The 72,089-nt window shown below is 42.9% G+C and overlaps 1 protein-coding gene across 2 annotated transcripts; it reads right to left on the bottom strand.

The window, feature by feature from the left end:
- Positions 1–27,530: 27,530 nt before the first annotated feature.
- Positions 27,531–63,810, bottom strand: LOC147857047 (uncharacterized). Of its 2 annotated transcripts, XM_087328300.1 has the most exons (32): positions 63,644–63,810; positions 63,307–63,499; positions 62,395–62,458; positions 62,216–62,304; positions 61,983–62,141; positions 61,098–61,897; positions 60,712–60,841; positions 59,906–60,019; positions 55,910–56,075; positions 54,726–54,846; positions 54,429–54,646; positions 54,093–54,341; positions 48,647–48,770; positions 47,640–47,736; positions 47,431–47,538; positions 47,264–47,342; positions 45,111–45,688; positions 44,818–45,003; positions 44,639–44,739; positions 43,495–43,681; positions 43,280–43,411; positions 40,087–40,257; positions 39,749–39,894; positions 39,558–39,654; positions 39,406–39,459; positions 29,856–30,036; positions 29,572–29,750; positions 29,307–29,442; positions 29,084–29,153; positions 28,752–28,924; positions 27,939–28,016; positions 27,531–27,864 (listed from the first exon to the last, which is right to left on the bottom strand). In XM_087328300.1, exons 1-32 carry the CDS (start codon positions 63,664–63,666, stop codon positions 27,779–27,781), a joined length of 5,289 nt encoding a protein of 1,762 aa, XP_087184426.1. In that variant the 5' UTR covers positions 63,667–63,810; the 3' UTR covers positions 27,531–27,778. The 2 variants fall into 2 exon arrangements, with proteins under 2 accessions (XP_087184426.1, XP_087184427.1); XM_087328301.1 differs by lacking the exons at positions 27,531–27,864; positions 27,939–28,016 and adding an exon at positions 28,023–28,158.
- Positions 63,811–72,089: the final 8,279 nt, after the last annotated feature.

The raw sequence follows: 72,089 nt of genomic DNA, 5'->3' as shown, positions 1-72,089 counted from the left end.
ATCTATGCCGGGCCGAGGAGAGCTTACGGAAAGGCCACCAAGCGTACGACCGGCTCAAGGAGGAGAAGGAGAAAATGCTGCAAGAGAAGGACAGGCTCCGGAGGAACGCCGAAACAGAAGTAGAGCGCCTGAAAGAGGAACTCCGGCAGGTAAAGGATCGGGAGGACCGGAACCAGCGCCAGATCAATGGCAAGCTCAAACAAAAAACGGAGGAATTTGAGCACTTACACCGGGAGTATAAACGGTTGCAAACGGAGCACAAGGAACGGACGGATGAGCTCCGGCAAGCAGTGGATCGGACCGCAACCGCATTCGCCAAGGAACAAGCGGAAACCAGAAGACGGTTGGAAGAGGCGGAGAAGGTTCGGACAGAGCTCCTCAGGCAACAGCAGGCGGAAAAAGAAAGAGCGGCGGAGGTACTGCAGAGGCTGCAAACGACATATCAAGGGCAGCTGACGCGCTACAGAGAGCAGGCGGAGGATACGGCGAATCTCATCAAGCAGTTGAAGGAGGAGCGACAAGTGGTGGAAAGTAGAGCGCAAATGGGAGCAAGTCGCATCCAGGATATCATGCGGGCCTGGTTGAACCAGACCAAGAGCTTGATTGACAACGGCTCCGTCAAATGGTGGACCCAGTGGGCCACGAACGCGGCGGAACTCCAACTGCTCCGGGCCGACGTAGAGAACCGGCGGAAGGAGGGAGATGATTGCTATATGCTGACTTCCGAAGACTTCACCGGCATAAGGGATGAGCTTGCCGAAGACTTTCAAGCCTTGGCAGACGACCAACTAGGGCAAGTCCGGCAACTTGTAGCTCAGCTGGATGATGACAGGCTGGAGGCGCAGATCCAGTTTGAAAGCTACGAGAGGTCCCAGATCCGGGGAGAGAAAGAACGAGAACCGGTTACGGTCAACCTCAGTGATGAGGAATCGTTACTGGAAGGAGACCGGACCGGAAGCAGTCAAACGGAGCAGCCGGAGTCAGAGAAACAAACGGAGCAGCCGGAGTCAGAGAAACAAACGGAGCAGCCGCCTATAGAGCAGCCGGAACAGCCGCAGTCCCAACCGCAACAGCAGCAGCAAGCACAGCCGCAACAACCACAACCGGAGGAACAAGTGGAAATTCTTGAACAAAGTATTTTGGACAATTTGGGTGAACAATGAAGGGGCCGAGAAGGGTTCGACGTACAAGGTACTGTCCCACGGGCGTGCCATGTGTTACCGGCCAGCAAGGAGTCCAAAATACGGAGTGAAGGAATTAATTAAATATAGTTGTAAATGAGCATAGTGTGGACGGACGGACTGGAAACGGTATGCCGTTCCAGATCCGGACGGATCCCGAATAGGTGCGAGAGGCACCGTTTTGTACTACGGGCCGGAAACCTATTTAAAGGCCCGGACCCCATTGTAATCACAGCGGATAATTAATAGAGCTTATGATGTTTATACTTCTGTGTTGATTTCCGTTCTGTAATTACTGTTATATCTTACGCGTGTAATTAACCAAAGCATTCTAATCGTGTAACCTACGTAAGTTGGTGTAATCGTTGAATCTTAATTCTATGCCGTAATCACCCTTTGGTGAAGTGTCTCCGTGACACCTTGTGTTAGGCCTTGTCCGGCTAAGCGAATAACACCAAGCAAAAGCCAAGGCCGCAAGGGAGGCAATGGAAGTTCACCGCACTAGCATTGGCATGGACGATACTAAAATCAAGATACTAATCAACAAGTATCGCCAGCAATTCACCACAAAGATCAAAGACACACTTGACCGTGTCTGGCAGGGGTAGTCAGCCCAAGCCGCGGACCTACACATACTACGCTCGGATGCCGAGAACCAACGGAAGGAGGGCCGAGGGTTTTACAAGATGAATGACACCAGCATCCAAACCCTCCGTGAGGACTTAACTGAGGAATATCATACCTTAGCAGCTTCTTCCCACACCGCGGCCATCGAGCAACTTTTAGCGCAATTCAAGGACGATCTTATGGTGTTTCACTTCGAAGCCGAAGCTTATGAGGAGGAATGACTAACAACCTAGCTTAACAGAGCTCCTACAACCAACGAGCAAGGACCCGAGCCACCCACCACGGCAGCTAGATTGGAGGAACCTGCCCCTACAGACCTCCACATCCCACCGGAGCCACAGACTCTAACCCCGACCCTGCCTGAACCGGTCCCAACAGAGGAGGCCGCACACATCGGCACATCCATCCCCGACTCGGCAACACAACCTCCATCACCAACCCCACCTTTCGAGCAGCCAGACCAACCCCACGCCCTCGAGGATATCCTCGGTATATTGGAAGAGAAATAAAACCAACCTGTAAGCCCTCGTAGGAACGGCCAATTTTTGTAATTTGTGTTGTTTTGCCAAATCCATGGTTACTCCTCCACATTGTGAACCGTGGGTCCGACGGACAAAGTCCTGTACCACGGGCATGCCAGGTGTTGTCCATAGACTTGTTAACTCTTAGGGCCGGACAATGGCCTAACACAGGGTGTCTACGGGAGACACTTCACCAAAGGGTGTTACGGCAACCGGATTAGACTTCAACGCTTAATCCGACTTAATTAAGTTACTTATTAGGATCGTCTTTCATAACACACGTAAGATATAACAATTACGACAGAACGGCAATTAACATAGAGAGATAACAACGCTTAAGCTTTCATTAATTAACCGCTAACTATTACATTGTATCCGGGCCTTTAAATAGGTTTCCGGTCTATATTACAAAACGGTGCCATCCGCACCTGTTCGGGATCGGTCCGGATCCGGAACGGCATACCGTTTCCGGTCCGTCCGTCCACACTCATAGCTTAATTACAACCACATTCCTACTACTTAATTAACTCTCCGTTTCCCACTCAGGACTCCTTTGCCAGCCGGTAACACATGGCATGCCCGTGGGACAGTACCTTGTACGTCGAATCCACAACCGACCCTTGCTATTCTTCGTCCAAAATGTCCAGAATGCTTTGTTCGAGAGGCTCCAATGGTTCATCTGGAAGTGGTTGTTGTTGTTGTTGTTGTTGTTGCTCTGTTGATGTTTGCTGCGGCGGGTTCGTTGGTGGCTGCTGCGGCTGCTCCTCCGTTTGTTGCTCTGACACCGGCATCTCCGTCGTTGCTCCCTGCGTCATAGTGGTCTCCGGTTGACTGGTACTCGGCTGGCCCTCAGCCGGCGACGGTTCCTCATCACTAAGGTTAACCGTTGCCGCTTCTTGTGCTTTTTCTTCCCGCACCCGGGACCGCTCGTAGCTTTCAAATTGGATTTGAGCGTCCAGCCTATCATCGTCTAGCTGAGCTACGAGCTGCCTGACCTGCGCCCGGAGGATGGACTGAATCCGGCTCGTTCCCAATTGCGATTTGGTTTCCGCCGCTTGCCGTTCCTCCTTCAGTTGTTTGATGATTTTGATGTTGTCCTCCGCCTGCGCCTTGTAATGTGTCAATTGCCTTTGATATGTGCTTTGTAATTTCTGCAATACTGTTGATGCTCTCTCTTTGTCTTCCTGCTGCTACCTCTGGAGCTCCATCCGGACCTTCTCCGCCTCGTCCAAGCGTCTTGTATTTTCCGCCCGTTCGTCGGCGATCGCCATCGCGGCCCAATCAACTGCTTGCTGGAGCTCGGCCATCCGTTCTTTATGCTCCGTTTCCAGCCGTTTGTAGTCCCGGTGCAGGTGCTCAAAATCATCCGTCTTTTGCTTGAACCGTGCGTTGATCTGACGACGGGCCCAGTCCTCGCGGTCCTTCTACTGACGGAGCTCTTCCTTTAGCCGTTCAATCTCTGTTTCCGCCGTTTTCCGCAGCTTGTCTTTTTCCTGGAGCACTTTGTCTTTCTCCTCCTTTAGCCGGTCGTACGCTTGATGGCCTTTCCGGAGGCTCTCCTCTGCCCGGCGGAGGTTCTCAGCAGTCTTCTTTAATTCGGCTTCGGCCGCCGTCTTCAATTCTCGTTCACGGCTCCTTAGCGCTTCTTGTGCGGCAAGTTCATCTCTCAATTCCGCAAGCTCCTGGGCTTGCGCTGCCTCTCTCGCCGGAACGGTTTCCGTTGCCGGGGTCTTATTGCTATGTACAGGTCGTTCCGTTTCTTTATTCTGTACTCTTACCGGAGTCACCGGTGATTGGATCTGTGTTGCCGTTAAGGCCATTTTGGTTATCTTTGTCGTGACCTGATCCAAGTCTTTTTCAAGGCACCGGATTCTGGACCGGGCCGTCTCTAGTTGTTCGGTTGTGACGAGCAACTGTTCGCTTTGCGCTCTTTCTTCTACCTCAATATACCCCACTGCTCCAGCTATCTGTTCGCCTATCCACCGGAGGCACAGGCTACCGGTCCCTTGTTGTGCTTGCACGGAGGTTTGACAGATGGGCTCACTTGTAGAGGGGTGGTCCCACCTGGTTGCGCCGAGTTGCAGTTCCGTTTCTGCCCGTGGACCACCCTGCTGTCCTGGTTCCCCTTGCGCTTCTTCTTGGCTGACCGAGGGAGGCTGCATTGACCTTTCCGGCTCTGGCGGGATGGGACTTGCCGGTGTTGCCGGTGGTGTCGGGGCTTCTGTTTCCGGTGCCATATGCACTGGTTCCGGTTCCTTCCTTGGCGTGGGAGTCTCACTAAGGAGAGCTGGTGTTCCCTCCGTCTGAGGGTCCGAACGTTTCCCGGCTGTCTCAACGGTCCTTGCCAACGACCGTCGCTGGAGGTGCTCCGTGGGCTCCTCCTCTATTTCCTCCTCCTGAGCTCCGGCATTGAGTTTTGCCGCCAAGGGGTCCGCTTCTCTATTCACCGGTCGGCGGAGTGTGACCTTTACGGGCCGTGCCGGTGGTTCCTCTTGCGCCTCTGTTGGGCGCTTCCGGCTGCCGCTTCCTGCTGCCGCCTGTTCTGCATCCGCCGCCTTTCCCTTAGTGGCCTTAGAGGCCAACAACTGTTGTCGTTTGGAAGCCGTCTTTGGGGTGCCGTCCGCCACTCTTCCTCACTTCTTGGGCTGGACGGGCTGGACGGGTGGCACAAGCAAGGTGAGCCACTGCATTACGGCGTGCCATATCCTCCGTCCGTCTCGGCCTTCTTTGCCGTCTTTGCCTCTGACGATCTCGATGGCCGCACACAACCCGTCTGCGATCAATACCGGCCAATCCACCTTGATCCCTTCATAGGTGGCAATGATCATCCCTGCCCGGTTTTGCGGCATGACAGGGGGTCTAGGGTACACGTGGCCGTATTCATGGAGCACACAAGCAATTTCGCGGAACAACGTATCTCCGCCGCCCTGTGTCCGGTAGCCCTTGCTGGCTAGAGAGTACTCACCAAAATACCTGATGAGTTGCTCCGGGGTTGGATTGTCGATCGTGAGTATGCCTCCCTCCGGAAGGCCTGTTAACGCTCGAATCACCTCTGCCGTTATGACCTCTGTATCGATTTCTTTGATCACTTTGTCGGCTTCTTTGTGTGGCGGTACTTCCATCATCATCAAGAAGCCCTCGAGCCCGTGTTGCTTTAGCCATGTCTTGGCGGCTTCCAACAGCGTTTGCAGGTCCATGTCTGTGTCGAGGTCAGATGGCGGTGGCGAGGTTGGATGGTGATGAGAGTGAGGTTGAGAAAGAGAGAGTTCAGAAGGCGGGGGTTCTCTATGCGCAGGTTCTCGTCTGATGATCTTGCAGCGTCTTGGTGCTTCTGTGCTCCTGGGTTCACGAAAGTAGAGGGTCTCTACACGCAGTGGTTTTTGTCTATGCATTCTGGCGCCTTTTTCGAGTGTGTGCATGTCGTGTACTAAAATAGCATTATGTCCTGTGGTGGCGCTTTAAATGCCCACTACGTACCTTTTCGCTCCTCGCTCTTTCATCCTTTCATTCCTCGCTTTTGCATGATTGTTTTTTCTTATTATTTATTTATTTTTTAGTTATTATTATTATTAGTGTGACGTCACTTGTCCGTTGGTCCTCTCGGACCCTTACCGGCCTCATTCTCCCCAGTTACCGGGTCGCCTTCTCTGCCGTCTTGGTGGTTGCCATTTCCCTCACTGGTGTCGGTCCTTTGCTCAAATGGGTTCTTAGGCATCGGTCCTCTATATGCCTTCAACCGGAATCCATTGACCCATTTGCCTAGCACTTCGCCGGCAAGTGTCCCTAACTGGTAGGACCCATTATACTCCCGTGTTAGCCAATACGGTCCGGTCCATCTAAACTATAGTTTACCCGGCATCTTGCCCATCCTGGTTTGGAATACTAACACTGGTTTGCCGATTGCGAACATTTTTTCATTCCCTTTCCTGTGTCGGTCGACAAATGCTTTCTGTCGCCGTTGCTCCAATTCTAAATGTAGGATGTTGGCCAATCGTTGTTCCTCGAGCTCACACAGCGTTGTCAACCTTATTGTCTCCGACTCCTTCTCGTTCAACCGTTCCCGTAGCTGGATCCGTAAGCTAGGTACTTGGAATTCTACCGGCATGACCGCCTCTAGTCTGAACGCTAACCGGAACGGTGTTGTTCGGATGCTCGTTTTGTATGCCGTCCGGTATGCCCAAAGCGCGCTATGTAGCTTTGTGTCCCAATCCGTCCGGTTTTCGTTGACGATCTTCCGGAGGATATTCTGGAGCGTCTTGTTTGTTGAGTCCGCTAAACTGTTCGCCTGTGGATAGTAAGGTGTGCTTCGTTTCTGGACCACGGCATAGAAGGTCGTTAGGCTTTCCACTACTTGTCCGAGAAAGTGCCCCCCTTGGTCACTTATTAATTCAATTGGGCATCCGTAACGGCACCAGATGTACTCATATAGAAACTTCGCCGTTGACGCAACGGTGTTATCTCGTAAAGCTTTGGCCTCCACCCATTTCGTGCAGTAATCCGTAGCAACGATAACGTACCGATTACCCGTTCTCATTGCCGGTGGCTTGAACGGTCCTACAAACTCCAGTCCCCACTTTTGGAATGGCTCGAGTGGTAGTACCGGCTGGTGTGGCATACGAGCTTGCTCCGTTGGCTGGCCCATTCTCTGGCGTAGGTCACATTCTTTTGCGTACCGTATTGCATCTCTTAATGTCGTTGGCCACCATAGGCCACTTTGCCATATTTTTCTGGCCGTCGCATCTCCGGCATAGTGACCGCTGGCAACTCCGCAGTGGGCTTCCCTCAGTATCAGTTCCTTTTCATCGTTGCGCACCGCCCGTCTCCATATGCCGTCTGTGCCCTTGTGGTACAATGTGTCTTGCAGTAAGCAGAAATGTCGGCTTTGCACCGCCAGGCGTTTCCGTTCGTCCTGGTTCATCTCTTCCGGAGGCAATTCTGTGCTCAGAAACTGGTGCATATTTGTGAGCCATTTGTCTTCCTGTGCCACCGTCTCATCTGCTGCCGTCTCTGTAGTGACTCGAAACAGCTCTGCATCCGGAAACTCATCCGCTACTCCGTCACCCGTCTCTCCGGACTCTAATCGGCTTAAGTAATCCGCCACGACATGCTGTATACCGGGTCGGTGGAATATTTCAAACTTGAACTCCTGTAACAGTAAGGTTCACCGGGCCAATTTGCCGGTGAGTGACGCTTTGGACACCAGGTAAAGGAGTGCCGAATGATCTACATGGAAGGAAAATTTCCTTCCCAACAAATAATGCCGAAACTTTGTCACACTGTAGATCATCCCTAGAGCTTCCCGTTCCGTAGTAGAGTAGTTCTGTTCTGCTTGGGATAGCTTCCGGCTGGCATAGTACACTAGCCGGTACCACTTTGGATCTGTAAGCTGCATTAGTACGCTTCCGATTGCGATGTCGGAGGCGTCCATGAACACGTGAAATTCTTTACTCCAATCCGGAGGCTGCACTACCGGTGCCTGCGACAATAGTACCTTGAGGGCCTTATACGCCCTATCCTCAGTGTCGGTCCACTGGAATGGTGTCCGATGTACGGCGGCATGCAACGGTGTAGCCAGGTCGGCCAAGTATCGGAGCATCCGGCTGTGCCACCGGATCTAGCCTAAGAACCGGCTTAATGCCTTTGCCGTTGCCGGCGCCGGTGCTTCTAATATGGCTTTCACTTTGTCCGGGTCGACTGCAATACCTTCCTGGCTCACAATATGTCCTAATAAAGTTCCACTGGACACGCCAAATACACACTTTGCCGGATTCAAGCTTAGCCAGTACGCTCTACACTTTTCTAGACAAAGACGGAGGTGCTGAAAATGGTCCTCCTCCCGGCTATAGACGGCGAAATCGTCAAGGAAAACCTGCATAAAAGCCGGTATATATTCACCAAAGATTTCCATGATGATTCGTTGAAATGTTGTCGGTGCCGTTTTGAGTCCGAACATCATCACCACGGCCACAAAGACCCCCCATTCGGTGACGAATGCCGTTTTCTCTTGGTCTTCGGGGTGCATCCGGATCTGATTATACCCGTTGAATCCGTCTAGGAAGCTATAGACCTCATGGCCGGTGACGGCATCCAACACTCCATCTGTGAACGGAAGTGGAAACGCATCCGTTACCATAGCCGCATTGAGTTTCCGGTAGTCCACGCAAACTCGAATTTTTCCGTTCTTCTTCGGTACGACTATGATTGGGCTCAGCCATGTCGCTTTCTTTACCGGACGGATAAAGCCAACTCTTAACAGTTTGTCGATTTCCTCCTTGACTTTGGCGGCATAATTGGGATGTGTACCCTCCCGCAAGGAGGGATGAACTCAGTAGCCCACATGGTGAACGCAATGAACAAAGTGCTGAGGGATTGTATCTCGAGCATCACCATGCCATTCTTAGATGGCATCCCAATCAAAGGATGCCCGGTGGAGGAAAAGGACAAGACAATCAGACCAGACGGATGTCGGAAATTCGTGGCGGCTCACGTCGATGACTGCGAGAAGGTACTGCAAAGACTAGAAGGCACGAAGCTCACCTTCTCCGGGGTAAAATCCACCTTCGGGCAATCAGAGATCATGGTCGTCGGACACCTATGCGGGCCATACGGTCGGAAACCGTCTCCGGCCAAGGTGTAGGCCATCTCCGCGATGAAGCAAGACTGCAATTCGGTTATGGAGGTTCTGAGATTCTTGGGAGCATGTGCGTTCACCCATATCTGGATCCCGCATTACGCCCACGTTGCGGAGCCGCCCTATGGGTTGCTGAAGAAAGGGCGTAAATTCAAGTGGGGAGATGAGCATACGGAGTCGGTGCGGGAGATGAAAGAAGCACTTGCTGCGGCACCAGCGCTCCGAAAGGCTGTCTACGGCAAAGACACTCCGATTTACATGACCGTAGACATGAGTCCGACCGGGATCGGATGGGTGATCAACCAAGAGGATGACGATGGCGCGAGGTTCCCCATCTGGTTTGGCGCAAAAGTCCTCAATGAGCGAAAACGAGGATACGCCCAGGTTAAACGCGAACTCTGGGGTATCGTTTTGGCGGTCAAGGCCAAGAAAGACTACCTAATCAGAACAGAGGTGATAATCGAGACGGACTGCCTGCCGATTCTCAGCATGGTTTCCGGATGCACGATACCGGACCTGGCAATGCTCAGGTGGATAGCGTACATCAAGTCCCTTAATCCGGAAATACGACACATTTCCGGAAAGGACATTTCCATGGCCGACATGCTTTCGTGAGCGAGGTTGATGACGAGGACGACATGGTTTTGGAGGACGAGGAAGTCGGCGTGGACTTCTTCAAGGTGGCTTACATAACAACAAGAAAGGGGAGCACTCCGGCACTTAACGAATTCGACGAGACCAAGTATGACGGGGAGTAGCTCCAGATCGGCGGGTTCCTAAAGGCAATGACATCAGACGCGGCGTGGACGAAGGAATCGGATTCGGAAAAAAGCGTACCGATTCTTCCTACAGGACGGGAGCGTATGGAAGCATCCAAAGAAGAGAAACGACATCCCACTCCGAGTGGTGGTGAAGAAAGAGGAACAGGAAGCCACGACCGCAAACTATCACTATGTCAGAATGTACAATAAGAAAGCACTGAGGCCACGACCTTGAGCTTGCTATCTTCGCCACAGGCGGTGGTTACAATCAGAGGCAACGACCTCTTCCTCTCTCTCACTCTCTCTGTACACAGTTGCACGCTCTAATCTTGCGCCAACAAGAATGTCAACCACACACATCTAAAGTTTGCCCTAAGTCATATTTATACTAATATCACTTTTCGGCTATTTACAAATATAGCCACGATGGACTCTCAGAAACATATTTACGAATATGTCTCTTCATCCTGTGAGCACTCCTCACTGGGCCTGCATCATTCGGTGCTTGTCGGGTACTCGTCCTGCGGTTCTCACCGGGTCTGCAACATCCGGATCTCGGTAGCCGGGTACTTGCCATCCGGTTCTCACCGGGTCTTCCGTAGCTGAGTTTGCTCATCAATACTGTTCTTCTAACTTCCCATCTGGAGGGACCTGTTTCCTAACATTGCTAACGGCATACCACGAGAGTTTGAGAAGCTAAAGGGGAAGTACTGGTAGCCAGGACTATACCGAGACGTGCATCGGTTCGTGACGACTTGCGAAAGCTCTCAAGTGCCCTCCATAGTCCGACATCGGGACGAGCTTCACCCGAACTACCCTCCGACCGTCCACTTTAAGTGGATAGTGGATCTGGTGACGATGCCGATGGGGGTAGGGCAAATGCGGTATCTGGTGCTGGCTCGGGAGGACATGACGAACCAGGTGGAAGGCCGAGCATTGCAGAACAAAACGACCGTGGCCGTGTGCCGATTTTTGATCGAAGAAGTGGTATGCCGGTACGGGTGCGTAGGTAAGATCATGGCCGACCGCAGAGAATTGGACGCGCAAGAGGCGGAAGAGCTGTTTGACCGGCTACGGATTAAACTCTCGCTAATCATAGCGTACAATCCGGAGTCTAGCGGGAAGGTGGAGCGAGGACACGGGCCGATCGTCAATGCGTTAGTATGGGCGTGTGGAGGCCAAGTCGGGAATTGGCCGCGGCTCTTACCGTATGTGTTGTGGGCGGACCGAACTACGCATAGTTTGGTAACCGGGTTCATGCCGGTAGAGCTAATGTACGGGCAGAAGCCGATCATGCCAACGAAGTAGACAATCTCCTCATGGGCCACAGTGGATTGGAAAGACGAGATGAGCAGGGAGGAGCTGTTAGTGGCATGGATTCGGTAGTTGAGCGAAGACCGGAGGATGTGGACCGAGCCGCGGAGAAGCTACGGGTGGCGAGGGTAAAGAACAAAGGACGGTTCGACCGAACTCATCGACTGAGACCGAAGAAGATCGAAGAAGGCGACTGGGTTCTAGTGTATGACAACAACCTCGACAACTAGGACAGGGCAATGCGGAAGTTTGCAAGAAGGTGGTTCGGGACTTATGTGGTGACAAGCACCAACGACAATGGGACCTACCATCTTGCGGAGCTCGACGGGATAAGGATGGCGGTACCGGTGGCGTGGAAAAGGATCAAAGCTTTCAAAAAGCGGCATCAGGCTGAACCGGACACGGATGACCTGGATAGCGACAACGACTCGCTCGGAACGGATGTTGATCAAGAAGACGAAGGATAAGCGTGGGCCAGTCTTCTCCGGCAAGAGTCTAATTTTGGCGCATACCAGTGGATGTGCGGTTAGGTGGGGGCGGATGTCGTGGAGAAAACCGTCCCTAGGCGAAAACCAGGTATAACGTGTGTAAACCAACCCTTACACATGGGCACAAGTTTTGTTGTATAGTACGTAGACAGGTACAAGTTGGTTGAGGTGAAATCCTAGGTAGCACGCATTCATTAGGGAGAAAATCGAGGCGTATCCCTATCCGAAAGGATAGGGAATAAACATGATGTAACGAATGGTAAGGGTCTCCCTCCTTGGGCTATAAAAGAGAGGGAGAGGTATTGTAAAAAGGGGGGGGGGGGGGGGATATCGCATTTTGTGGAGGATGAAGTGTTGCCGGACTGGAACCGAGCTCTTCTCCTTTGTCTTCTCCATAGTCGTTCTGTGCAGGTTTTCGGGAGGCCGACTCTACTCCGCGGAATGTCGAGTGCTTCCGGCAGAGTCTCCATCTCGTGTTGTGTGTGTGTGTGTGTGTAGGCGTCGGAGCCTATCACTCGCTGGCTTGCCGGTTGTAACTCGTTGATTTGTATATACCTATACATTCGTTTTGTCTCCATTGTTCAGAGTTAGTTGCAACCCCTGTGAATCTGTGTGTCTGTGCGTGTGTGAAGTACATCGGTAGTTTCGTTCCCCTCTTCTCATTCGGTTATTTCTCGATCCAAGGCCCCCATGATCCCGCCTCGTTCTCCACACACGCACGTCACAACACAACACCGGTCTGTTGCCGCTTCTTCCAGTGCCTTTGCCATGTCGACCGCCTTGGTTTGTTCTTCCGCCAATGCCTTCGTCGCCTTGTTAACGTCCTTCCAGAGTTTCTCTAGCTTCTCCTGCTGCCTGTCACCTTCTTGTGCTCTGCATCCAAATGCTTGTGATACCGGTGCAGTTATTCAAAATCCTCCATCTTCTACTTCAGCTTTTGGTTTATTTGGCGTCGAGTTCTTCTTTGAGCCGCTCGATTTCGTTTTCCGCCGATCGCCGGAGGTTATCCTTCTCGTGTAGCAACTTCTCATTTTCTTCCTTCAACAAGTCATTTGATTGGCAGCTTTGCTGGAGATTTTCTTCGAGTCTTCGTTTCTCATCCTCCTCTGCCTTCTTCTGCTCTCGTTCTCTAGCCCTCAAGGCCTCATGGGTTTCTAACTGTTCCCTAAGAGTGGAGAGTTCTTGCTCCCGTGTGATGCTTGTCTCTGGAGCTGGCAGAGGTACCTGCGTGTTATCTGTCTACTTAGTCACCGACGCCACCGATTCTGGTCCTGTCGGCCCCTGATTGACCTTTCTGGCTGTGTCTGCTTTGGCCTTCTCAATTCCTTCCTCCATGCTTCAGATCCTCGACCGGACCTTCTCAAGTTCTTCGGTTGTGGCGAACAACCAATCCCGTTGTGCTCTCTCTTCCGCTTCAATTTGGCTTACAATCCCGGCCACCTACTCTCCGATCCATCGCAACCATTGACTGTCGGTGCCTTGTTGCCTTGCCGGTTCTGGTTGCGGTGTTGGCTCTGCTCTCGCCACAACCCCTGGTTGTATTGTTGTTTCTAATGGCAACTTCTTTTCTTGTTATGCCTGTCAACCCGGTGAGATTGGTACTTCTCTTGCCGTTACTGGCCGATCAGGTTCCATTTCCTTCATTGGCTCTAATCCCTCGGAGCGAGGTGTCAGTGTGTTGTCTTTTACCGGTCCCGATTCTCTCCCCAGTATCCTTGCCGGTGCCGGTCTTCATCGTCTTCCCGTTCATCCTCTTTTCTCCGATCATAGTCGGGGAAGTAATCTTGATTATAATGATCGCCGTTATAGTCGCGGTTTCTCTTGCTCCGGTCCTGGTCATAATTGTCTCGTCAGTCATTGTATTAGACGTCTTGTACCAGTCGGTAGCGATCGTCTCGCCGAAATCGTTCTTCTTTGTCCTCCCGGTCGTTCCGGGTCTCGATGTGCCGGACTGGTGCAGCTTGCCAATTCAGCAAGTTGTACTCGCAGCGGTCCATTCTATGTGACCAGGAGTGGCATAGCATGCACTGCGATCTCATCGTGCACTCTATTGTTGAGTGCCTGGGGTTAAGGCACGTCGTGCATTGGACCGCCTGACGAAAGCATAGGTCCTCTTCGGTAGGGAGTGTTCTTTGGAGTGCTCCCATCGTCAACCACGAACTTCTTTTGTCCATTTCCATGACCCGATCAATGACCTGATCTATTGTGCTGGTCCGAAAATCTATGACCGCACACACCGTTCGGAGAGGTTCCCGGAGCGCTACCAAAAATACTGCTCGGGCGGTGCTTGGAGTGCCAACGTGCCGCGGGTCCCTCTAAAGTCATGCCAAATTCTGCAATTTTGATCGTTCTACCTCGGCTTCGTTCAGTCGTTGGAAGACATGATTCACCTCCCAAGTTTGGAGAAACGTGTATACATGGGTTTCCGCGTCTGGGTCATCCTGATACTTCGGATATTGGTACGGCATTGTGTCGTCGTCTTCTTGGGTCGGTGTCGGAACTCGCTCCTCCTATTCCGTTGGTGACTCAGGTTGTGGTGTCGGAACTTGTTCCACCTCTTGTTGTTCCGTGCCGATCGTTTTGTCTGGAGCTTTCAGTTTTGTTGTTTCCGGCTCCGGTGTCGGTATGTGGTCCGACTCGTTGTCTTCCGGGTCGTCTAGGGTATCGTGGCTACTATGATAATTTGATTGGACGTTGTTTTCCCCATTCGAATCCGATTCGATGGCGGAGAACGCTTCTAAACCATCATCTCTTGCGGCTAGTGTCTACAGAATGGACTCCGCTGCTTGCAAACTGCTTAGACTACTTCCTTCGTCCGGGTGGTGGTTTTGTTGCAATTGGAGCGACTCCTCTACGACCTGCCAAATCACTCTAGAAGAAGACCGATCCGACCGGATCTCCTCCGCCGCCTGCTGGTAAACCTCCTGCTTCCGTAGTCTCTCGGCGAGTCTTCGCGCTTGCTCGGCCATTGGGTTGTTCGTTGGTCTATGCATCCATTCCCCCATTGTTCACTACACTTTTTGCAGGAATCGTGGTCGCCAAAACTATGTTGTCACTAGGTTGGACAAGCCGCTAACACAGCGTGTCCCTTTGGAATACTTCACCAAAGGGTGGTACGGTAAAGAATGTGCAGACCGTGATACAAGACCGATCATTCCCGGTTACTATCCGGAATGATTAACTTGATACACACGTATGATAATCACATTAAGCACAGAACGGTATTAACAAGATACACAATATGTAAAGACACATCACCTCTCTATTAATTATCCGTCAACATAGTGTCCCTTTGGAACACTTCACCAAAGGGTGGTACGGTAAGGAATGTGCAGACTGTGATACAAGACCGATCCTTCCCGGTTACTATCCGGAATGATTAACTTGATACACACGTATGATAATCACATTAAGCACAGAACAGTATTAACAAGATACACAATATGTAAAGACCAATCACCTCTCTATTAATTATCCGTCATTCCTTACATCGTCTCCGGATCCTTTTATAGGTATCCGGCTGGGTTACAAACCGGTGCCAACCGGTAACCGACTACGAACCAGTTCAAATCCGGATCGGCATACCGATTCCGGGTCCGTCCGTCCGCTTTTATAATTATCATAATTGAACTAATTACAACTCCCAAAACCGACTCCCCTTTCATACTCTAGTCTAACCGACCAACAGTGTAAAGTAAATGAGTGTGTGAGGATGAGTATGTGTGAGCACATGCACAATTATGTGCATGTGACAAGAGTGTAAAGGTCGTCTCTTTTGTAACGGTCATTATTTACCGTTACATTATGTATTATATAAACCCCTTATGGGGCATCTAATGAATATACATTTTTCCCCTCTCATTTTGGTGTCATTACTTGTTTTCACTCTCCTCTCTCTTTCTTTCGTAACCCCCTTGGGAGAATGGCTCCACCCCCGACCCCATCAACACATTGGAATCAAGATTTGTTGGTGATCTCGGCTCATTATCAATCATACCTCCGAACTTTGCGGTGGCTTTACGAGTGTTTGCCATTGTAGGGACAAACCCTATGGGAAGAGAGAGACAAAGAGGGAGCGAGAGAGAATGTACCTTTCACTCGATTTAGGGCTTCAAAATCTATCTTGCATTTGAGGAACCGTGGGGCAAAGATGGTTGCAAATGAAAATGCTCATAATTTTTGCCATAGTAACGAAATTTAGTAAATGAACATTCTTTAGAAAGCTCTTTGAAAGAGCTTTCCAACGAGCTATAGAACGTCTCCCCCGAATTGAATCAGCAACCAAATATCTTTAATCACCAACGTATCCCTCATCTTCAACTTCCACATTGAGTAGTTGGAGCTGGTGAGCTTGAACATGCCCCCGAACAATTCTTCCATTTCCTCTGTTGTTCGCTCTGATACTAGATTGATAAGAAAAACGTGGAATATTGCTCGGCCACAACCGAGTCTTGAATCACTTCGATGAGAAGGGAATATAGAAATGGGAAATGGGGGGTACACCGAGAAATACATAGGATGTTTACGTGGAAAACCCTGATAGGGAAAAAACCACAGTAGCCCACGGACTGCAACTATCACTATATCAGAGGAAATACAAAGTGGAGGCATAAAGGCAACGACCTCGTGCTCGCGATCTTCATCAGACGGCGGTTACAACAAAGACTGCTCTTAGCTACTCTCTCGCTCTCTCTATTTCTCTCTGTCGCTCTCTATACAACAATATGACAATAACAACTACTACCAAAGTCATTGCCCTTAGTCATATTTATACTGATATGAACATAGGGCTATTTACAAATATAGCCTCAATAGGCTTACTCAAGAAACATATTTACAGATATGTCTCTCTTCCAGTTCTTACCGGCTCTCCTTCGGTTTCCGGATCTCTTCTGGTTCTCATTAGGTCTTCCTTATTCATCACCGGATCACATTGGGTGTGTAAACCGGTGCGTAAACCAGTGCATAGACTGGGTGCATAAACCGTGTGCACAACTAGCGGCCGTAGCGATGGGTAAACCGAGAGGCCGTTAGATAGATATTCCGCGAAGGAGTAATCTTGGGAGTTAGTGTAGGAGGCTCATTAATGAGCATTCAAGTACAAGTCAGTACTTATGTCAGTCCGTATGGACTTGTATAAAAGCGCTCTCTAAGCACGTTCTATGTACAGAGTGTTATTATTTTTGAATTTGAGTTTTGTGTGTTCTTCTCTCTCTCTCTCTCTCTCTCTCTTTGTCTCTCCTACATACATTGTGTCGTTTAAGCTCTCCATTAAACCTTCTTGTGTTCGTTTGTGTTACCCGGTTCTGTCTGTTATGCTTCCGCACACGTACTATTCTTTTTACAAATAAACCAAATATTCAAACAATATCTTGGATGTTTCATGACATATCAACATGACAATTAAGTGCAATCATTGTTTATGGCTCCCTTTAAAAAAACAAATCCTCCCTCTAAATGATTCCCTTTAGCTTGCTAGATTGTCTAGCTTAGCTCTCCCAACACTAAAAAAACCCCAATGTCACAAGAAGTTAATGGCAGAAGGTGACCGGCAGCAGGAGAAGCTAGGGGAACTCCGGAAGGAAGTCAATAGGGCGACGAAGGCATTGGCGGAAGAACGGACCAAGGCGGTCGACATGGCAAAGGCACTGGAAGAAGCGGCAAGGGACTGGATGGAGCTCAACCAGCATCATTATGAGGAGACGGAACGAGCAAAGATGGCGTTGAACAGAGTTCAGACAAATTATCAAACCCAATTCCTGGAATATGAGGTGCAGCCACAGGCAACCACGGGCCTGATAAAGAAGTTGAAGGAGGAAAAGCAGGTTGCAGAGGACAAATCCAAGATGGGGCTCGTCCGGATCTGCGACATTGTGCTGGCATGGAAAGAACGAACAAAGAGTATGATTGGTGAAAGCTCAGTACAATGGTGGTCAAAATGGGCACAACAGGCAGAGGAATTACAGATGCTGCGAGCGGATGCGAAAAACCAGAGAAAGGATGGTGACAACTTCTACAAGATGGATGCGGAGAGTATTGTAACCATCCGAGAGGAGTTGTCAGACGATTTCTTGTCCCTGGCAAGGGAACAATTGGCGGTTGTAAGGCGGCTGGTAGAACAGTTGGATGATGACCAGCTTGGCACTCAACTCCAATTCGAGGGATACGAATGGGAGCGAAGACAGTAGATAATATCGCAAATGTCGGCGGCAATTAACATCAGTAACGGAGAGCAATCTCCAGAGCAGCCACCGAATGTAGCCGGGACCAGAGCAGGCCAACCAAACGAAGCCCGAGTAGAACAACTGGAAGATGTTAGACCGAAGGAGCCAGACAAAGACCCAGTGCAGCAGCAGGAGGAGCCAAGGACAGAGGAGATGGAGCCCAAAGCGCCGAGACCAGTAGAGCCGGAGAGGAAGAGCAGGTCGGAGAGCAGGCCAGAGACCAACAACAACAACAACAACTACAACCAGAGGAACAACAACTACTACTACTATAACTAACAATCGACAACGGTTTAGTTCGGTTCAGTTCAGTTCGGTTTGAGAGGGTCCAAACCGAACCGAACTGCGAATCCGTTAAACATTTTTTAAACCATTAAACCATTAAACTGTAAAAACCGCGGTTTCGTGGTTCGTTTTCGGTTTTCAACATAGGTTAAATTTTTTATGTTTTAAAATTTATAATATTTCATTTTTTAAAATTTTACAATTTTTAAGATGTTCCTAAAATGTGAAAATAAGGTCTAAAAATGAAAAGATTGTTTAAAAACAATTTTTAGAATTTTATTTAAAAAATAAACAATGAATAAAAAATAAAAAACCGTTAAACCGTTTAAATCGTGTTTTTTTACTTATGAAACCAAACCAAACCAAACCGTTGAAACCGTTAAGTCGTTAAGCCGCGAACCGAACCGTTGCCGATTGTTAACTACAACTGGAGGATTAAACCATTAAACCGTAAAAACCGCGGTTTCGTGGTTCGTTTTCGGTTTTCAACATAGGTCAAATTTTTTATTTTTTAAAATTTATAATATTTCATTTTTTAAAATTTTAAAATTTTAAAGATGTTCCTAAAATGTGAAAATAAGGTCTAAAAATGAAAAGATTGTTTAAAAACAATTTTTAGAATTTTTTTAAAATTTTAAAATTTTATTTAAAAAATAAACAATGAATAAAAAATAAAAAACCGTTAAACCGTTTAAACCATGTTTTTTTACTGATGAAACCGAACCGAACCGAACTGTTGAAACCGTTAAGCCATTAAGCCGTGAACCGAACCGTTGCCAATTGTGAACTACAACTGGAGGAGCAAGTACCTGATGAACCATTGGAACCGTTGGACCAGAGCATTCTAGACATTTTGGAGGATGAATGAAGGGGCTAACCATGGGTTCGACGTACAATGTACTATCCCACGGGCGTGCCATGAGTTGGCCGGTTAGGCCAGAGTATGAAAGGGGAGTCGGTTTTGGGAGTTGTAATTAGTTCAATTATGATAATTATAAGAGCGGATGAACGGACCCGGAATCGGTATGCCGATCCGGATCTGAACCGGTTCGTAGCCGATTGCCGGTTGGCACCAGTTGGTAACCCAGTCAGATACCTATAAAAGGATCCAGAGACGATGTAAGGAACGAAGGATAATTAATAGAGAGGTGTTGTGTCTTTACATACTGTGTATCTTGTTAATACCGTTCTATGCTTAATGTGATTATCATACGTGTGTATCAAGTTAATCATTCTGGATAGTAACCAGGAAGGATCAGTTCTATATCACGGTCTGCACATTCCTTACCGTACCACACTTTGGTGAAGTGTTCCAAAAGGACACCCTGTCTTAGTGGCTTGTCCATCCCGGTGACAACACAACCCCATAGAGAAGAACCGGTGTCACCAAAGTGTCGAAAAGATATTTCTTGAGGACCCAACACTTAATATCTCCAAGATTGCATGTGTTCTCAAATGCATAGTATGCTCGCTTACCCGCCTCTAAGCGGCGTGTACCACATTAATTCTATCTATGATTTGAAGGAACTTCAAGGCCAAGATATTTGAAGCTTTCCACACATTGAAGTGGCTCATTGTTGTACATAATGCATAGTTTATCTCTTTTTTGGTTCTTCACAAGCATAATCTTTGTTTTAGAGCTATTGACACTTAATTTAGTATGCATGCAAAAAATTTCCAATGCCTTCATAAGCTTTTGTGCATCTCCCAAAGTATTTGCAAAAAGCACTACAATATCTGCATATAACAAAAGCATAATCACAACATTCCCAATGACAACTTCTTCAACACAAGAGAGAGAGAGAGATTAGAACTTGGTTTACTAACCTCTCTCATTAATCTCTCTCAGCTCTTAATTACATTAGGGAGATAAAAGAGGAGGCTTCCCACAATAGTCACTTGGAGAAACTATTAATTTTAGAATAACTATAATATACACTACATAGTGGCTTTTATAGCTTTTACAAAGTGTGTTTGTTTCACACTAGGTTACCCATTGTCTTGCATTGCATTCATTTTGTTCTATCCCTCTTTTCTTGTATTAGTTGCTTGGGGTTCCTTGTAGGTGCCCATATCCTCACAACCAGTGCACCACGTGCCATCTACTTAACAAAAATAGTCTTGGACATTTAGGACCTCCTTTCTATATTTGGGGTAGTGTTTAGACATATATTCCTCTTGACGCATGCTATGTTCTATCCTTGGTTCTTCTTCCTTTGGTATCCTTTTCGGCACAATTTCTTATGTTTTCATTTAACAATTGTTAAGGTCTTTTGCAATATGAAATGGTATGCTTATATATGAGGGGGTTTTTGCACGCTTGTTATTTTGATGATTGCATGCTTGTAATCTTGATGGCTGACATTATCATTGCAATAATTTTGTTTAGTTACTTCATCACTAGCTGAGAACCTTGTTTATTGACACATGCAAGTTCTAACATTCTAGGTTGTCAACATTTTCCAAATCAATGTCCAAATAATATTGTATTGGATCATTCTATCTTTGTCTGTAACTTGTAGTTTAGTCTCATATCTCCTACTTGAAGTTTAAAAAACAAAAACTGATGACATTTCACCCCAAGACAGAAAAGCAAACAAATTCAATATTGTTGAGATACAAGCTCAACATTGGGTGCATAAACCAGTGCGTAGACTGGGTGCGTAAACCGTGCGCACAACTAGTGGCCATAGCGGTGCGTAAACCGAGAGGCCGTTAGATAGATATTCCGCGAAGGAATAATTTTGCGAGTTAGTGTAGGAGGCTCATTAATGAGCATTGAAGTACGAGTCAGTACTTTTGTCAGTCCGTATGGACTTGTATAAAAGAGCTCTCTGAGCGCGTTCTCTGTACAAAGCTCTCTCTCTCTCTCTCTCTCTCTCTCTCTCTCTCTCTCTCTCTCTCTCTCTCTCTCTCTCTCTCTCTCTCTCTCTCTCTCTCTCTCGCTCGCTCGCCTGCATATGTTATGTCGTTTAAGGTCTCCATTAAACCTTCTTGTGTTTGTCTATGTTACCCAGTTGTGTTTGTTACACTTTTGCACAAGTACTATTCTTTTTACATGGTATCAGAGCGCAAGGTTTGAAGTCCTCTGCTCCAGAAAAACAAAGAAACCCTAATCACTCTGACAAACTGAAGAAAAACAAGAATGGATAGAGGAATGGCTAGCTCGCTTCCGACGGAGAAGCTCGACAGAAGCAACTATGCATCTTGGTCGTACGCACCTGCTCGAGGCACGACTATTGGAGTTATGTCGATGGCACGAATGACACAACACCCGAATCAACACACAGAGACTTTCCGGCCTAGGAACAAGCAGCAGGCAGAGTTCTCTATTGCTTTGCATCTTGTGTGAGCGGTCAGCTTCTAAGCTACATTCGGGATGCGAAGACGCAAAAGGATGCTTGGGGAAATCTGAAAAATATTTTCGCCGCAAACACCACATCCAGGAAACTTCAACTCAGGCAAGAGTTGAGCAATGTTCGACAACGGGATGTCTGTGGCTGATTACACCTCCAAGATCAAGGACATCTGCGACTCTATCACCTCCATCGATGTAAATGTCGAGGACGACGAAATAGTGCAGGTCTAGCTTGGAGGGTTAGCGTCGAAGTTTGGAGCATTCTGAAATGTTGTCTGTACGCAGAAGAACACTCCGTCGTTCTTTGAGCTTCAATGAATGTTGCTCGTAGAGGAAAACCACGCGGGTGCGTCGACTAGTACGCACATAGACAAAAAGATGTTGTACACGGAGGAAGAGAGACCATGTGGTCGTGGCGGACGAGGCGGGTCGGTGCGCAATGGAGGCGGTCGATAAGAGCAGAACGAGTGGCATAATCGAAATGCCGGAAGCAGTTCCGAACACTCCACAACAAAGGGGTAGTCATAGTTGTGCCGAGACCCGGCAAGGCAAGGCCGCAACGGACTGTTGGTACTATGGTAAGAAAGGCCACAGAGAAAGCGAGTGCTAGAAAAAAAGGGCCGATTCGGACAAAACCGGATCAAGCGGACGAGACGCAGATAGGCATCAGAGGTCGCACTACGTGGAAAGCTCTGAACGAGCTGGAAATGGATCGAGCCCAACCTTCATAATTCCATGGCGTTGAACACCTCGAAACCAAATGAGGTGTGGTATGTTGACTCCGGAGCGTCAAATCATATGACGAGTCATGAGGAATGGTTCTCGTACTTGGAGAAACCGGAAAAACAAGGAGTGGTCGAAACTGGAGACGACACTCCGCATACCATTGAACATGTCGGAGAAGTTCCCCTCAGCCACATTCGGCAAAAAGGGAAACTCATGAACATGCTACACTTCCCAACAACAACCAAGAACCTGGTGTCAATCAGACAGATCGTCAACCAGGGGATGCAAGTTCGATTCACACATCTCTATTGCTACATCGAAGAGGAAGGCAAGATAACCGCGAAAGGGCGCTGTGAAGGGAGGATGTTTATCCTCGAGACCAACGACATAGGTACCGCTATGTTTGCGAAAGGGCAAAAGGTCAAATCGGATATCAACCTGTGGCACAAGCGGTTCGGCCACCTAAAACATCGTTTTCGGCAAGCCAAAATTCAGTGGCCGAAAGGGCCAAGTCTACAAGGCCTGCCAGTTGAGAAAGCATCACCAACGTCCATTCCCCAATGAGCGTAACCAAAGTCGAAATCTGTTTGATGTGCTCCATTCGGATGTATGGGGACTGACACAAAACGTGAGTCTCAGTGGAACTAGATATTTCGTGACTTTCATCGATGACTTCTATCGGCACACTTGGGCGTGCTTGATCGTGAAAAAGAGCAAAGTCTTCACGTGTTTCCTAAAGGTAAAGAGCCATGCGGAAAGGGAAACCGGACGAAAGATCAAGTGCCTAAGGTGCGATGGTGGGAAGGAGTACTTCTCCGACCAGTTATCGAGTTATCTACAAAAGGAGGGAATTCGACGTGAATTCTCATGCAGATACCGGCCGCAACATAACGGCGTGGCCGAGCGGAAGAATCGCACGATCGAAGAGGCGGCCATGGCAATACTTGAAGAGAAGCATATGCCGAAATTTTATTGGGCTGAAACCATGAGGACGCCTATTTACTTGCAAAATCAGACTTCTGCTAATGGAGTGTCACCACATGAATTGTACTTCAATAAGAAGCCTAACTTGGCACACTTGAGGATTTTCGGTAGCATCTCGTATGTGCATGTGCCGAAGGAGAAATAGAGGAAGCTAGACACCAAGCCAAGAAGTGTAGCTTGGTTGCCTACTTGGACAAACAGAAGGGTTATAAGTGTTATAACCCTTGATCCAAACAAGCTCGCGTAAGTCATGATGTTGTGTTCAACGAGTCCGCGTCGTGGTACTTGCCTTCGCCTCCAACCACTGACAACCCCATTCCAATCACTGACGAAGAGGTCAATGACGCTGAAATGCCTCGAGAAGAAGGAGACAGTGGAGCTCCTGAAGAGTGTCTGATCTCATTCAGGCTAAGTAGGACGAATGAGTGACTGAGTCAACATGACAAGTCAGACACACAGTTAGCGAGTAGTGGTGACTCGGTCGTGCATTCCTCGCACAAGAAGCCGAGGAGATGGCTTACGCGCGAAGATGTCGGAGTACATCATTGACAAGGACGACTAGGATCAAAGCGAATTCAACTACGAGATGAATGAAGACGGACTTCCAAAAATGAAGTCTGTGTCGGCCAAGAGGGCCTCAAAATTGGCTAATGACCAATAACGTCAACTACCAGCCAGAAGAACCCCGTGGTGCGCTTTGGATACAACGAGTACATGGCGCGAGTGGTGGAAGTGCGTGAGCCAGAGTGCTATGCAAAAGCAACGAAGGACGCGAACTTGCGTGCGGCGATGAAGGAAGAGATGTGTGCGTTATTAGACAATGAGACTTGGGACCTGGTTGACGCACCTAAAGGTGTAAAGCCGATCGGATGTAGATGGGTGTACAAGGTGAAGTACAACACCGACCGCTCAGTCAACCGATACAAGGCCCGATTAGTGGCGAAAGGCTACGCGCAGAAGCATGGCGTTGATTACGACGAAACCATCATGCTTGTCGCCAAGATGACCATTGTCTGAGTTCTACTGGCCGTCGAAGCGACGAAGGGGTGGCACTTACATCAAATGGATGTAAATAATGCATTCCTGCAAGGCAATCTTGAGAAACATGTGTACATGGTACAACCCCCTGGATTTCTATCCGAACAGAACACTTCGGCAGTTTTCCGATTGAAGAAGTCATTATACGGACTTAAGCAAGCCCCACGAGCTTGGAACGCAAAGATTACACGACAATTGCGGAAGATGGGTTTTGCGCCATCGAAGTTGGGCTCTTCATTGTTCGTTCGGCAAGGTCGACATGGCCCGGTTAGCCTCTTACTTTATGTTGATGATCTAGTCATCGCCGGTGCAAACCTAGATGAAATCGGTCATGTAAAGTCTCTACTTGTGGCATCGTTCAAAATGAAGGATCTTGGAGACCTTCATTACTACCTCGGGATCGAAGTGATCCGTACCCCCAAAGGCATATTGATCAACCAGCGTCACTACACACTGAATATGCTCTTCAAGTTCAGGATGGCAGATTGTAAGCCCATCTCGACCCCTCTGGATAGAAACGTGAAGCTTCGGCGAGATTTGGGAAAGGAGTGCGACCCGATACGGTTTCACCAGATTGTGGAAAGCCTAATTTATTTGACGATCACTCAGCCGGATCTCAGCTACCCAGTCGGCCTGATCAGTCAATTTATGTCGCAACCCACGTCTGAACGTTTTTAGTGCGTGCAAAGGATATTGTGGTATGTCAGTGGCACTAAGGACATGTCGTTAATGTATCGGGCACGCGTAGTCGAACAGTTTGGCTACACAGATGCGAAGTGGGACGGACATGTCGGCGATCGCAGATCCACATCCGGATACACATTCTCATTGGGAAGTGTGGCGATCACGTGGAGCAGTAAGAAGCAGCCGACAATAGCACTTGTGAGCACAGAGGCCGAATATCGAGGGGCGGTTGTCACTATGTGCGAAGTCATTTGGCTCAAGAGACTACTCAAGGATCTGCATGTGGAGGTGTCCGCTCCGACGCCAATCTATTGCGACAACCTCAGTAGCATCCAACTTGCGAAGAACACCGTCTTCCACACTCGGATCAAGCACATTGAGGTGCATTACCATTTCATCCGCGAGCATGTCCTCTCCGGTGAAGTCGGACTAGTATATGTTCCAAGAGGTCGGCAGATTGCCGACATCTTCACCAAGCCCCTTGGTCTCAACAAGTTGCGGCAATTCTCGGGTGGGCCTGGGCTGTGCCGCTTCGACACGCCGAACTTGAGGGGGAGATAGGAACAGGAGCGTTAAAGGAGGGATGCCGAGTCGGATGAAGAATTCGATTTCAGGTTAGCTGAAGAAGCTAAAGGAGAAAACAGGGGGCGTAACCATAGGGAAGAGCCGAAGACGGTCAAGCTAGGGGGAGATAAAGCCAAGGAGGGCATGACGGCCAAGGCCAAGACATGGTCGGATGTGGTTAAGGACCTAAAGAAAGAAGACGAATTAGAGACAGCCAATTCGAGCGAAAGCAGAGATGAATTGGAACTGACCGATTCAATCGAAACGTTCGATTCGGTCATGCCGAATCAACTGAAGGCCAAGTGGAGGAAAGGGCAGCGAAAGAGGCGCCAACACCGCGACAATAAGGGAGCTAAGAAGGGCCACACGAGTAGACAAGCCGACCGAAAGGGTCGAGGCGCGCGGAATCGAACAGGTCGTGGAGAGCGAGCGAGGTGTGAAGCTAGGAGAAGCCAGACTGAAGATCCAGAAGAGCAAGCGGAACCTCAAGTTGTGCTTGAGGGGGAGTGTTGACATACAAGCTCAACATTGGGTGTGTAAACCGGTGCGTAAACCAGTGCGTAGACTGGGTGTGTAAACCGTGCGCACAACTAGCGGTCGTAGCAGTGTGTAAACCGAGAAGCCGTTAGATAGATATTCCGCGAAGGAATAATTTTGGGAGTTTGTGTAGGAAGCTCATTAATGAGCATTGAAATTCAAGTCAGTACTTCTGTCAGTTCGTATGGACTTGTATAAAAGCGCTCTCTAAGCGCGTTCAATGTACATAGTGTTATTATTTTTGAATCTAAGTTTTGTGTGTTCTGTTCTCTCTCTCTCTCTTTGTCTCTCCTACATACGTTGTGTCGTTTAAGCTCTCCATTAAACCTTCTTGTGTTCGTCTGTGTTACCCGGTTGTGTCTGTTACGTTTCCGCACACGTACTATTCTTTTTACAAATAAACCAAATATTCAAACAATATCTTGGATGTTTTGTGACATATCAACATGACAATTAAGTGCAATCATTGTTTATGGCTCCCTTTAAAAAACAAATCCTCCCTCTAAATGATTCCATTTAGCTTGCCAGATTGTCTAGCGTAGCTCTCCCACCACTAAAAAACCCCAATGTCAAAGAATGAATACAGTTATGATGAAGATCACCAACTTCAAGAAGATAATAAACTTGGACTTCTTTAGGCTTTTGAACTCACTAATGAAGTCATTGATTGGCATCACGATGAAGCTCCTATCGTTTGTCCTAGGACAAGTTGTTATTGCCACGAAAGAACATCAAAAACATTTGCCAAGACCCAAGGTTGAATACAAAAATATTGGATCCTTCAAAAGTATAAAAGTAGGTCAACATTGTTGTGTATCATCCTACCTTGCTAGATCACCAAATGATCCACCCAATATCCACATTTCACTTGTGAAACCATATATCCCCATTTAATATAATCACTTGCGTCATAGGGCTATCGACGCTTTTACTATCTCGTCAAATGGAACTACAACCTAGCTAGCACACCGTTCTCATGTCCCACTGGGGTCACTTTGTTCAAGTTTCATTTATTCTATTTAGGTTAAGGTCACAATTATTGATATCTCTCTAAATGGCCATTTTAATGGATCTTCGCAAAAGTCATCAATATATAATTCGATCTCTAGGCAACATATTCTACAGTTACCAATCTAGGGACTAATTTCATACTCTAGCTCTCCATTTCCTCTCAATGGCTTCAAAGGTGCTCATTTGTGTTGATCTGATTTTGCTTACAATACATTTATTGTGTTTCCAAATGGGATTGGCAATTGGATTTTAGAAGGCCATGTTACTTAGAAACCTTTTGACCATAGTTTTCTTGTACAATGTGCGCTTTTATATGAGGTGGTGTTATCTTTAATAGTCAAGAGTTGGTTGACATGACTACCTCAAAGTAGAAGTATTTAGAATAAGATCTAGAACAGAAAAATATTATGGCGTATTTTAGAATAAGATCTAGGACAGAAAAATATTACTGCATATTTAGAATAAGATATAGGACAGAAAAATATTACTGCATAAAATCCATCATTGTAACCGCTATTTTTTAGTGCATGTACATAGACATTTGCTTTTTGTGCAATAAATCCATCAGTTCGATGGCAACAAAAATGCAATCCATGCACCTTTAAAGAAACTATATTTACAAATTGTCCATCTTACAATGAGGCACACCAATTTTAGAAATATTTTTTGGTACATCTGAACAATGAATCAGAGATTAGGCAATGATGATAAGGATTGTGATCACCCACAAAACATTGTGTCTGAAAAGCCAGTGCTGGCATAGCAAAGGTTGCATTATAAAGGAGAATCTCCAAGGAATCACACCTCTCTGGTTTAATTGAAATTGATTGTGAAACTCAAAAGATCATGAAGGAAAGCTAGGAAAATATCTTTCCTTTGCGTTTGAACAATCTTTCTCGAGCTGAGAAATTGTATGGTCTTGCTCTTTAGCTGTTGAAAAAGCATGCCAAAATGTAACGAATGTGTGAAAATGGTATTTATAAATATGTTACACAAATGTTTACCTTTATCATGAAGCCTTTGTTTGGACACAATGCTTCTCTGTCTTTCTTTCAAACTCTCCTCATTTTGTTTCAGTTCCACTGAATGCATTGTGTAAAAACTCAATACACAATATTACATCAATGTTGTATTTTTTGGTTGAAAACAAAATGTGTTGTTTACAATTTGGGGCATAATATTTTGTTGTTTAAAATTTGGGGCACTCTTTCCAACATCACCTACCTATAGCCAAAACAAATGGAGTAGTTATGTCAACTCACATGGACACATGCCAAGGAATACTGGATTATATATAGGACATATTCCCCAGTGCACTATCTCGCAACAACTCAAATATAGGAAGAAGTTGTTGAAGGACAACAAAGAAATAACTTTCTTTAACCTCATCACTCGTACTCATGCCACAAGTCAACAAAGGTCTAGACAAGTGGGCTCCTGACTAGGACATTGCAAAGGGGTTACAACACATCACGCAATAGTAATTTTTCATGCATGTAGACCCTGTGCCTTGTGGACACACTCACAAGAACCTGACTTCTCGCTTGGATAACAACGTAGTAGCAAAGCTCTCAGGTGGACTAACAGTAATTGTCTCAAGTTGCTTGTGTTTGCAACTCTTGGAGAATTGACCTAAGGACCTGATAGCAAGAACTGAGTCAAATAGTTTAGCCAGGAAATGACTAATCATGATTGTCCTATAGTTGTTAGGTATCATGGTTTTCTACTCTCGAAGATTGGGAGAATGGTATTTTCTATCACATTAGTAGGAAGGTAGGAAATAAGGATAAGAAAATAAACTAGCTGTTAAAACTCACTTGATTTTTCACAGAGGTTTATTTGGAAAATGTACTGCTGGTACAAAGTTGCAGCTTCTTCCTGGCTTGTTAAACTCCGTGATCGAAGCAGCTTGACTCTATTTTTCAATTGTTCAAGGTGTAATTTCTTTTCCTCTATCCTTTTATGATGCAATGCTTTCGTATGTTCCAATCTGGACACATAACAGACACGATGCAGTTGTTTCATCTTTTAATTCCCAGACTAACTCAATCCACACAAAGAAGATTCTTTATTCTATTAGAGAAATTCCGACAAAAACCAAACTTTATTTTGATTAGTTTTAGGTACTCTATGAGAAAAATAAATGTACCTGCTTTCTAAAGTAGAATTGTCGGTTGCTTTCTCCATCACCTCTCCATTCTTAATTAGATTTTGAAGGGCTGAAAAATAAATATTTTACAATTCATGTGAAACAAAGAAGTGCAAGCATGAGCTTCAAAAGTTTTAAACTACGCATTCTTTGCATTTAATTAATAATTGTGAAATATACTAATTACCTATGGAAGTTTTGGTCTTGTGGAAAAATTCAATACCTTTCGTATTCCGAAGTAATTGAATGTAACGAATCTTCTCTATCAATATTTTCTCTAATTTCTCCAACCTTTGAATATCCCACTGGATCTCATAACTCCCTCTTTTAAAGTCCTTCATTCCAATTAAAATTTTGACCTGAAAATGATTTGATGGCAAATGCTTATGGGCTCACCATCATAAGAATGTAGGATCTCTTAAAAAATTTATTTACAATCATCATAATATTAAACAATCATCTCTATTCAGAATGTAGTTAGTATTCACCTTTATGTTAGCTTCCCTTAGTATCACTTCATTGAATTCATCAATTAACCCTCTAGGTAGTAGGGCTGCATCAATATAATCCCCGTCTAAGGGTTTCAGTTCAATTTCAACTAGCCCTTGCTTAATATGAAGTGAAAGTGCAGAATTTCTCCTCTTCCTTTCCCGCATTTCTCGAAATTCTGTTACATGATACACTCATTATAATACACAAGATCTACAAACAAAAATTATCGATCACTCATTAAGATTATAAAATTGGTAACTTTTGTATTATCTATATATACCTGCTAAGCTTCTTAATGCCTTCTCTATTTTCTTCCGATTAAGATCATCTTGACCAACAAGACGATTCATATAATCATTCATTTTTGTCAGCATATCACCCATGCATTTTACTTCATCTTCTTTCAAAAATTTTCGATTCCGTACAGCCAAAAGCCTATTCCATATATCTACGTCAATTTCCTGCCAAAATAAACAAGTAAAGGATCATACAGTGCACAAATAAATTAACCATTGGGTAAAATTTTATATTGAGATACTAAAAATGCTAAATTAGTTGCATTAATACAATTAAGAATCAATGAGGGAAATGAGCACTTATTTGATTTTGATTCATATAAAACATATTCATTTTAGAATGTTTCTATGTAGTCTTTTAGAAATTTGATGTTTGGAATATTTTATGCTTGAATTTGGCAGTTGAGTTTTCGTCCAGTGTCTTTATCCTATATTACACTTGATACCATATATCTACCCATCATATCACTTAATAAGAACCACATATGTAATGTAATAAAAAACAACTACATCAAAGATCTCCTCTACTCTGGGAACTTCAGGCTTTAAATCTCTAATACCAATGCCTCTATGCCTAAAAAAACAGCTGGATTCTATCATAAAAAAGAAAAAGCATAAAAAAGAATAGAGTGATCCAAACAAAAAGAAAGAAAGAAAGAAAGAAAGATATATTAACGTCTTTTAAGAGGCCAAAATGGCCTATAAGACCGAATAAGAGATTACATCTTAAATGTTTTCTCGTCTTTGAGAACAAATCAAAATAAAGTAAATATTACACAGTAAATATCAAAGTAAATAAGATGAAAAGAAAAGAGACGAGAGAATCTGGTTTTTGGCACATGCGAGATTCTCAAGTTAGGTATATTGTAGCTTTTGTCTCCGAAAGATCTCTAACATAGGTCGATCCAAAATTGGAATGTCTCCGAAGCGAGGGAAGCACCTACGATGGCGGGAGATAATGGCTTTTATTTGTCGATGACAAGGGTGTCGAGGTCGTGGTCCATGGGGCCGGGGCCTACGTGCACGGCAAATTGCCATTGCCTGATCAATCGTAACCCCTTTGTTATGTCCTGGTCTGGATCCCATTTCTGTATCCTGGGGTTGACTTCTAGCATTAGGAGTGATGGAGCTAAAGAAAGTTGTGATTGTTCTTTGTGGATGAGCTTGTGTGGCTGTATTCTTCAACAACTTTTCCCGATGTCTCTTGAGCTCGAGCAGGAAAAGTCCTAGGCATCTTTGGTCCTCATATTCCATTACCTTGTGTAGTGGGCCAAAGCCTTGTTTAAAGAGGCAATGGTATCTCCCTCTGATTTCATAAAAGACACTACAATGACAAACATAGTGTTCTTTAGATTTCACTCCTGAATGACACAATTGGCAAATTCTCTCTTCTAGAGGTAGTCGTGTATATCTGCCCACCTCAATCTGTAGCTGATGTGATGAGGTTCTTAGCTCCCTATCACACTACGCAGCGCATAGGATAGATGTATGTCTATATAAGGTGGCCTTATGACAAATCCATCCTCCGATGTATGTAAGAAGTGTGTCTTATAGTGGGCCATCTTTGTACCAAGTGGTATTTTGGGGCTAATCCATGTTATCTTGTTTTCTAAGTTAATAATATCAATTCGGATCACTCTATTCTTTTCCACTTTGGTCATATTGAGATGGGGACAGTCCAAGCTATATTAGAACGGGGGTAGTGCATTTATACTCATGCCATGTGACTCGAACCATTGCTGCATTTCAGCATACCAACAATGAGTGTCTCCATTTTCCGCCAGTTGTCTTGATGACATAAGTGCCAACCTTGGGTACCTTCGTTTAGGGAGCTCCCAAAGACGTTGGATAAATGTCATTGATCGGAACAATGCCTTGGTTATTATAGGTGCTGCTCCCATCTCTGCCCGGATAATATCGTGGGGCACCGATGCTTTGCTCCTTATCATGCGAGCAATCATTAACACTAAAGGTCTCTCTAAATCTTTCCAATGATTTGCCTTGTTAAGACTCGGTCCCCATGTCTCTACTCCATAGAGAAGAGTTGGTGTGACAAGTGTATCAAATAACCATAGCTTAGTCCGTGGCTCTTGGAACTGCAAATGTGCACATTGTCTTTCAAGAGCACCAAGGGCTGCATATCCACGAGAAAGTCGGGCACAAGCGGCCTCCTGTAAGGAGAACCTAGGTCCTGTAAATGTTACTCCTAGGTATGTGTAGGAGCGTGTGTATTCCAACTTTTCCTCTCCCAAGAAGAATTCTGGTTCTGATCTTGTTACCCATGCTTGGGTGTTGTTAAACACCATCACTTTAGTTTTATTCATGTTGATTGACAAACCTTTGTCCGTACAAAATAGTTTTAAGGCATTTAGATGTCTTTGTAGTCCCTCCGGAGAGTCAGAAATCAGCGCAATATCATTAGTATATAGTAATATTTGTATAGCTATACCTGCTATGTGTGCTCCGGAACCACCAAATCTCTCTATGTACTGTGATACCTCATCTATATAGAGACCGAAGAGTGTGGGGGATAGTGGGCATCCTTGCTTCACGCCAATTGTGCTAGCCACCGCCTCTGACAAGCCCTTAGTAGACCGAACTTCTCCTGAAACAGATTCATAGAGTGCATAGATTCCCCATTGCATATCTATAGGAACACCAATGGCCTCTAGCGGCTGCATAAACCGAGCACGTGGCACAGTGTCAAAGGCTTTTCGAAAATCCACAAAGCAGCAATAAATCCTCTTATTGTGGGCTCTGCCCTCCTCAATAAGGGCCCGGAGGGTGAATATGTGATCCAAAGTTGTGAAACCATTCCGAAAGCTTGCCTGTCCAATTGAGCGGCAGCCATTTTGCTCTGCCCATATACTCAATTCTGATTCCAGAATCAAGCCATATAGTTTAGTCAAGTAATGGCCAATCATGATTGTCCTATAGTTGCTTGGCATCATGGGGTCTCCACTCTTGAGGATTGGCACAATGGTATGCTGAGTCCATCTAGTAGGAAAACCTTCGCACATGGTTCTATTAAAGATGTGTGCTAGCAATGGGAGCAAGGTGTCACGGGCATACGGGCATAGATAAAGTGTTCACCCACCAATCCATCATGATCTTGGGCCTTCCCAAATTGTAGCCTATCAATGGCATTTCTTACATTTTTTGGTGTAAAGAAGGTTGATTCATGTGGGCGTGAGGCATTCGTGTGGGGAAGAGGAGGTTGCCCCGGGATATCATATAAGACCTTTGCATATTCGTGCCACACCTGAGGTGAGGTCAGTTGTGTGGTGGGTTGCCTCTCATTAAACAGTTTCCATGCACTTTTACTCTCTCGTCCTAGAAACAAGCGATACAAATGATCTTCAAATTTAGCCAAATACAATCTCTTCTTCCTCCTTACGAGGTGTTGGAAGGTTGCTCTCGCTTGGTTGTGTGTATAAATGCCCCGAGTTACATCACGTCGCAAGCATCTCCTTGTATCACGACATTCATCATCATACCAACTATTTTGTATGACTCTACCGAGTTTGGGGGGTTTAGCCGTTGTGTGAGGGAAGGCTTTTGTGGCTGCTTTATGCAATGATTTGGATAAACCTTGGGTAAGTTCAAGGGGTGCGAGAGGACCCAAATCTAGCATGCCATTGTATACACCACAACTATAGACATCAATTGTCTCGCGAGTGAATAGATACCTAGCCAGCCCCCTCTCCTTAGCATATACATCCTTTGTGCATCCATCCTTTACCTCAAAGCATAGATATGCATGATCAGTTGCCAAGCCAATAGGTCTTACCGATATAGTGAACACTTTTATTTCAGGTATAAGAGATAGAGATCCCAGTAGATAATCGACTGTGCTTGCACCCCCTTTTGGGTTCCAACATGTCAAAGCATCTGATCCAAGCCATTGTGACAAGCCATTATATCACAAGTCCATGCGCGCTTCCCAAGGCTAGAAAGTGTTTTCCATATTCAGTTATAGCACTCATATCTTGATCTTTTCTCTTTAGACCAACCTCTTCCTCCATAACTTCTCCATAGACAGCCTCGTCGGTGTTAAATATAGTTGTTTGTTCATCCTTGGTTCGTGCATTAAAATCTCCTAATAGTATTATATCTCCACGCCGAAGCAAATGGAATATCTGATGCTCCAATCTTTGTTGCGAGATTCTTGGCATCTTCTTGTGGACTTCCCTTTTCGGCCCAACCAACCACTTGTACATGCAACGCACGAGCTTTCCTCTTGGCTTCTTCTTCTAAAGTAGCATTCATCATTGCCATCCTATCCAAACTAAACTTTTCTTTTTCTTTTTCTGTTTAAATCTCTAATACCAATGCCTCTATGCCTCTATGCCTAAAGAAACTGTTTGGATTCTATCATAAAAAAGAAAAAGCATATGATAAGAAACCTTGGAATAATAACCGATGGATTTGGGAAGAAGTTCATACAAAAGATCCCCCTTCGACTCATGAGAGCGAATCAAACTCCTTGTGTCTTCTCGTGGATATGAAACAAAACCGCATATATGTTGATTATGGGCTTCAATTGGAAAGAAATCTCAGATTGGAAAGAAATTTTCAAAGGGTTATTGGAACTCCTTGTGTCTTCTGGTGGATATGAAACAAAACCTCATATATGTTGATTATGGGCTTCTATTGGAAAGAAATCTCATATTGGGAAAAAACAAGTTCTTTTGGAATATATAATATTTCTCCAACAATATTCAATAGAGTTAAAATTTAATACTATTAGCCAAGTAAAACTATTTTTTCAGTACAAACATGTATTAAAGGTGACAAGGACGGTGCTGACATTACCGAACTATTGAAATTAAACAACAAAAACTCGTCTTTCTATGACTCTCCTCAAAATATTTTCTATTCTGGTTTGTTATGATCTACAGCCTGTTATATAAAAGCATTAAGCAGCAGGGCATCAGAGCCTCATAATATAATCCAATGGATAGCCCTTTCCTTGAATTCTAGCCTATTTGAGGTTGAGCATTTCTTTATTCCTTCAAGCATTTACATCGTCATTGTCATGACCTAATAAGATCTGTGTACTCAGTGAATTCCTTGTTTTATCTATTGAGGAGAGGAGAATCTATGACTGTGTTGAGAATCAAGCTCAACTTGTGTGAACGTGTGCTTATCAAGAAAAGGACGATGTGTAATAAAGTGTGTGAGCGCACTTTATTGTAATCCGTGTAGTTGTCGAGTGTTAATGTGGTCAAAGAAAATTAGATATTCTTATTACAAAATTGTACGCAAGTGGATATCTTGGTTAGATTGCACCAACACATTTAATATGGCAGTCCCTTGAGGACTTGTATATAAAACCCCCTTTGCCCATTTTGTTTTGTTGATGATCTTTAGTTAATTAATATAGCTCTCTTCAGTGCATAAGCTGTACTCAACTCTACTAGAGTTAAATTCTTTACATGGTATCAAAGCGTGAGGGTTAGAGATCCTTCACTGAGCTCTACCATTGAAACTGTGTGAGCAACTAGTGACGTTGTTTCAAACTGCCTATCGTCACTGTAGTGTTGCACGGCAAGAGGCTCAGGTTAACAAGAGCATACGAATCAAGCTAAATCAAAAAGATTAATGCATAAATGGGTAGTGCACTTCCAACAGAGAAGTTGGACAGGCACAACTACGCATCTTGGGAATATAAGATGCAACAATACTTAGTTGGGCAAGGGTATTGGAGTTATATCGAGGGAACTCAAGAAACAGCCCCCAATATTATAAATCCCAACTACCCCACATGGCAATAAGGCGCCAGTAGGGTAATGTATTGTTTGGCAACATGTGTGAGAAATCACATGTTAAGCTATATTCGAGATGCGAAAGCCCTGACAAAAGCGTGGAAAAACTTGAAGAAAATTTTCACGGCCTCAACCACAGTGAGAAAACTTCAACTCCGGCAAAAGTTGAACAATATTCGGCAAGGGGATATGGCCGTGACGGACTATACCCTCCGGATAATGACTTACGCGATTCATTTGGCTCCATCAATGTCGCAGTTGATGATGACGAGATGCTGCATATCTGCCTTGGCGGCCTCACAGAAAAATATGGCCCATTTCGAACTGCCATAACAACAAGGGAGAACCCCCCAAGCTTTTACGACTTGCAATCCATGCTAATGGTTGAGGAGAACTATACACGGTCGAAAAGCACGGCATCTGATGGGCAGATGCTATATACACATGACGCTCTCGGTCGAGGTAACGGTCATGGTCAACTTGAGGGGGCGTGTTGAGAATCAAGCTCAACTTGTGTGAACATGTGCTTATGAAGAAAAGGACGGTGTGAAAAAGTGTGTGCACACTTTATTATAATCCGTGGAGTTGAGTGTTAATGTGGTCAAAGAAAATAACATATTCTTATGACAAAATTGTACTCAAGTGGATATCTTGGTTAGATTCCACCAACGCATTTAATATGGCAGTCCCTTGAGGACTTGTATATAGAACCCCCTTTGCCCATTCTGTTTTGTTGATGATCTTTAGTTAATTAATATAGTTTTCTTCAGTGCATAAGCTGTCATCCCCCTACTGTGTATTTTCTTATTCTTTTCTTGTTATTCTCTCTGATTTCTTCTCTTGCTTATACACCAACTCTCTCACACACGCACTACGCTACTGAATACTCAACTCTACTAGAGTTAGATTCTTTACAGACTGGGTGGATGTATGGCCATTGTATTCTTACTATCACTAATCAATAATCCAATGGCTTTAGGAGCTCCCTAAATGAAGCTACTCAAGGTTGGCAATTATGTCATCAAAACTACTTGCTAAACATGAATATATTCATTGATGGTATGCTGAAACGCAACAATGGTTCGAGGCACATGGCATAAGCATAAATCACTACCCTGTTCCAATATAGCTTGGGTTCTGCCCATCTAAACATGACCGAAGTATAAAAGAATAGAATGATCCAAACAGATATTATCAACTTCGAAAATAAAATAACTTGGATCAGCCCCACATATCTTGGTAGGAAGCTGGCCGATTATTAAGACATTTTTACACAAATTGGAGGATGAAGTCATTATCCATCATCAAGCCCTCTTCTATGGACATACATTTATACCATGCGATGTGTTGTGATAGGGCAGGCTGCAAACGTTTCACATCAGTTAGAGATTGAGATAGGCAGATATGAAAGAATACCTCTAGAAGAAAGAATTTACCAATTGTATCATCAGGGATTAGAATTTGAAGAACACTATGTTTATCATTGTACGTTTATATATCCTTCTTTCTTTCCTTCTGGGACAATAAGACTATAGGACAATCATGATTGGCCATTACTTGGCTAAACTTAATGGGTCGATTCTAGAATCAGAATTGAGTATATGGATAGAGCAGAATGGCTGCTGTTCAGTCCATGATGCCAAGCAACTATAGGACAATGATGATTAGCCGTTACTTGGCTAAACTATATGGGTCGATTCTAGAATCAGAATTGAGTATATGGGCATAGCAGAATGGCTGCCGTTCAGTCCATGATGCCAAGAAACTATAGGACAATCATGATTAGCCATTACTTGGTTAAACTATATGGATCGATTCTAGAATCAGAACTGAGTATATGGGCAGAGCAGAATGGCTGCCGTTCAGTCCATGATGCCAAGCAACTATAGGAAAATCATGATTAGCCATTACTTGGCTAAACTATATGGGTCGATTCTAGAATCAGAATTGAGTATATGGGCAGAGCAGAATAGCTGCCGTTCAGTTGGACAGCCAGGCTTTTGGAAGGGGTTCACAACTTTGGATCACATATAAACCCTCCAGGCCCTTATTGAGGAGGGCAGAGCCCACAATAAGAGGATTTATTGCTGCTTTGTGGATTTCCGAAAAGCCTTTGACACTGTGCCACGTGCTCGGCTTATGCAGCGGCTAGAAGCCCTTGGTGTTCCTACATATATGCAATGGGGAATCTATGCACTCTATGAATCCGTGTCAGGAAAAGTGCGGTCTCCCAAGGGCTTGTCAAAGGCAGTGGCTAGCACAATTGGAGTGAAGCAAAAATGCCCACTATACCCTACTCTCTTCGGTCTCTATATAGATGAGGTATCACATTACATAGGGAGACTTGGGGGTTCCCTAGCACGCCTAGCAGGTATAGCTATACAAATATGACTATATGCTGATGACATTGGGAAATATCTATTGAGAAGAAGTATTTCACCTATTGGGAAACTTTGTCCATTCTTTGTTGGCACTTGAGACCAAGTATTCTATTTCTTATATGAGGGAGTTTCATCAAAAACAGTTCATATTTTTATGTGTTACCCAAGGATACCCACAAGCACTTTGGATATGTTACCTGCCAGTATATTTATTCTGGTTTGTGTGTTAAAAGACGAATTAACATTTTAAGATGAAATCCTTCGTTCAAAGTCATTTTTCTCTCTTAAAACACATTATCAATAGAGTGATCCAAACTGATATTATCAAATTGAATTATCCCCACAAAATCTCTTGTAGGCAATAATGGCCCACTATACTGCACACTTTTTACAAATGTCAGTAGATGGATTCATCAACAAGCCCTCTTATATAGACATACATCTTTCCCACGTGCTGCAAAGTGTGATAGGGCAGTTGCAGACCTTGTCGCAACAATTAGAGTTTGAGGTAGGCAGATATTCACCCACACCTCTAGAATAAAGCATTTGCCAATTTTGTCATCTGGAAGTGAAATATGAAGAGTACTATGTTTGCTACTGTACGTTTTGGAGATAAGAGGGAAATACCATTGGGTCTTTGACCAATGGCTTTGGCCCACTACCTGCAGAGTAATGGCATATAAGAACCATTGGTGCTTGGGGCTGTTCATGCTAGAACTCAAAAAACACAGGGAGATGTTGTGAAGGACAACAAAGAACAACACAAACTCATCAACAAAGAACAAATACAGCATTCCTTAGCCGTATCTCTTCTACTCAAGCTACAAATCAATAATTGAGAGTTACACAAGTGAACTCCTGAGACATTGCCAAGTACGCCCTGGTCTGGTGAACTGAAATCTCACCAACCTTGTCATTAACAGATAAAGACAATTATCTCCCACCATTGCAGATGTTTTCTTTGCTTTGGATATCTCTTTATTCTGGATTGATCTATGCCAGAGATCTTACAAAGGAAAAAATGTAGCTTCCTTTCTTTATAAAAAGACATAAATGTAGCTTCCTTTCTTTCTTATTTGGCCTCTTAAAGCATGTTAACATATCTTTCTTCCTTTCTTTCGAGGAAGACTGATGATCATCATAGACATATGTCTTCAGGAAAAATATCTATTCACGAAGTATTTGGTAGATCTATTAGCATCTCATATTCTTGGACGTGAGAGACTCAAGTGTACTTCGGTTTCACTGCCCATGAGCATATTCTTACCTTGATGACTGAGATATATCAACTATTCTTTTAGAACCTTCAGAATTACATCACCCAGTAATTCTAATTGGTTTTTCATTACATATAATAAAATAATCATGCTCTTCAATTGAAATACCTCTGGCCTTTCATTGAAAGGATCTGTCTGCCGAGGAGACTTTACTGTAGTCATCTGAACATGACATAGAATAAAGCTTATTAAATTCAATGGAAAGAGACTAATTTTGTCAACAAACCAATATTCATTCTGAGTGTTTAAAAATTACTCACAGAGTTCCTAGGAGGAGATTTAACCCGTAGTACAGATTTTCTCCTTTCTGGTGAAATTGATTGCCTAGGAGATTTTGGAGCATCTTTCGATATAATTCTACGTAGCAAGCATCAAAGCAAAAGAAAAATAAATAAGAAAATCAAATTTGTATGTCCAAAAGTAATTTCAAAAAGATGATAATGCATCTCACTTTGCAGCTTGTGGTTTTCGTTTCCTGAAATGCCTATAAAGTAAGGGTATGAGTTCAACACAATCTGAAAAGTCTTTCTTGAAATTTCTATCCAATGTTTTGTCTTCTCCTACTACAGCATCATATTTTGCTTTATATTCATCAACCTACAAGTTTTGCAGACAGTCTTGATATATCAATCAATAGCGGACTAGTTCACTTATCCTATAGGTTACAATTTACAATATCAGTTTCGTTTCATTCTTTTGGGGGAAAAATCACAGGGTTAGTGTTAAATTACTTGCTAAGCCCTCAAAAACTTTGGCTGTGACGACAAACAACTAATATGTGATTTGTACCTCTCGTTTAAATTCTGTTGCTACAGCTACAGATCGTCCCTTGACAGTCTTCAGTTGGTCAAGCTTCTTTGCAAGTTCTGCTTCCTTTTCCTCATCCAAAAACTCCTCATCTTCAATTTCCATGCTCAACCTTGTTATTGTTTCCTCTATCTGAAGGCACTTGGCCTCTTCCTGTCAAAAACCATTTAAAAATTTTGTTATACAAATAGTCATCCAAGTTTACTTTGATTATATCACATTTAAATACTAACAGATTAACAGAACCAACGGGATAATATGAAACATCCAATTTAGCTTGGGATGTATAGGAAATGCATAGCAAACTTGATGGTAGCAAAAGAAGAGGAAGGAACTAAGGTGGTGTTCACCGAAGAGGATCAAGCTCTCTTAGAAATACTTAGGAGGAAGCAAAGAGCCGCAGATGATACTTCATTCATGTCAAGAGGTAACACTGCCACCTATACTTATTCGGCCACAAGTACTAGCAACACAAATACTCTTGCCTCTGCACCAGAATGGATAATTGATTCTGGTGCATCTAGGCATGTGACGGGTAATGCTAGTGAATTCTCCTCGTATACTCACTTAGCAATGCCAGAAAGCATTCAAATTGCTGACGATACTACACAACCTGTAGTGGGTATAGGTACAGTAAAATGTACCAACTCTGTGACATTGTCTAATGTGTTGCATGCTCCTTCTTTCCCAGTAAACTTATTATCTATAAGTTCTATCATACACCAACTAAAATGTGTTGTTTCTTTTGATATTCCCAAGGTGATATTCCAGGAGAAAGGTACAGGTCGGAGACTTGGGACTGGCACATGGCACATGGCACATGGCATAGTGGACTATGGTATTTGGATCGTGAAGGGCTGGATTCAGCATTAGCATCTATGGTAGAGGGAATAGATGTAAGGGGATCTAAAATGAGTTATGAGGACTTGTTAATACTTCACCACCAACGCATGGGACATGCCTCTTATGGCATTTTGAGTCGGGTGTATCCACACCTTTTTGAAAAGGCGGATAAAACAAAACTTGTTTGTGATGCATGTGAATTTGGTAAGCTTACTAAAAGTTCATATGCTAGTTCAGGTCATAGGAGTTCCCATGCATTTGATGTAATACACTCCGATGTTTGGGGACCATGTCACACAAGTTCTATTAATGGATATCGATATTTTGTCTCTTTCATTGACTACTTCTCTCGTGTGACATGGTTATATTTTATGAGAAAAAAGAATGAAGTATTTGCTTGTTTTAAAGATTTTCATAGAGCAGTTCAAACTCAATATGGTTAAAGGATATAGTCAAGACATATGGCATTGACTATGATGAGACTTTTGCACCTGTGGCGAAGATGAGCACTGTTAGAACACTATGATGAGACAGTGAATAAGGATTGGAAATTACATCAATTAGATGTAAAAAATGCATTCCTTCATGGAGAGTTGATGGAGGAAGTGTACATGGATGTTCCCCCAGGTTTCGGTACAATTCAAACAATAGGTAAGGTTTGCAAACTTAGGAAGTCGCTTTATGGACTGAAGCAATCTCCTCGAGCCTGGTTCGACAGGTTAAGAAGGGTTATGGTGGGTATGGGATACCAACAGACGAATGCAGACCATACAGTGTTCTTTCGACAACACGAGGAGCATACTACATTGCTTGTTGTGTATGTGGATGATATAATTATCATGGGTAACGATGAAGGAGAAATTGCCCAACTGAAGATGCAATTGGGTAAAGAGTTTGAGGTGAAGGATCTAGGATTGCTACGATACTTTCTTGGAATTGAGGTAGCTCGTGGAGCAGAAGGAGTTGTTCTATTTCAGCGGAAATATGTACTAGATCTTCTCAAAGAAACTGGAATGTTGGGTTGTAGGCCTGTAGCTTCTCCAATCGACCAAAAGATCAAGCTAACTGAACTTGTGGGAGAGAAAGTTGATTGTGAAAGGTATCAAAGATTGGTAGGTCGGCTGATTTATTTGACCCACACCCGTCCAGATATCTCATTTGCAGTAAGTGTGGTAAGTCGCTACATGCATGATCCGAGGAAAGATCATATGGATGCAGTGTACCATATTCTGAGATATCTCAAAGGTGCCCCAGGGAAGGGATTAATCTTCAGAAAACATGGTCATTTTAACATTGAGGGCTATTGTGATTCTGATTGGGCCAGTTGTGCTGATGACAGGAAATCCACATCAGGATACTGCATGTTTGTTGGAGGCAATCTGGTCTCTTGGAAGAGTAAGAAACAGTCAGTAGTAGCAAGGTCAACAGCCGAAGCAGAGTATAGAGCTATTGCTATAGGAGTTGTGGAGATGTTATGGCTGCGAACCCTCCTAGTAGAACTAAAGGTGAATCAAGAAAATCAGATGATGCTGTGGTGTGACAATAAGTCAGCAATCAGCATTGCCAACAATCCGGTACAGCACGATAGAACCAAACACATTGAAATCGACAGGCTCTTTATCAAGGAAAAGCTTGATAATGGAATATTAAAATTGAGTCATGTTTCTACTGAACATCAAGTAGCAAATTGTCTTACAAAGGGACTTGGGCCAGTAAGTCTTACTAGATTGTGTGACAAGATGGGCTTAGTGGATATTTTTCGCCCATCTTGAGGGGGAGTGTTGAGAATGTTTAAAAGTTGTAACGGCTAGCCCAACGGCTAGTTAGTTTCAACAGCTAGTTAGCCCAACGGCCAGATCTTGGCCTTTATAAAGAGGGACTTTCTCCTCATGTAAATCGAAGAGATCTCTGTATTTTTCTCCCTCCTACCAATGTATATTACTGAACAAATGTGCTTTCTCATATTTCTTTAGAGTATATGGGCAGTGCAAAATTACTGCCATTCAGCTGAACAGGCAGGCTTTTGGAAGGGTTTCACAATTTTGGATCACACATTGACCCGACAACACTTGGGATTTAATCTCTTGTTTGTTCTTATATGCCACTTTTCCCTCTTAAAAGAAGTTAATAACAATTTATTTATAATCCATATTTTGTACAGTAAGCAAATATGTTTCATTGTCTTGGATGGATCTGAGGGATTATTTTATGATGATGATGAGACCTTATCCTGTACAGGAAGGACATGAGGAAATGATTATCTGAAAGATGATCTTAACATTGATGATAAAAGAGCAGACAAAAACACTCCAGTGGAGACTGAGAGTCATACTTGTAAACGGTTGTCAAAGAACTGAAGAAGAGATTCATCAAAGGTATTCATTAAGTCTTGTATATCATTCTTCAACTTCCTCATTTCAAACTCTTGTGCACGTTGTTTTTTCTCTTTTTCTTCTTTAATTGCCTGTATAAGAGTGCACAGGTCAACTCCAATTCACAAGGTCACTAGTTACAACTTTCTATTTTGGTCAGGTATTGATTGTTTACCTTCAATTTGGCATCAAATTCTTTCATGTCCTTGATTTGTTCTTTGGTAAAGTTCTTTGGGTTCCCATGCATCCACGCTGGTCTCTCTAGTTCTGTATCCAAGATCACTTCCTCTTTCTTTTGCTCTAACTTTCCGCCCATCATATCTTGGAGTGCTCTCTCCGCATCATTGTTTCCCTGCTTTAGTCTGAGATGAAAAAAATTCATTGAAATAACGTTCATACCAGAATATGCTATATGTGTAATCCACATTATAACTGAAATTCTTTTAACTTACTATAGAAACTTAAATGACACAAGCTTTGAATAAGTTCATATACCATTACGAATCCCTCGTGTTTATGTGTATAAGAAACTTTATTTTTTTTAAACCCTAATATTGAAGAATGAGGAATTGGCAGGGTACAGCCAGGTGTGTTCTCTAGTTATATTTATTATAGTTAGTATTTCTCCAAGATGAGAAGATGAGACTATTTTATATCACCTATTAAGAGATGTTGACATTTATTTCAGTTTATTATTCCAAGATGAGACTATTTTATATCACAAGTTACTAGAATACAAAGACCAATGACACTCGGGACACTTATTTGCTAATAATCAAGAAGCGCAAAGAGGAGTTATTCAACGATACTGATATTTCCACAACCTTATCAGCAAAGAATCATCACAACCTTCTTTAGCTCCAGCACTCCTCACGCTACAAGTCAATCAAGGGGCATACAAATAGGGACTCAATCACAAGATTCGAAAGGTGTTACAAAAGATCCGGCAATTGCAATTTGGCATTCATGTAAGAATCATTCATCCAGATCACATCCCTTTAGCCCATTATAACCCAATATTGGTGTTTCTTCCCTCACATTGGAAACCTCTCCCTTATGGAACAGCCCATGTTAGGCAGAATGAATGAGGCTCCAGAAAAAGGTGGCAATGAGAAGTATCAATCATTTATTTTAAACTGTGAAGATTACTGATAATATCTTACTGGACATGCTGGCTTGGCTTTTCTCACTTTTTAATGGCCAGATGCACATGCAAGATATTTGGAAATATTCATTAATCAATGCTATTTCATATGATGGAAATTTAAGAAGTGCAACAAGGCATTTCTCTACACTTAAGAAAGCCAAAAAACACAGACCTTTTCTTATCATTCATCTCATCTTCCTTTTTCTTCTTAAGAGCCATATAGTTTAGGACATGAATTTCCTCATCCTTTACTACAAATATGCTCTCAAAGTCCTGGATACAGAAAACTTGAAATTTAGAGGGGGTAAAAGAATAGGTACAAATTCCAGGTAAATGTTTTATAGCATTTACATCGTGACGATCCAATTGAGGCAGGACAAAATCATCCTTTAGGCCAAGTTTTCTTTGGAGCTCAGTAATCCTTGTATTCATTTCCTTTATCTTTTCAATAATTGATTCTTTGTTCTCCTCCAATTCCACAAATCGTTTATTGAAAGCTTCACGAGCAAGTTGCAATTCTTTAAACAATAGGAATCTCTGTAAAGGTTTTGCATAGTACGTCATAAATCAAAGGCTTGGAATCATGTAAAAATAATCATCTGCATGATTGTAAAGAAATCTATCCATATGCTTGATTTACTTACCTGAGTTCTCTTCCTTTTTGGGGTTGAGAGCTCAAACGATCCATATAGTAGATTTGAGATGGGTCCTTTATCGAGTAGCTCTGCAGTGGGAGATTCATTTTCTTCCTGATCTTCTTCAGGTGTAGGCAAAGGACTTACTGAATCATTAGGCGCCCTATTAGTAATATTTTCAACCTCCATTATCTTCCCTGCACTGGAATCTCGCGCCGTCATAATAGAGCTCCTTCGACCAGGACTTGCATCTTCAATCTTAGGTGCTGCAGTTTCGAAGTTTGTCATTTGTATAGAGGGATCACTGGGTCCCTCCTTCATAGTTGTAATATCCTCCCTACTTCTACATGATATGTCATCTTCTCCTACTGTGCCTGAACTCTCACTACAAATAGATCCTGGCACTGTTGGTATATCCATTTGACTGCTTACAACTAGCTTCAGTTCTTTTGTGTACTCATTCTCCTGCATTTCTATAATACGAATATATTTCGCTAGATTTGCTGCCCTATTGTTTGGCTGATTTTTATGATGCAGAGGAAAATTTGGTACTCGACAACCTTGCAGAAATGGCCACAAATGTTTACCTACATGACATGGAATATAATACGCTCATCAAGATACTCAGCAGTACAAACCCTTTTTTCCCTTGGCTAATGAAAATCTCAGGTAACTTAAGCAGTTCTACTAATTTAGTTTTTTTTATTTTGGTCTGTTTCTCTCCAAGATGAGACAACATTGTAAGATGTAATCTCTCATTTGGATTCAAACACAATTTTGTCCTTAGGTCTCGATGACTGTCCGCAAGAAAATAATCATTGCTTCTATGTTAGAAACACAATAATGGTTTTGAGTCAATTGGCAAGAGCATAAATGCACTACCCTGTTTCCAATATAGCTTAGGTTTTCCCCATTTAAACATCACCAAAGCAGAAAAAATGGTGATCCGAACTGATATTATCGAAGTAAATAAAGGAAGAACATGGATCCACCCTACAACACCTCTTGTTTGGAAGATGGCCCACTATAAGGATAAAGTTTTACACACATAGGAGAATGGATTCATCATTAGGCCCTCTTATATGGGCATGCATCTACCCCAGACAATGCACAGTGTGATAGGGCAGTTACAAACCTCTTCACGTCAATTATAGATTGAGGTAGGCAGATGTGCATGCACGCCTTTGTATGAATGAATTTGCCAATTGAGTCATCATGGGATTCAATCTGAACAACACTATGCTTGACATTGCATTATTTTTTTATGAAATCAGAGGGAGATATCGTTGCCTCTTTAACCAAGGCTTTGGCCCACAATTAGAGGAAATGGAATATGTGAACCAACAATGCTTGAGACTATTCTTGGTAATACTCTGGAAATAAAGAAAGAAAGATATATTAACATCTTTTAAGAGGCCAAAATGGCCTATAAGACCAAACATGAGATTACATCTTAAGTGTTGTCTCGTCTTTGAGAACAAATCAAAATAAAATAAATATTTCACAGTAAATATAAAAGTAAATAAGATGAAAAGAGAAGAAACGAGGGAATCTGGTTTTTGGCACATGTGAGATTCTCAAGTTAAGTATATTGTAGCTTTTATCTTCGAAAGATCTCTAGCATAGGTCGATCCAGAATGGAAATGTCTCCGAAACAAGGGAAGCACCTACGATAGTGGGAGATAATGGCTTTTATCTGTCGATGACAAGGGTGTCAAGGTCATGGTCCATGGGAGCGGGGCCTATGTGCACGGAAAATTGCTATTGCCCGATCAATTGTAACCCCTTTGTTATGTCCTGGTCTGGAGCCCATTTGTGTATCCCGGATTACATCTTAAAATGGTGTCTCGTCTTTGAGAACAATAACCCCAAAATAAATGCAGCTAAGTAAAAAGTAAATAGAAATAGAATAACCAGACATTTAAGAATCTCCTCATCTATAAATTTAAGATTCTCAATTTTTGTCTTGAAATATCTCTAGCATAGGTTGATCCAAAATGTAAGGCCTCTGAATTGTAGGAAGCACCAATGGACCACCTATATTGAATTTAGAACATACCAAAGACCATCACAAAGATGCCTAAGCACATCTTCCCATGAAAAGAGGATAGGGACAATAATAGTAGTTATTATAACTGCTGAGGGGAGGAAAGAAACCAAACCTGCCTCTGCAACATCTTTCCAACACTCCTGTTTAATGCGTTCCACCATTATATCCTTCTTTAAGTTCTCCCTAATAACCTGCATAAAAGAACTATACAGATGTGATTCAATTCATGCAATCATTTTAGAGATATGTAAGACAAAATGCAGAAGCTTTGAGGGAAACCTGCTCATGAACACTAATGATTCTTTTCTCGCCATCAGACCTCAGCTCACATTCTAGATCTGTATCAACAATCAATTCTGATGGCAGTAGCTTTTCCAACTCTGGTGCCTAAAAGGAATATTGTTCAACATGCTCATTGAAAATAGAACATACAAAAATCCCAGAAAATTTGGTCAAATAACGGAAACATTCCAGAAGCACCATAAGACCTTTTCATTTATGTCAACGATATCATGAAATTCCTGCTTTATCTTCTGAATCTTTTTCTTGATTTCTGTTCGATAACCTTGGCTTGTAACTACTGACCTTCACATAAAAAAAATCTTAACATTAAACCAAAACTCAGTTCATGATGTTGGGCCTCTTATACTGGATACATTCCAATAATTTTTATGTCTTTCAATGGTTTCTTATGCCATAATGGAAGTGGACTACCAGAAACTTCTTATTAGTCCTTCTTATTAGTCCACGTTTTAGCTCAGACAGACTGTACAAAAAAATAAATCCACAGCACTAGTTGCCAATTACAGCTCTTTACGTTTAACGTAGTAGTTCAAAAATCACGTCATGATACTGTGACCAATCAATCACTGAGTATTTCATAGAGTAATACAAAAATTGAACGTATGTCCTGAAACCAAGCAGTGCAAGATTGATTCAACAAACCCCTTTCTCATCTATTCAAGGAACCACTCTCGGGATACAGTTAAAAAGCGGTGGTCAGTATTTTACATTCAGTCCACCGCTTTCTAACTGTATCCTGAAAGCCCCAACTATGCATGCATAAATTATTTCCAATAATAGCACATTAGCTTTTTTGATAAACATGGAAAAAGGACCCGTAACAAAATTGCCACATCCTATTCCCCAGAGACAGCCAAGAAGAAGTCAATCAAAAAGACCCAAGAAAGGTGAATTTTGCACAGCTCAGCGTTGGTGATGAATGGGATACTCTAGTTATAGTTTTGTATACATTACTTGTGTATAATCATCAGAGTAAGGTCTTTTGGCAAATTGGATGGTCTTTGGCACAATCAATACGCCCCTTTTTTCTGAATAATTCTGAAACGATAAAAGGCCTAAGTAACCATGTTGAAGAGTTTTCATCTACAAATCATATAGCTACAATACCACGTATGGTTTGAATTTTTACTTTGTGAACTATTCTACTGGGATACATTTTGCAGAGAAATGAAGACCAAATAACAGCTTGTACCTTGAGTCACCCATTTTTGCATATTTCTCTATCATAGAAAGCTGTCCTAATGGATCCCCTTCAGACCATGAATCATGATTTGTCCTCTCTGGAGCAATGCTAATCCTTGCTTTTGCATTTATTCCTATATTGAAAAAGTTGACAGCTTAAATTATGTTTACTTCATCACGGATAAAAAACTTAATTAACATACATAAAAAGAATACTTCATATTTTGGTTGATTATACAGCCATGAAACATTCAATGGAAAAAATGATAAAAAGATATTCTGTATTACACTACAGTTTGTTTATAGATCTATCATCTGATTTCAAGTCTCAGTATTGCTCTTTTTGGGTCTTTGAGAATTATAAAGCTGAGACATAGTGTTTGTTTTTCTAATAGTAAATGAAGTGAATTTCCAAAGGCTATTGGTACAGTTAATATATCCTTCTGTTTTTCTACACTACTTAAATTAAGTAACAGTTCAAACTCACTTATTCACCTTCAAAACATGGTACTCACACACATGGTAATATTATTTAGTGCATCCATGGCTAGTATACAGAATGCACACGGATGTAGGTGTCATAAACAATGTGAATTGATTTTAATCCTTGATCCATTTATTTCATCAGAAAGAATATTAATTTACACAGACAGACTCATATAGATATCAATTTATGGAGATTATAGACGACACAACTGCAAGAGATGTATGCATTAGAATGCACACCGATGTACTTGTCAGACACAATGTGAATTGATTTTCATACTTTGTCCATTGATTTAATCAGAAAGAATATTAATTTACACAGAAAGATTCATATGGATGTTCACACATGAAGATAATAGATGTCACAACTGCAAGAGGTGTATGCACTATCATCACGTTTTCAGGATTGCTACGATAAATGAAATAAACCGTGCTCTGCATGAGCTAAAATTCACTCAAACTTATGGTTTCTATGAGCATATTAACGTTATTTCCTTTTTGTTGTCATTCAAAAACTATGTTGGGAATATTTGAATTTTTCCTGACCTAGATGCTACAATATTTCCTCTTTCTTTCACGGTTACCCACAGTTCCCTACATGTACATGGTCACCATATGTTGCCATGTCAAAAAATATGTTAGGAATTATTTGAATCTTTCCTAGTGTAAATACTAGAACATTTTTCCCAAGTTAAAATCTAATGCAGTGGAGGATAGAAAATTGCTTGTGCATCCATTCTTTTCTTTTTTTCTTAATAAATTCAAGGGAAAAGTACCAGGATACCCCTGGAAGTTCGTCTATTTACCAGAATGCCCCTAGAAGTTCCAAATTTACCAAACTACCCCTATGTCCAAAAAAATACACTTTATAAAATAATTATACACTCAAATCTACAAGCCCTATTTACCAGAATACCCTTCAAACACAAATTTCTTTACTTAACAGTGTAGTCATTCTTTTCTTTCTTGTTCATTGGGTTGATCAATCGTCTTCATCATCAGGATCCATTGAAGGTCAGTACTCTCTCTCTCTCCCATGTGGAGAAATCACACTTAGAGCTCAAGGATGACATGACACAATACCTTAAGGATAAAATATCCTCAAGTAAGGCTGAGTTAGGAGCTATAAAAGTGGATTTCGAAAAAGGACAAGAAGCAGTGGAAAGATGCATCTCTACAGTGAAAGCCAATGTCACGAAAGAAATGCAAACATGGGCAGACATGGCCAAAGATGCCAAAGCTCAAGCTGAGCACGCCCAAAACGAAATTAAAGCAAATGCTCCTTGGATAGAGGTAGTAAAAAAGCAAAAAGGAACATCCATGGATAGGATGGCAATGATGAATGCTACTTTAGAAGAAGCCAAGAAGAAAGCTCGCGCGTTGCATGTACGAGTGGTTGGTTGGGCCGAAAAGTGAAGTCCACAAGAAGATGCCAAGAATCTCGGAACAAACATTGGAGCATCAGATATTCCATTTGCTTCGGTGTGGAGGGTGGGAAGAGATGAGTACAGAGTTAAAGCCCTTGTCATCCGCTTCATGGATATTGACAAGAAAGGCTTGACACAATGGCCTGGATCAGATTCTTTGACATGTTGGAACCCAAAAGGGGGTGCAAGCACAGTCGATTATCTAATGGGACCTCCATCTCTTATACCTGAAATAAAAGTGTTCACTATATCGGGAAGACCTATTGCCTTGGCAGCTGATCATGCATATCTACGCTTTGAGGTAAAGGATGGATGCACAAAGGATGTATATGCTAAGGAGAGTGGGTTGGCTAAGTATCTATTCACTCGCGAGACAATTGATATCCTGGGGCAACCTCCTCTTCCCCACCCGAATGCCTCACGCCCACATGAATTAACCTTCCTTACACCACAAAATGTAAGAAATGCCATTGATCAGCTACAATTTGGGAAGGCCCAAGATCATGATGGATTGGTGGGTGAACACTTTATCTATGCTCGTGACACCTTGCTCCCATTGCTAGCAAACATCTTTAATAGAGCCATGTGTGAAGGTTTTCCTACTAGATGGACTCAGCATACCATTGTGCCAATCCTCAAGAGTGGAGACCCCATGATGCCAAGCAACTATAGGACAATCATGATTGGCCATTACTTGGCTAAACTATATGGCTCGATTCTAGAATCAGAATTGAGTATATGGGCACAGCAAAATGGCTGTCGTTCAATTGGACAGGCAGGATTTCGGAAGGGGTTCACAACTTTGGATCACATATTCACCCTCCGAGCCCTTATTGAGGAGGCCAGCGCCCACAATAAGAGGATTTATTGCTGCTTTGTGGATTTCCGAAAAACCTTTGACAGTGTGCCACGTGCTCGGCTTATGCAGCGGCTAGAAGCCCTTGGTGTTCCTATAGATATGCAATGGGGAATCTATGCACTCTATGAATCTGTGTCAGGAAAAGCTCAGTCTCCTAAGGGCTTGTCAGAGGCGGTGCCTTTACTCACATTTCTTTCGCTTAGGAATAGATGCCTATGTTGCTTGCCTAGTTGGCACGCCTCACATACATTATCAGGATGTTTCGAAGTAAATTGTGGCAATTCATGCACAGCCCCTTTTGTTTGCATTGATCGGAGTTTACCGAGGTTTAGATGGCCAACCCTTTTGTGCCACAACTCAATATCAAACTCTACCTTGAGTCCCTTTGCATACATTGTTGTGTTCACCTCCGTCGCATCAAGAATAAACATGCGACCTTCTCTTCTTGCATGAGCGATAAGTTGGCCTTTATCCTCGATGAAGCAACCTTCCTGGTTGAATCGCACTTGCATTCCTTGTTCGACAATTTGGCCAACCGAGACCAAATTCTTTGTGATTGTCGAGACATGCAATACATCCTTAATGTAGCCCTTGTTGTCGTGATTGTTAAGGGCCACATCTCCAATGTGCTCAATCATGTGTGTGGAGTCATCACCGGTGTCCACCACTCCGGGTCTCTCGGGTTCCCTCAAATTCATGAACCATTCTTGATGACTTGTCATGTGATTTGAGGCACCTGAGTCCACGAACCATACATCATCAGGTTGGGAAACACTTGTTATCATGATATTCGCCCGGTGTCGCATAACAAACATCGGCGCTTTGTTTTCTAGGTCAGCCATCACAGCATAGTTTGTTTGCTGCCGGGGTGAGGCAGCTGAGTCATTCTTCTTCTTCCAACACTCGGCTTCAAAGTGGCCAGGCTTTCCACAATACCAGCACTCGGTTTGCTGGTTCTGCCTGGTTGATGCAGGCTGGTGGAAGCTCCCCTTTCTACCAGAATTCCCTCGGCTGTTTCGACCTTCTTGCTGCCTGGAATTAAACTGTTGTGGACCTCGTCGTCCACCTCTTCCTCGGCCATTCCTCCCCCGATTTCCACGACCACGACCGTGACCTCGACTGAGATCATTATTGTATATAGCATCTGCCCATCAGATGCTGTGCTTTTCGACCGTGTATGGTTCTCCTCAACCATTAGCATGGATTGCAAGTCGAAAAAGCTTGGGGGGTTCTCCCTTGTTATGGCAGTTCGAAATGAGCCATATTTTTGTGCAAGGCCGCCAAGACAGATATGCACCATCTCGTCATCATCAACTGCGACATTGATGGAGCCAAGTGAATCGCATAAGTCTTTGTTCCAGAGGGTATAGTCCGTCACGGATATATCCCCCTGACGAATATTGTTCAACTCCTGCCGGAGTTGAAGTTTTCTCGCTGTGGTTGAAGCCGCGAAAATCTTCTTCAAGTTTTTCCACGCTTATGTTGGGGCTTTCTCATCTCGAATATAGCTTAACATGTGATCTTGCACACATGTTGCCAAACAATACATTACCCTACTGGTGCCTTGCTGCCAAGTGGGGTAGTTTGGACTTGTAATATCAGGGGCTGTTTCCTAAGCTCCCTCGATATAACTCCAATACCCTTGCCCAACTAAGTACTGCTGCATCTTATATTCCCAAGATGCGTAGTTGTGCCTGTCCAACTTCTCTGTTGGAAGTGCGCTACCCATCTGTGCATTCATTTTTCTGATTTAACTTGATTCGTATGATCCTGTTAAGGTGAGCCTCTTGTTGTGCAAAACTGCAGCGACGATAGCAGGTTTTAAAACAGCGTCTCTAGCTGCTCACACAGTTTCAATGGTAGAGCTCAGTGAAGGATCTCTAACCCTCATGCTCTGATACCATGTAGAGTATCTAACTCTAGTAGAGTTTAGTATTCAGAAGCGTAGTGTGTGTGAGAGAGAGAGAGAGAGTGAATGTATAAGCAAGAGAAGGAATTACAGAGAATAACCAGAAAAATAAGAAAACACACTGTAGGGGGATGACAGCTTATGCACTTACGAGAGCTATATTAATTATTTAAAGATCATCAACTAAACTGAATGGCCAAAGGGGGTTTTATATACAAGTCCTCAAGGGACTGCCCTATTAAATGTGTTGGTGGAATCTAACCAAGATATCCACTTGAGGACGATTTTGTCATAAGAATATCTAATATTCTTTGACCACACTAACACTCGACAACTACACGGATTACAATAAAGTGTGCTTTCACACACTCGACAACTACACGGATTACCCTTTTATGACAAACTTGAGATCATGCCTTTTCTATTTGGTGCACTGTTTCCGTAAATGCTCTAAATAGCAACAGTTTTATGTAGTTCAAGAAGGTTTCAGAGAAGGTTTCAATTGGACCACATACAAGGTCATGCACATCCTTTCATCCTGAATTGTTCTCTGCAACTCGGGAAATCAAGAAAGGAGGCAAACACGTCCCCAATAAAATTATCCTTATCTGGACAACAGAAAGGAGGTAAGATGAGACCTAATGACTCACAGACTGTACAGAGTTACATGATCTCCTATTTTCTGTGGCATTTGCAAGTTTCTTCAAAAATAAATAATAAGATATGAATGTCCTAGAAGCACAATCATTTCTATGGAAACATGCAATATTCCTACCAGTTGTGTCAGAGGTTATCTTCAATCCTATTGCTGGTACCTCAGCACAATAGATAGCACCATTTGCTCCTCCAATAAATAGTCTACTGTCTCCAACAATCAAACAAGTAATTCCACCTAGATAACCATCATACAACTGAACATCAACGACCTTTTGAGGCTGGCGAAGAGGATCCAAAACAGTATCTCTAATCTGCAATGCTCCATCTTCAGCTCCTGTGATCAGAGTTGATGTCTCCCAATGAAGCACTAAAGTCAAAGTGTACGAGTCAGATTCACAAAACCTACCTTATCTAATATGATTCTCATTGAAAAGGAAAAAGCAGATATACTAACCCAATGCTGTTCCTATCTTTGCATGACCTGGCATATTAAAATGTGCATGAACTGCATTGCCACTTGATCCAGTCCACCCCTGAACAGTTTGAGGAATACGATATTGTTGCATCCGTTTATCTTGGCCTATTCCCCATACTATTTTGCGCTCTACCTTTTCTTTCTCAAGATAGTACTTTCCAACCACAAAACTGAGGAGTGGAACTTGTGTCCGGAAACTGTATTTAAATCTATCTATCATGATGAATTCATTATTATAATTTCGAACATACTGTAGTTATTTCAAAAGCTCTGTACCTTATACAATTTAGAGACTTGTTATCAAGGAAAAGATCTCCATTTACCGCCTGAGTTGGAGCCTTAACTTTCACTATCTCCCCCCGTGCAAGTGAAACAAATATGTATGCTTGATCAGTACCTGAAATAAATTTATTGATTCAGCAGTGCACTAAATTACATATAAGTGACATGTTTCACTCAAAAACTCACCTTCACCATTACTCAAGGAAGACGCCCATCATTGACTTAATTTTGCACACAGAATGGGGGAACTTGTGTTAAGACAACCTGCATACAGCTAGGTTGTGTGCATTTAGAAGGCTGTTAGAGGGACGAGAACTCAATTCCTTATGAACAGAAAAGGTGATCTCTTCCTTCTCCCCCAACTTTCTTTCTACTCACTCAATTGTGGAGGAACGAGCCCTTAGGTATGTGGAAAACACTTTTGGCACATGGACCTTTGAGGGGTGACTCAAAGCTCAGTGTTTCAAAATGGTGGCACGCCCTTGGATCCCAGAAAACGTGGTGAAAAGAATCTTAAATAAGAGCTTATGGATCTTTGACAGGAGGCTCAGGGCGTGGTGACTGGAATGTAGTGGCACATCATTCAGACCCCGGATGATCTGCATGGCATAGCTGGTGACAGATAAATAAATGGATAAGAAAAGATATCATCAAAGTGGATAAAGAAAGACTATAGTAATTATAAGTCCCTCTCCGTATATGTCTCCAGATTTTTTTATTATTCAAACCAAAAACTCGGAGGTACACATGACATGTGTCCTTTTCACACCAATGAAGCAGGTTCAGACATCATGCCATCAACTGAGGATAGGGACTAGACAATATACTGAGTATTGCATTCTAATATGAATTTTCACCACTTCTTCAAAGAGTGTTGAGAAACACAAACTTCAATGAAAACCAAATGACGGTTGATAGAAGTCTATTTCCAATCCTTTAGATAGTTACAGAAACCAAAGACACTAAATAGAATTCTACTGTGAAGTTCAGATAATTATTGTTCCACTTTCACAAACAATTCTGTTTTCTAGGTTAACTACATTCTTCAAACTTTGACATAACCAAAACTACTGAATAAATTTCTAGTATATTAATCAGATAGTTATTATTTCAGTTTTCAGGCATAGCTACTATGTAAACTTCTGATGGTTATATTACTTGAGTTTGAAAAAGTTAACCTTCAGTGGGTATGTCCCATGCTATAGATAAGATACTATCATCGAATGTAGTATACCCCAAAAGTTCTAGCTCGTCTACATCTGAGAGTCCACACCGCAAAAAGAACAGCCTTCCGTCATCTTTACAGGAAGCTGCTAGTTGGTTTGAGCTTTTGTTAAATGATACCTACATGATTTTGTGCAATTATTTCAGGAACTAAAATATTTTTGCTAGTTAACTCATCAAAATTCATAATGGCTCATTCTATCCCAGTACATTCAAATGTAGTGTATTCTATGCCATAGAAGATTTTACATAAACGTTCATACACACAGCACAGTATGATTCTTAAATCAGATTGTAATTTTTGTCTTTGAAGATATTTTCATAGGCCCATCCAGAAAAGAGACATCCCCAAAGCCAAGGAAGCACTTGCAATGGCGGGAGGTAATGGCCTTTATCTATTGATGACAAAGGTGGTGAGATCATGTTCCACGAGTCCAGGACTGACATACATAATCTCTATTGCCTGATCCATCGTATTAACGTCTTTTTAAGAGGTCAAAATGCCAGAACTCTTAAGAAGCTCTTGAGTACCTTCGTTTAAGAAGCTCCCAAAGCTGTTGGATACCGGTCACTGATCGGAATACAGCCTCTAACAACCCATTGGAAGTTCTCTTTTTTTCTAGCACAAATTTATACAATGCATAGATTTCCCATTGCATATCTATAGGGGCAGAAAGAGCTTTTTAGAAAATCCACAAAGCAGCAATAAATTCTCTTCTTATTGTCTCTATCCTCCTCTATAAGGCCTGAAGATAAATACATCCTCCGATTTGTGTAAAAAGTGAGTCTTATATTGGGTCATCTTCGTACCAAGTAATATTTTGGGGCTGATCCATGTTATCTTGTTTTCCAAGTTAATAATATCAGTACAGATCATTCTATACTTTTTCACTTTGGACATGTTTAGATGGGACAATCCAAGCTATATTGGAACAGGGCAGTGCTAACCTTGAGTACCTTCTTTTAGGGAGCTTACGCCATGTGACTTGAATCAGTGTTGCATTTAAGCATACCATCAGCAAGTTGTGTTGATGACATAAGTGCCAACCTTGAGTACCTTCTTTTTGGGAGCTCCCAAAGCAGTTGGATATAGGTCACTGATCAAAATAATGCCTCGATGATTATAGGGACTGCTCTCATTTCCACCTCAGCACCAGTGCTTTGCTCCTTATCATGCAAGCACTCATTGACACTAAAGATCTCTCTAAATCTTTCCAGTTATTTGTGTTGTTAAGACTCAATTCCCAAGTTTCTACTTGTATCATCCTTGAGTTTCCTTCACTTGGATATGAAAGCTTTTCTTTTTTTATGTCTATAAAATGACCCCACCCCACCTCTATGCTGAAGCAAATGGAATATCTGTAAAGAATCTAACTCTAGTAGAGTTGAGTATTCAGAAGCGTAGTGTGTTTGTGTGAGAGTGGGTGAATAAGCAAGAGAAGAAATCAGAGAGAATAACCAGAAAATAATAAGAAAATACACAATAGGGGGATGACAGCTTATGCACTGAAGAGAGCTATATTAATTAACTAAAGATCATCAACAAAACAGAATGGGCAAAGGGGGTTTTATATACAAGTCCTCAAGGGACTGCCATATTAAATGTGTTGGTGGAATCTAACCAAGATATCCACTTGAGTATGATTTTGTCATAAGAATATCTAATATTCTTTGACGACATTAACACTCAACTACACGGATTACAATAAAGTGTGCTTACACACGTTTTCACACATCGTCCTATTCTTCATAAGCACATGTTCACACAAGTTGAGCTTGATTCTCAACACGCCCCCTCAAGGTCAATTGTGTGTCCTCTTAAGCTTGGTTGTTTTGGTGTAGTTGAAGACCTGATTACAGTTGGTTGGACTACTAGACTGTGGTTTTCCCATTGTTCCTATGTACTCGATCTTGATCTAGCAATGTCGATCTTGCTGATCCAAAATTTCAAGCTTGTCAAGGGTGCCTACAGGGTCGAGTTTATCTCTAACTTCAAAAAATTCCGAGCTTTGGAAAGTCTTCCTCTAACTTGCCGGGTCAAGTCGAGTTAGATGTGTCGGTCTTACTTTGCCGATGCCGGTCTCACTCTTCCTCTTGTATGGTGCTGATTCTCCATGTTTTCATTCGTCTTTGTACTTGTACTCTCCCCCAAGCTCATCATATCGAGTGTTCTAAGGTCTAGATCCACTGAGAATTGTCGTAGCTTGTCAAGACCTAGCGCCTTAGTGAAAATATCAGCCACTTGCATGTTGGTGCCAACGTATTGGAGGTCAATGTCGCCGGCCAATATACGCTCACGGATGTATAGTGCACCTCTATGTGCTTAGTCCGGGCGTGAAACACCAGATTCTTTGCAAGCTGAATGCTGCTGAGATTATCACAGTGAATCAGTATTGGCTTGTTCACCAATTCGTTGAAGTCTTTCAACAGTCTTTTAAGCCATACAGCTTCGCAAGCAGCTACAGCTGCATCCCTACACTCCGCCCCAGTGCTCGATAGAGCGATTGTTGGTTGTTTCTTGCTACTCCAAGAGACTGCTCCACTACCAAGTGAAAACATAAATCCCGAAGTGGATCACCTATCAGATGCATTGCCTGCCCAATCAGCATCTGTGAAGCCTTCAAGTCGAAGTGGTGCTCCACGCTTATAGAAGATACCATAATTAAGTGATCCACTAATATAACGTAACACTCGCTTAGCACAATCCATGTGAGTGTCGCGGGGGGTTTCCATGAACTGACTAAGAACCCCAATCGGATAGCTAAGATCTGGTCGGGTGATAGTTAGGTAGATAAGTCTCCCAATTATTTGGCGATACTGTGTCGGCTCACAGAATTTTCTAGAATCTGCAATTAGCTTCATATTCTTATGACAAAATCGAACTTGAGTACAATTTTGTCATAAGAATATCTAATATTCTTTGACTACATTAACACCGGATTACAATAAAGTGTGCTCACACACTTTTTCACACATCATCCTTTTCTTCATAAGCACATGTTCACACATTCTCAACAATATCTAATGCCCTGATTTTGTTCTGCAATTCATGGCATCGTTTTCTCGGCTTTCGTTTCCAACTCAACTAACAAGTCATTCATGTTATCTTTAGGTACTTCGCCATGTCATCCTCGTGTTGTAAGTTTGACTTCTTCACAAAACTTGTGATGTCTTTTTGTATGGCTTCGAATAATTCAATCTTGAAAGAGGCATTCAACTATGTTTTCTAATATGTCTCCTTTTGCATTTCCTCTTTCAAAGCTCTTTTATATCATCTCCCATACAATTCACCTCGTCTAATCAAATGGCATAAGAGGTCACCTTCCCCTCTTTGATATCTAATGGAACATGCATTTTGGTTTGCCCCATCCCTTTATGTAACAGAAACGTAGCAGAAAGAAAGAAAGAAAGATATATTAACGTCTTTTAAGAGGCCAAAATGGCCTATAAGACCAAACAAGAAATTACCTCTTAAGTGTCGTCTCGTCTTTGGGAACAACAAATCAACAAATCAAAATAAAATAAATATTACTCGATAAATATAAATGTAAAGAAAGAAAGAAAGACAAACAGACAAATTAACTTCTTTTAAGAGGCCAAAATGGCCTATAAGACCAAACAAGAGATTACATCTTAAGTGTTGTCTTGTCTTTGGAAACAACAAATCAAAATAAAATAAATATTACTAAGTAAATATAAAGACAAAGACCTTAATGGTGCTTTAATTAGGTATGAGGTATAAGTGTATATAATAACCAAGGTTCTTATGTCGTAATGTGAAAGACTTCAAGGGAAATTCAAATAAATAATGCATGAGACTTTCTCCAAACTCGTGTACAAAATAGAATCTTGCAGACATCCCCCATGTCTAGGATTGTTCAAATCTGTTTTCAACTAGTCTTCCGCCATCTTTAGAAACCCTCATCGAATTTATTAAAATTAGTGTTTACCTTATCGATCGCAGAAATATGAAGTTTATTCTGAAAAACAATAGCGGAGCGTCCCATGGAGTCCACTTTAAACATGTACAAATTTCCATTTTGTGAACCTGTTACAGCTGTGTTCTGTATGAAAGAACAAACAAAACTATCAAAAATTTGAAGGGACAATTAGTTTTCCAAATGGACAGATACATATATTATAATTCATTCGTCTTGACACAAAACAAATTACTCTATACATTTATTCTACATAAAAAAAAGAATTGACTTTAAAAATCATCAACCTTAGATTTTATTTCAATATTCATTTGCAAACAGTAGATCCAAATAATAAATTTATGTCATATGCCAAGAATATGAGAGCAGCAAGTCTTCCAGGCCTCTTTCATGTGAACATATAAGTTTTCTGTATGATAACTCAATGAAGGTAATAAGTTATAAGTTTTCTGTATGTGGTTTTTTAGGTTCCTTTTCAATTGGGTTAAGGTGTTCCTCTATATAAGATAAATGCGCTTTATAAAAGAGAAGCATAGTGAGCTTTCAAAGAAGAATAGCCATGCAAGATAGCCACAAATAGCAAAAGAATATTATAAAAGATAAACTAAGGTCATTAAAAAGAAAGAATGAATGATATATTAACGTCTTTTAAGAGTTGAAATGACCTATAAGATCAAACAAGAAATCACATCTTAAAATGATATCAAAAAACAAAAAATCGCTAATATAACTGTGCTTCAATCCCAAAGACTTATTATATATTTTTGTTATCAGAAAGTGAAACAGTTTCAGAATTGAAAAATGCTTTCCAAACTTACCGATCCTTCATGACTATCTATGCATAGCTGAGGAGATTTGAAGCAGTGGCGAGAAAGCTCTTTTCCACGATCAGCCTCCCACACACGTACAGTCCCATCTTGACCAGAAGTTAGAACAAATTTTCCATTTCTATCAATCAGAAAAGGGAAAAAAAGGCTTAATGCAAATTTAGGAATATCCTCATGCTATCTATGCATATCTATCAATGAAATCTACATAAACATACCCATGATGCAAAAGAAACATTCTCCATCTCTATTGAGAAGAAGTGGAAAACAACAGTTTTGTAATATAGCTATACCTAAGTGACAATCATTTACCTCTATCAATGAGATATACAGCAACATACTAGGACACAAAAGAAACTGCAAAAATTGCATCTCACCCAAGGGTAGCAAATCCAAGAATTGGACCATAATGATACGCACTTCTCCATTCAATTATAGCCAAACTTTCTGCAAGAGCTGCGCCAGACTTTCCAGAAATCATTGATAGTAAACCTTGCTTGTTGACTCTTACTATGATGATGCATCCACTTGCTGCACCAATTACAAGCTTTGTTTGCTCTATTGTATATGTCATATTTGTAACTTGTGTAACTTCCAGATTCATGGAATAAATGACCATTGATGCAGTGTTTCCCGTTGCCCTCATTTCAAAACCCACACAATTTCTAGCCTGACCACGTGATAAATTTTCAGTTACAGTATTAATAGTTTCCCCAGATGTAGAACTTCTATCTGTTGTGCAAGATTCCATGTCAACGCTATTAATGTCTGAAAACACTATATTCCCTTTCTCTTTGCTCTTTGCAGGTAGCAGTGATAACCAGCACACATGTCCTTCTACATCCACAATCACGAGATGCAGCTGACCTAGACATATGGAGGTGATCTTCTCCATGGCTTGTGATACTCTCAACAATTGCCATCTATCATTATTCTCAGAGACTGAAAAAGTATTTGCATCCACAGATGTTTTAAAGTTTCCTTCAACAAGTTGTTGGAGAAAAGACGGTTCAGATTCATCATCTGTAGAACTCATCTGCGGAATCAATGTTGAGTTGTATGAAAGAACTTCACCTTTCAGACAACCTATATAAATCATTTTCCCATCTTCTGACCATACATGACAATGTGGTTCATATGGTCTTGGAAAGAAACCTTTGCAAGTAAATGTTATTCGCTGTATTTCACATATAAAATATTGTCATTCGAAGATACTCTCACCCTTATTATGAGATCACGATATTACATACAGATACCGTTACCTGGAAATTGTGCTCATATGTCCATAGGGACATAGATCCAGATCCACTAACACATATTTGGTCAGAGTTTGCAGGGTTAAAACTAGCAAACTCAACAACAGAATCCAAATGACCTTCTGCAATTTTCGATGGTTGTTCATCTCGCAGATCCCAAAGGCACTGCAAAGGATTGATTAAAAAGATATATGTTACTGAGGAAACAGAAACCTTGATTGAGAAAAACAAAAGCTCACCAATCTAAAATCAGGCTCAGAGGAAGCAGTGATAAGCTTATGACCATCTTTTGAGAATGCAATGGCTGAAACCTCAACTTCTGCAATATCTACAGAAAAAGTAGCGAAACTTAAATCAGAGACCACATCTCCCAATCGATTCAACGTCATTGATTGTAACCACGAAGGCAAAGCAAAACCTGAAATCTTGCAAAGCAGCTGTTTCTTTGTAGAATGATACAGATACACAGAGGGATGGAGTCCCTATAACATGTACAATAGATGGTATAGCTGAGTTCATGAGTAACAGAATCTAGATTATATTCTTAGTGAGCCTGGTGCTTCCTTATGTCTTATCTAGAGTAACATTATGAACAATGTACCCACTTACATGACAATTAAAGATATACCCTAGTACATCATTGATGGCACTAAGCCCCTCTCCGATTAAAGGTATACTCTGATATAACATTGATGGCATAAGACTACCCATTAGAACATTTGTAGGTGATTTCAAGTTTATTGTTAACCCTTATCTGACATGCTTATCTAAAGATGAAGATAACGTTACAAACTGTGCTCTCACCCAAATAACTAAAATAACTCATTAAAGATATACTAATCAAATAGCCCATTAAAAGTATACTCTAATCAAATAACTCTCTAATCAAGAATTGACAGCATTCAGACTTCCCAGCACAACTTTTACTCGTAGATGACAATGAAGACTACCCGTAGGAATCCTTGTCAGTGATTTTCATTTTAATTTCTCCGTAGAAAGTATACTCTAATCTAACATCAATGGCATTAAAATTAACCATAAGAACCTTTGTTGGTGATTTTATGTTTAGTTTCTGCACATCTCTAGTATCATTCCTCACAAAAACCTTGTCTTGTATTGATAGTATCCGAGACGCACACATACAAACATGTTTTCCATTGAAACTTGGGAGACACATAGATCTCCATTCATTTTCAAACAGACAAAAAAATCAATAAAGTTCAATGTCTAGACTAATCTGACAATACGGTAGGAGAAGACCTTGCTTTGGATTGATAATGTTGAAGAAAAACACATACAGACTTGTTTCTCACTATATACAAAAAAATACCTTTTCAGCATATGCAATCCGCTGGTTCAATGGATCGAAAGAAGATACAGAAATGCCAAATCTGGAACCCAATAGAAGAGGCGTACTTAATCCTTTCGCAAAGCTATAAGAGCTTATAGAATTTCCACAAATAGCCAAAGCTGAAGAATCATCAATGACATGTAGCGTGCTCCCCTGGTATCCAATTCCATAACTATTTCAATGCAAAAAAAGGGGAAAAAAAGGGCGACAGTAAGAAGAAAGAAAGAGATGATGATAATGAAGTATGGAGAAAAGGAAGAACAAAAAAAAGGTTGCATTAAGAAAGGAAAGAGATGAGTTCGTTTTAGGGTTCTACATTATCTTGAATTTCTGATCCATCTGTCTCTGTCTCTGTCTCTGTCTCTGTCTCTGTCTCTGCCTCTGCTTCTGCTTCTGTATGTCTGCCTGTCTGTCTCTCTTGCGAAGGAAGCTCGAACTGCCAACAATGGCGTTCACACACAGCGGACAAGAACTGTCCCAGGAAAAACGAGAAAAACCGATGAGTTAGTCATAGTTTGGGGTAAGATGTATCATGTACCCCCCCCCCCCTCTCTCTGAATGCGCGTGTCTAACTAGTACCAAAAATTAAAGAGGGCGAGTGAGGGAATCGCGGGCGCGGACGGTGTAGGTTGCACAGCTGATGGCACATGCGATCTCCACCGTCTGATATGGACAAAAAGTTGCCAGCGTCTATCACCAGGAGCCCGACTCTGTCAAAAGGAGCCTCATTCGCTATCTGACATCCTCTATCACCAGGAGCCCAACTTATAAACAAACATCAAAAACTCCCAAAAACTGTAAGTATACAACAAATATTGCCATGAAAATGATGCATAAAATTACTCAAAAAAAACCTAAACTTCCAATTGCTAAAAACCTAAAACTTAAAACTTCCTCACAAACACACAGTGGTCGACTTGTGTTTTGTGGTACCCTTGATCAGCCATGAAGGATTTGAACTTCCTGTACCATTTGCCGGGGAGCCTGCTTCAATCCATAGAGGCTCTTCCTCAACCGGCATACCAAGTTCTCTTTCCCCTTCTCGGCGAATCCTTCCAGGTGCTACATATAGATTTCTTCTTCTAAATCCCCATGCAGAAATGTCGCCTTAATGTCCATTTGTTCGACTTCTAGATCCATGTTGGCCGCTATGCTCAACATTGTTTGGATGGACGTCATTTTCACTACCGGGGCAAATATTTCGTCGAAATTGACACCCCTTCTTCTGTTGAAAACCCTTTACGACGATTCGGGCTTTATATCTGGGTGGATTCCCGCCATCTCCCAGCTTCAACTTATACACCCACTTGTTTCTCTCAAAGGGTATCATCTTCCTCTGATTTACTCAATCAGCTTGCTAGGATCTTCCTCTTCTCCTTCGGCTCTCCATGTTCTTCAGTCGACTATCGACTCCTTCTCCCTGTCGACAATAGTCTTCTCCTCCATGAAGACTATGTCTCGGCTGCAAATGACCTTCTTGTCGACTAATCCCACAGTCGATAGCCGAATTCGTCATCGCCGTAACCGAGAAATGTGCATGGCCAAGATTTTGGGTCTAATTTTCCCTTTTGGTCCTTAGCCACATGCACATAAGCAAGATAGCTGAACACCTTCAGGTGTCGGTATGACGCATTTTTGCCGGTCCACACCCTTTGTGGAACATCTCCGTCCAAGGGTGGTGAGAGTGATCTATTAATCACGTACAATGTTGTCATCAGCGCCTCAGTCCAAAATGTATTGGACAGCTTAGCATGTGCTAGCTGTTACGAAGGCACTACGGCTCTTCTGTGTGAACAGTGGATCGTGATGTGTTGGATCGTATAGTGCTCAAGACAAAAAGGAAAGGGGGGAAGGAGACTTACCTCTATAGCAAAACAAAAGCTTCTATTCCATTACACGCAGAGCTCAAGTCGCTCTCGTCTGTTTTCTGTTTTTCTTACAACTCTCTACTCTCTCACTCTTACAACTTACTACACTTTCTTTTTACCTAAGTTATAAGTGACTTATACATGCCACTAATTAGCTGTCCATAGCTAAATAGTTGTTTCACCTTGTTGAGAATCAAGCTCAACATAGCACAACGTGTGAACACACATTTTGAGAATCTATGATTACTCAAAGGTCAAGAGTCACACCACTACTCTCTACACATTAACTATGTGTCATAGATTCATATTCTATGACACATAACTAATGAGTTACATATTCCCCATGACTATGAGTCTTCACATTCCCCAAGAGAAAGAGTGGTTGTTGTAAAGTTAATGAAGAGAGAGGGTGACTCTATATAAAGCACCCTCCTCATACTTCATACTAAGTCGGTTGTGACTCCTTATCATGCTACATTTTGTAATTCTTATTCTACTTGTGAAATATACACCTTCTTCTTGAGTATTTGATTTCTCTTGTCTATCTATCTAGTGTTCTCTCATCTCTTCTCGAATTCCTCTCACACATACACATAACACACATATCTTCCGCTACACAAGAATCATACCCGATTCTTTACATGGTATCAAAGCGATTTGGTAGCTCGATCTAGCCCACTCGCCTCATCGTGATCGTGTGTTGTGCTCTACGCCGACGTTCAAGAAGAACCGGCTCATCGCTATCGTAGTGCGACTACATAGCTCGTGTTCGAGAGAGAAGGAAAAGAAAAGAAGGAAGAAATCTACATCGACAATGAATACTCAAATGGGGAGCGCTCTCCTTAGCGAAAGTTGGATCGCAACAACTTTGCATCTTGGGAGTACAAGATGCACCAATACCTTGTCGGCCAAGGCTATTGGAGCTACATCAAAGGAGCACAAGAAAATCGGCCCAACCCGGAAGACACAGACTATGCAACATGGGAACAAGCGGCAAGCCAAGTAATGTATTGCTTGGCGACATGTGTTCACGACCACATGCTCGGGTACATTTGAGAAGCCAAGATGCCGAAGGAAGCATGGGAGAATCTACGAAAGATTTTCGCCGCCAACACTACCGTGAGAAAGCTTCAACTTCGCCAAGAGTTGAATAATATCCAACAAAGGGATATGTCTGTCACGAGCTACACCTTGAAGATCAAGGAGCTTTGTGATTCGTTCGGCTCGATCAAGGAGCTTCGTGGAGGATGATGAGATGGTGCAAGTATGTCTCGGCAACCTTGCACCACGATTCGGCGCGATGCGGACCGTTGTACTAGAACGGGAGAATCTGCCCTCCATCTTCGATCTTCAATCCATGTTGTTGGTCGAAGAGAATCATGTTCAAACAAGGAACAACGCCTCGGAAGGCCAAATGCTCTACACGCATTCGGACGGAGGAAGAGGGCGCGGCCGTGCAAAAAGAGGCCGATTCGGCCAAGGACGTGGCGGACGAGGCAAACAAGGCCCGATTTACGAAAACAACTCGCAATTTCAGCATCAAGACGGAAGCCATTGAGGAACCTTCGGAAGAAGGGGGAGCATCCATTCCGGTCCGAACCGACAAAGCTCGGTCGAATGCGGATATTGCGGAAAAATCGGTCACCATGAAGAAGAATGCCGTAAGAAGATACGCGAGTCGTCTTCCACTAGCCGACAACTCACCAACTACGCCATCAACTCCGATTATGATGATCGCGGCGGAATGTTCGTGATGAGACATAGTGCGAATTCTATGTCGGCCTCTACTTCCACTAGTGTCTCCGGTCTGGAAGACATATGGTTCGTCGATTCCGGTACGTCGAACCATATGACGTCGCATCAAGAATGGTTTCGAGAACTTCGAGAGTCAGACCGACCCGGCTATGTCAAAATCGGAGACGACACTACGCACCCGATTCGGCGCATCGGCAATGTTCCGTTCGGAGAAGAAGGTAAGCAAACTTCTATTAAAAATGTCTTGCATGTACCAACTATCACGAAGAATTTGGTCTCCGTCGGCCAAATTGTAGAGCAAGGAATGCAAATACGATTTAATCAAGGCGGTTGCTTCATCGAAAAAGAGGGCCGACTCATCGCTCGCGGACGAAGAGAGGGCCGAATGTTCATTCTCGACTCACACGAGATGAAATCGGCCATGTTCACGAAGGGCGTGAAAGCCGATTCCGACATAGGGCGTGAAACAATCTTGTAATGTCCTTCTTGTCGGCAAAAGTAGTAGTACAGTTTTCGTGATGCACTCATCTCTCCTTTTTCTATTAGTACTGGTTGTGTTCCGGAGCCTGTCCATGCCGGTTCTTTCGGCTTCCTAGGTTGTGTTGGAATGATTTGGAATTTGGAGGTTTCCTTCTATCCTCAATCGCTCTTTTGTTGTCCTATGGCAAGTAGCAGCCTTTGCTCTGCTGATTGATGTTTTCGCGCCTTGGGTCAAAACCCCTTCACTGATCCTCGTATCAGTGCCGCCCCACGTATCTTGAATCATGTCATCTTTCCCGATCGTAATAAGGGGAGTAATCCCTCACATACCGTCCCCTTTGAGAGTCCTTTGGATATTTGCATCGTTCCTCCTGTCGATATCGGTTATTCCTTTAGAACCGTTCATCTGACTAGAATTGGTCTTCCTCCGAGTTCCATTCTTCTCAGGGCTCAATTTGTCGAACCGAGGCCACTAGTCGATTAAGAAGGTTATACTCACATCAGTCAATTGTGTGGTCCTGCGAATGGCATAAAGCACAGTGCATCCTCATTGTGCATTCTAATGATGAGTGACCGGGGTTTAGACATGTCATGCACTGCACCACTTGCCGGTGACTTGGTCAATGGTAGACGACGGTAGACGAGACAATGGCTGGTGAAGGCAAGTGGCTCACGACCATGCACTAGTTTCTGAGTTTCGGATTACCTCCGAAAGAGTTGAGCTGGGATGAACGCAAACGCCTTGCCGTCCAAAGCCGACATTTTTGCTTGGTTCAGGATACACTATACCATAAGGGAGCTGATGGTATCTGGCGATGCCCAGTGAGGAGTGATGAGAAGGAAGCAATATTACGCGAGGCTCACTGCGGAGTGGCAGGAGGGCACTATGCTAGAGATGCCATCGCCCGGAAAATATGGCGAAGTGGGTTATGGTGGCCAACAACTCTCAAGGATGCAGTCCGGTACTACAAAGAGTGTGATCTATGCCAATGATTGGGTCAACCATTGGAGCAGGTTCGAATGCCACATCAACCAGTCCTGCCATTGGAACCTTTCCAAAAGTGGGGGTTAGACTTTGTGGAACCATTCAAGCCGTCGACAATGCATACCAGAAACCGATATATTATAGTAGCCACAGACTATTGCACTAAATGGATGGAGGCAAAGGCGCTCTGGGACAACACCGCGGCATCAACGACCAAGTTTCTATACAAGTATATATGGTGCCAGTATGGGTGCCCGATCGAGTTGATTAGCGACCAAGGAGGACATTTCCTCGGTCATGTTTTGGAGAACTTGACTACATTCTATGCGGTGGTTCACAAACGGAGAACACCATATTATCTGTAGGCAAACGGATTGGCGGAATCAACAAACAAGCCGCTTCAAAACATCCTCCGGAAATTTGTTAAGGAGAACCGGACGAATTGGAACACCAAATTACATAGCGAACTATGGGCTTACCGGACGACGTATAAAACGAGTATCCGAACAACACCATTTCGGTTAGCCTTCGGTCTAGAGGCGGTCATGCCCATGGAATTTCAGATTCCCAGTTTGTGGATACAAGTCCAGGAGCGATTGAGCGAGAAGGAATCTGAAAGGATCCAGTTGGTGACATTGTGTGAATTAGAGGAACACCTGATAGTTAGTTTGTTGCAATTGGCGCTTGAGCAATTCCGACATAAAGCTTTTGTGGATCGGTAGAGGCGAGGAAATGAGAAGGACTTCGGCATCGGCAAACCGGTATTAGTATTTCAGACCCGGATGGGTAGCATGCCGGGGAAGCTGTGGTTCCGGTGGACCAGACCGTTCTGGATCACAAGGGAGTTCAAGGGATCCTACCAACTTGGGATGTTAGCCGGGGAAGTACTGGAGAAATGGGTAAACCGGCTGAAACCTTACAAAGCACCGATGCCGGTGAATCTGTTCAAAACATCGGAGCAACGGTGAACCTAGAGAGCCGAAGAAGGACCACGAACCAGTGAAAGTCTGATGAAAATGGAGCTGGTACAATCGGGTACTAGCGGATGACCATACAAAAAAATAAAAATAAAGAGCCGTATCATGATAATAATAGTACGAAAAAAAGAAAGAAAAAATAAGAAAGATAATATTCGAGATTTTGAATGGTCACAATGAAAAGGTGTGACCTCAGCCATTTAAAGCACACCACGCGGCATAATCATGCTATTATGATACACGACATGCATGCGCGGGAATCAAGAAGTGGTGGTTGCAAAAAATGGGGGCACAAAAATTCCGGACAAACAAAGGAGTTTCATTTCGCGAACGAAAGATTCTGAGATGAACGAAAGAGCGCACAGGCTTACGGAAAAGCATAGGCAAGTCACTGTCAGGAATAGTACTGAGACAAAGAAGAAATTAGTACTAAGAGGAATAGAGGGTGTAGAACACTCGAGAGAAGGAGAGAGAGAATAAGATATCAAGGGAGAGAAAATGATGATGACAACAATATATTATGTGAGAAGAATATACAAGGAATGCTAGGAGGGTTAAGACTGGCGTTGAACCGATTTGGTTCGAAATAATGCCTTGTGCCTCCTTTTATAGTGTTCTCAGGAGTAGTCCTGAAGCTTCTAGAATGTTCTAGAGAAATCTAGAATATACATTAATTTTCTATAGTAAAACTTAAATAAAAATAATATCCTATGTATTACAATAGATAGTGTAATGGTCAATATCTCAACTCATGTAACATAAGGTCATGGGTTTGAGTCTTGCCATATCACGACACTATCCCCCCTTTAAAACGATGAGTGTCACGAGTTGTTATGGATTGAGGACCTGGTTTATCTGGATATTGACGATGGAAGTCTTCAAGAAGAGCACGAGCATTGGTCACATTCCCTATTGGTTCCCAAGTACGTTTGCTGGGACTATATCCTAGCCAATCAACTAAATAGTAGAGCTTGTTGCAAACAATCTTGGAATCGAGGATGGCGGGAACCTCGTACTTAGGTCCATCTTCAAGTTCGATCGGGGGTGGAGGTTGTGGAATACGTCCTGGGATGGTGCTGTCTTGATAGGGTTCGAGGAGAGAACTATGAAATGCCAGATGTATGCGAAGTTGCGGGGGTAGATCGAGACGAAAAGCAACATCATTAATCTTTTCGATAATATGGAAAGAACCTAATCGCCGATAATCCAACTTCTCGCATGAGCTAGTAGTCTTGATGTGTCGTCGTAGTAGCCATACCCAATCTCCAATGTTAAAACTGGATGGAAGCCGATGACGATCCGCGTAAACCTTGTGTGTTTGTTGAGCTTGTTGTAGATGAGTAGATAAATCAGCTTGTACCTTGCGTAACAGCTCCAAACGATCCTCTGAGCAAGGATTTGTGGGTAAGTCTAGGGTTTCAAATACACATCACCGGGGGTGACAACCCGTATAAGCATAAAATGGTGTAACTTTAGTCAATGAGTGGACAGAGTTATTATAGGCAAGTTCGGTGAAGTGGAGAATATCCACCCAGTCATCTTGATGATAGCTTAGAAAGCACCGAAGATACTGCTCCACTGTTTGATTTGTTCGTTTTGCTTGGCCGCCGGTTTGCGGGTGGAACCCGGAGGAGAGGTTACAAGTGACCTTGAGCATTTTGAAAAGGTGCTTCCAGAATTTCGAGACGAACTGGGGTCCATGGTCGCTGATGATATTATCAGGAAGGCCATGATGCCGACATACTTCACGCATGACAATTTCGGTGGTTTCTTCACTAGAGATTTCCTTAGTACATGGCAGGAAATGAGCCATCTTCGTATATCGATCTACTACTGTTAAAATCACATTGAATCCCTTAGAGATTGGAAGATATGTGATGAAATCTAGAGCAATGGATTGCCACGGCTTTCTTGGAATTGGTAATGGTTCTAATAAACCATATGGATGATGCCTTGGCATTTTGCTCTACAACATGTATCACAATCCCAAACAAAATTTCGACAAATTGTCGCATACAGGGCCACCTGTTGTTGTACTAAATCTAATGTCTTAGTACTACCAAAATGCCCAGCTGTATATGTGTCATGACAGTTTTGGAATACTCGAAGGCGGCAAGAACCATTAGGAACATACAAGAGTTTCTTAAAGAATAGTAATCCATCATGACATTCGAATTGTCGATAGTCCGTACGTGGTTGTTGCGACTGTGAACAAGATGCTCGAGAGGGATCAAATTGTGCTAGAATGGCTAGGGCGAAAGCATCTGTCTTCAAGTCCTCATGTATGCTATCGATAACGTGGGAATCCAAGGGCATGCCGAAGACCTGTGTTGCTTGCACTCGTGCCGGTCCCAAGATTACTTGCTTTTGGTTATCGAAAGTTGGCTCACCGGTGTCGAGACTCGTGGGTAGGAGATAGAGTGAGAGCGATAGCAAAAGAGAGAGGGTGTGTGTGTGTGTGCGTGAGAGAGAGAGAGAGAGTGAGAGAGAGAGAGAGAGTGAGAGAGAGAGTGTGTGTGAGAGAGAGAGATAAGACTTGAAATAGAAATGAGATTATATTATGATGAAACAAGATTACAATGAGTAGGCTAAGGGCTAAAGATTGGTGTTGAACCGAATGAGTTGAAATGAATGTATGGACACTTATTTATAGATCCTTATGGAGTATTTTAGAATGTTCTAGAATATTTTAGATTT

The sequence above is a fragment of the Azolla caroliniana genome, unplaced genomic scaffold, assembly GCF_043228905.1.
Source record: "Azolla caroliniana isolate FFs.n. ecotype wild unplaced genomic scaffold, voAzoCaro1.0.p SCAF_12, whole genome shotgun sequence".
In the NCBI taxonomy this organism is placed as follows: domain Eukaryota; kingdom Viridiplantae; phylum Streptophyta; class Polypodiopsida; order Salviniales; family Salviniaceae; genus Azolla; species Azolla caroliniana.
Note: the sequence above shows the minus strand (reverse complement) of the source record. Positions and strands in the feature narration are given on the sequence as shown.

Excerpts from the sequence above, each read along its gene's own strand:
- LOC147857047 (XM_087328300.1), bottom strand. The coding sequence starts at position 63,666 with ATGGATCAGAAATTCAAGATAAT. Across the intron at positions 61,898-61,982 it reads CATATGAGCACAATTTCCAG|CGAATAACATTTACTTGCAA; the intron begins GTAACGGTATCT and ends TGTGAAATACAG. Across the intron at positions 39,895-40,086 it reads CAACAGAATTTAAACGAGAG|GTTGATGAATATAAAGCAAA; the intron begins GTACAAATCACA and ends CAAAACTTGTAG.